Raw genomic sequence first — 71,393 nt, 5'->3', positions numbered from 1 at the left:
TCATTTATTATTCCCCAGTAAGAACCAATCGCTGTCCCCTCCACAACCTCCCTCTCCAATGTCCAGCTGCCTCATGGCTGCCCTGGCCTCACCAACTACCCCCTCCTCATCCCTGTCCCAGCTTAGCCTGAATATTACCTTGCCAGGAAGCCCTCTGACCTTCCATCAGGGCTGGCCAGTCCAGGGTTCTGTAGTCCAGGGATTCCCTCCATCCTGCCTGTCGTAATTGCCAGCAGCTGGCCCTGATACCCTCACCAGAGTGTGAACCCCTCCAGGGAGGGGCCCCATCCCCAGCACCGGCACAAGGCCTGGCACTCAGGATGGCTCAGCAGGGGCGTGGGGGTGAAGGAAGCAGGCGGTCCTCAGGAACCCAGCCAGGACAGCATCTGCCAGGCCACCCACCTTATCTGTGAGAGCTGTGGTTGGAGGTGTCCCTCCTGGGGGAGCTGTCTCTGGATTTATTCATTTGCACATGTGAGTGCCAGTGGGCCTGGGGCCTGGTCAGCGCTTCCCACTGGCTGCCCCTCCCCAGAGAGATACTGAAGGGACCCCTCCCACATGATCGTGAAGGCAGGGACTGGGACCCAGCAACGGCCAGGGGCTATACCCTTCATTCACTCATTCACTTATTTATTTTTCAGTGAACTTCAATCATCTGTGTTGATGTATAATTCACATGCAATATAGTTTACCCATTTAATATAGTTTGGGAAGTTTTGACAAAGTGTAACCACCACCCCACAAAACATAGGGCGTTTCCATCAGCCCCAGAAGTTCCCTGGGGACCATTTGCAACTGATCCCCTCCCCTCCCCCAGCCCTGGCCACATCGATCCCTCTAACTCTCTATCCCTGTAGCTTTGCCTTTTCCAGAATATCATGGAAATGGAATCATACAGTGTGTATCCTTCTGAGATTGGCTTCTTTCACTTAGTATATTGAATTTGAGATTCATCTCTGCTGTCGCATGTGTTGGTAGTTCCCTCCTACTTACTGAGTAGTGTTCTGTGATGAGGATGTACCACAGTTGGTTTAATCCAGGCCCCAGTTGACGGACACCCCCTTTATTTTTTAAGGGAGAACAATTAAAGGTCCTAAAGAACTGTGTGGATGTGGTTCTGGGAGAAAAGAGGTGGCAGGGCTCCTTCCAGAGGGGACAGTCAGGAGAGGCCCCTCCCAACGGCTCCTCTAACCGGGTCACTGTCACCATTCCCAGCGGGGCTGTGGAAATGAGTTTTTCCTGGCTGCCTTCCCAGATCTGATCAAGAGCTTTCCCCAACCAAAGTCTTTTGAGCAGCTCATTCATCTAATTTTCTCTGTGTGGATGTTCTTTTTTCCAATGGGCAGGTATTAAAGGTTAGGGAGAAGCTGTATCCACTCTCCTGGATTATGCCAGCACCTCCTGAGTAGGGCAGAGAAAGTGGGGCATCAGCTGGGCCAGCCGACACGTGAGGACCCCTCCTGTCCAAATGGGAGGTGGCTTCTTTCCCTGGCATGGGCAGCTGTGGTGAGAAAGCCCCTCCATCCACAGCCTGGCCCCGTGGGAGTCAGGCCCATGAGGATGAGACAAAAAGACAGGATCAGAGAGACAGAGAGACACGGAGCCCTGGCTCTGGCCAGCTGTGCCCTCAACAAGAGCCTTCGCCTCACAGTTCTTAGCTGTAGGTGGAGCTAGCTCCCAGAAGACCGGAGTTCAAGGCCTAGCTTGGACCCATTGCAGGGCCTTGGTCAAGTTGTTTAGCTCCTCTGGACTTAATTTCCTCATCAGTAAAGTGTGAGGTCACTCAGATGATCTGTGAGCAGAAAAACAGAGTCACCCTTGTCTCCTGCTTGGCCCTGCCCTTACCCCTCTTATCCAAACCTCATTAAAATCGTCATAATATGCATTCTGTGCACACACTGGTTGAGTGCCCCCAGTCCTTTACCCTTTTAGGGATTAGGGAGCCAATATCCCGAAAATCAAAATCTTAGATGACTGATCCATTAACAAGAATACCCCACTATTGATTCTTCTTGTCTGCATCTCAACTCCCTCCCCCACTGCAACCCCGCATGCAAGACTTTGAGTGAAGGACTTACCCTCTCTATGCCTCAGTTTTCTCATCTGTAAAATAGAGATAACAACAGTACTAACCCCCATGAGGATTAAACAAGAAAGCCTTGAGAGATGGGAAGTGTTTCAAACATTGCCTAGAACAAGGTAAGCACTCAATATAGGCTTGCTGCTGTGATGGTGATGGTGGTGGTGGTGGTGGTGGTGGTGGTGGTGATGGTGGTGACAATAATGGTGGTTTTGCTGGTGATGGTGATGGTGGTAATAATAATGGTAGTTGTGGTGGTGATGGTGGTGATAATAATGGTGGTGATGGTGGTGATGACAGTGAGGAGTTTATCTTTCTGCAACCTGATCAGATCCAAGTTGGGGGCCTGTCCCATTGTCCAAATACCTACACCTTGGCTGCTGTGCGAGACTGGCGGACTGGCCACCAGCCATCATGCTGCTGTATCTTGACCTGTCATTGCCCTGGGTGCAGCCTCTGAGGGCACCCCACCTTCCGGCTGGTCGCTACTGCTGCAGGGAATGGCAGTGTTGACAGAATCAGGCCCTCCAAAATCAAAAGGACTGTGGGATGTATTCTAAAAGTTAAAAACTCAACTAACAAAACACGTTCTTTATGTCTTTCTCCCTCAATGTCATGCTCTCCTTTGCTCTGGATCAAGACTGATTTTCTTTCTTTTCAAACGCAGGGCTAAATCTCCTTTCAAATATGTATTTTGTTATACTGTGTTTATTGTTGCACTCCGCCCTCAAAATGCGTGTTCAAAACACTTTTCAAACAGTAAAAATTTGTTTGACTGTAAGAAATGAGAAAAGGCTTCCCTCCCCTGGGGGATCCCAAAACAATTTCTGGGAAGCTGGTGAGGCTGGATCTCGGGCTGGACTCAGGAATAAAAGAGACCTGAAAACTCTACGCCCGGCAGGTGTCTTGTTTTCTCTCCCATCCACACACGCAGGAGCCACGTCTTTCCTCCCAGGATCCTGGTTGCCAGGTAATACACGGTGCACAGGTTCTTGGAGAAGGTGTGAGGAATAACTCTTTTCTCCTCGTTACCAGCTGCGGAGGCACTACTTTGTCATGAACACCTCACACTTATTACCTCTCATCCTCACAACACCGACTCGTGGGTGTGACTAGCCTCATTTTACAGTTATTATCCTCATTTTGCAGAAAACAGGCTCAAAGCCCAAACACAAGTGGCCAAGTTACAACCACAGGCACGGACAGGGTGAGAACTCAGGAGAAGCTTGGATTCCAGAATCCACTGCAATTGAATAACTCTGTGCGGGAATGAATGACAGGATGATCTGCCTCTCCCTATCTGCCGTGTGCCTTTCCATTTTATGCCTCAACCCCTTGTGCCAAACCTTGTACACTCGACCTCATTAATAGATTTCTTAAACCTAGAATCTTCTTTGAACTTTTTTGGTATGCAGTTTGATGTTTTGGCATATGTGTAACCTCTGTGAAACCATCTCCCATCAAGAGAGCGAATTTATCGATCACCACCAAAAGTTACCTCGTGCCCCTTTGAAATTGCTTCCTCTTGGCCCCTTCCGGGCAGCCCCTTCCTCCAAGCAGCCACCAGTCTGTTTGCTGTCACCGTTGATTAGTTTGCACTTTCTAGAGTTTCCTGTGTTCTCTTGTTTTGTCTGGCTTCTTTCACTCAGAGTAATGATTTTGAGTTTCATCCATGGTGTGGTGTAAATCAGTGATTCTTTTCTTGGAATCTTCCTAGAATTCATTCTGTGATAAGCCCTACGTGGTCATGGCCTATTATTCTTTGAATACTCTTGGTCTGCTAATAGTTTATTTACAACGTAAGCATCTGTATTCCTTACTGAGGGTAGTCAACCAAAGTTTGGACCCAGAATAGACCCACCAGATAGCCAAGAGCAGCCTAGAAAAAACCTGGTAGACTCTTCAGGGCTCCAGCAAGGAGAATTCAGGGAATGACATGATTTCTTGAGCCTGTATCCATGTGCAAACCCACGCGGCCCACGACGGGCACCAGTTAACAAGGGACAAGCTGTTGTCCCCTCCCTGGGCACAGAGTGGACTTGTGCTGAATTAACTGACCCGTTTGGGGCTTCCTTAGAAGGAGGAAACAACCAGTCTTTTTTTTTTTTTTCAACTTTACTGATTCCAGAGAGAATTCAGAAAGGTGAAAAGCCAAATAATTATTATAAAATGCTTGAAAAAAGCAGACCCAATCCATGACAAGTTTGGGAAAGAAAGCCATTGTGTGCTCACTGGAGCAAAGTAGAGACTCAGGATTTTTATAACAACTGAGAACATTGTTCCTGCTCATCACGTCTGAGAAAAAATGATGTCCTCTGGGCAGACACCTGAGCAAGGAGAGTGGGGTGGGAGAGGGGCCAGGATGAGGAGACGGGGACGTGAGGGGAGAGGGAGGCAGGGCAGAGAGACAAAAACCTGGGAGGACACGAGAGGGGCAGTGGGGAGAAAAGAGGGAAGAGACCAAGAGAGGGAGAGCAAAGAGGAAGAGAAAGATGTTAGGCATTTAAGCAAGCATCAGCTCAGGGAAGCCAGGCAGCATCCTCCCTGAGCCTTTAAGCAAAGTACCTGAGCTCTGAAGGCAGGAAGGCAGAGGCATAAGGGGCTGTGTTGAGCTGTGTTCTTCAAAAAGATATGTTCAAGTCCTACCTCCCAGTACCTGTGAATGGAATCTTATGTGGAAATAGGTTCTTTGTGGGTATAATCAATTGTGGTCATACTAGATTAGAGGAGGCCTCATAACAAGAGAGAAGTTAGACACAGACACACAGAGGAGAAGGCCACACGAAGACAGAGACAGAGATTGGAGCAACGTGTCTACAAGACGAGGACTGCTGACCATGGACAGAAGACACCACAAGCTGAAGAAGCAAAGAGGAACCTCTTGGAGAGCCTTCGGAGAGACAGTGTTGCCCGCCAACACCTTAATTTCAGACTTCTAGCCTCCAGAGAAAATCAATGTTGTTGTCTTAAGCCCCCCAGTGGTAATTGGGGGATGGTAACTGTGGTCACTGTTCCAGCAGCCCTGGGAAACCAGCACAGGGTCCCTATCAACTAAAGTACCAGCAGCCCCATTCAGCTACAGGCTGAACTGCATCCTCCCAGATTTGTGTGTTGAAGTCCTAACCCTCAGTACCTCAGAATATGACTGTATTTGGAGATAAAGTCTTTAAAGAAGTGATTGAGTTAAATGAGGGCATTAGGGTGAGTGCTAATCCACCTTATAAGAGGAGGGTATCTGGACACAGACATTTGGAGGGAAAACCTTGTGCAGACAGAAGGAGAAGGCAACATCCACAAACCAAGGACCGAAGAAACCAACCCTGCCCACAACTTGATCTCAGACTTCTAGCCTCCAGAACTGAGATACACTTCCGGTGTCGAACACACCCCATCTGTGGTACCTGGTGATGACAGTCCTAGCAAACAATACACCCCAAACCCTCAACGTCCATCAGCCCCATGGTGGGGCCAGCTGGAGCTCTTCCCGGCGGCTTCCCGGGCCAGCCTCGGTGGCTCAGGCTGGGGTGGGAGGCACTGAGCTGTGCGGGGGGCTCCACCTGGCACCTGGCCAGCCCTTTTAGGAACACAGTCCTCCTCTAGCGCCCCAGTAACCAGAGGCCACCCCAGAACAGCCCGACTTCTCAGGCTACTCCTGTACCAGGCTACCTGTAGTGCCCCGGCCTGGACCCCTCCTCCAGTGGCCCAGAGCTTCCACACGTGGCTTTGGACACCTCCTGGCCGCCAGCATGATGCGAAGGCTAGAGCTGGTGCACCACAAGGGGCAGGATAATAATGGTCACAAGTGGGGGCTTCCACACCTGGGTAAAATGTTTATATGCTTCAAGTCTGTCCCTAAGCCTTCATCTCCTGCCAGGTCTGGGAATTCATCTTTCAGAGCTGCCTGCTATAGAGTGGACTCATATTCCTGAGGAGAATGTCAGAGCAGAAAGATTCAACTTCCTTGTGCATCGTTTTTGTTTTGTTTTGAACACCTGAGAAACCTAAGGCGCAGAGCGGGGAAGGGACTTGTCCCAGGTCACACAGCTATTTGGGGTTGAACTGAATGCAGAACATCTGGCTCCTGAAGCCAGCCAACCCCTCAGCTTGCTAAACACAAGTGCCTCATGAGCTCTCCGACAACCCACTTGGGTCACTATTTTTTCTGCCTAACAGTCATATTAAGATTTGGGGTGGGCGCAGTATTTTTTTTCCAACATTTAAAAGCACTTCAGCATCTTATTTATTACGGCAAAATCCAGTTCACATCCCTGTTAATAAAACAGTGATTCAACAAAGAGCTTTTATTACACAAATAAATTTCAGTAATAACTGCTCAACCAGACAACTCTGCAATTAAAAATAAAACTGCAGTAAAGAGAAATGCAACTCACAATAAACTAAGTTGTTCCCTCTCCCTGCCCTCCGTCCACTGGGGCTCCACAAAATTGCTTCCCAATTTCAAACCATTTGCTGGCACTAGGCTGTTTAGTACTGTTCTGTTCTCCAAATAATGGGACAATTTCATATTTTCAGCTCAGGACTGATTCTCCAACAGATAGTCACACATCCTTTCAATCCATGCCAACTAGATCCACCAAGAAAATAGAGACTGGCAATACTCAGCCCCACCAGCTTGTCAAAGGCAATAACCTCACTGCTTACATAGCCATGGAATATGTCTCTTTGCTTAACGTAATCCTGAGTTTTGATCTCATCACTGCCTAAGGTGAAAGCTCAGGGTGTAGGAACCCCATTGTATTAGTCTGTTCAGGGTGCCGTAACAAAACATCATAGACTGGGTGGCTTAAACGTCAGATGCTTCTTATTCTCCCACAGTTCTGGGGACTGTAAGTTCGAGATTGGGGTGCCAGGATGACCAGTTTCTGGAGAGGACTGTCTTCCTGGCTCACAGACAGCTGCTTTCTCATTGTGTCCTCCCTCACATGGCAGGGAGAGGAAGCAAGCTGTCTGATGTCTCTTCTTGTAAAGGCACTAATCCCTTCATGAAGGCTCCACCCTCCTGACCTCATCTAAATTTAATTATCTCCCAAAGGCCCCATCTCCAAATACCATCACTTCGCAGGTTAGGGCTTCAACATATGAATTTGGGAGGGGACATAATTCAGTCCACATACCCATCTACTAAAACAGCTGACTGGTTATTTGCAGAGTGCTCCTGTGCAAATCTGTGCTTGAATCATATTAGTGAGAATCCTTTTTTCTATTGCATGTCTCCCAGGCAAAAATGTTTTTTTTCCTCCAAGTAATTTCCCCTTCGTATGCTGGTGAGGACAATTGAAAAGGAATGAACTATGTTTGAATCCCATTTGTTAAAAGCAAATAGAAGGGTTAATTGCTGTTCACAGCTCTGGAACTGCTCTTTTTAGCTGCAGAAGCTCTGAACTACTCCCAGTAGAAGACCCCAGGGATCTCCGATAATTTCCCCCTGATTATTGCTGTAATAATTCCTCACTCCTCCAACCTTTCTGTAGTTTATAGGTAACATAGCTCTTAAAGAAGTGAAGAAATTAGGCAAAGGCTTTTGATCATAAGTGCAGATAATGCACATCCTACAGACTCTCTTTTGTGGGGGGTTTTCTATACATAATGACACAGCTAATCTTTGCTTCTGCAGCATGTACGTAAATATTAACCAAGATGACTGGCATATGGTGCTGTTATGTGTCTTTTAAGAAAATCTCTAGCCGAATCCAATATTTCCCATGTGGCACCTGATACACTGTGGGGGTGGGATATTTATAGAGCAGTAATAATGGTATTTGAAAACACTGTGATGTCTAAAGTCTTTATTTCCCTGCAAATTTCATCTAGAAGGCTGCATTTTGCAGACATAAGCTTCTGCCAGCCCTTCACGGGGATTGCTGGAGTGCTGAGCTTTGTTGGGATTCACAAATGGCCACTTTCCATTTTGAGCATCACTGCCTCGGAACCCTTCAGAAGGAAAGTCCCCTTCTCACGTGGGAAATATTTGTAGGTAGGGACTTGCCACCTGACTTGGCCTTCCACTTCAACAAAATTAAGTTTTGGATGCATCTCCCCTTCAAAACCTCAGTAGAGCCTCAGGCTACATGCAGTAGCTCATGAAACTGTCAAATCAAAGAATCTTAGGATCAGATGATCTGTGATCTAGGAGTGAACCTAGTTACCATTCTAACCAAATCTTCCCTTTTTTAAACCAAGGAGAACATTGGTTTGGTGACGGGGGTTTGGTAGAACAGGGGTCTTTTTGTTCCTATCCCAGTGCTTACTCATCACCCCTGGATTCTGGAGCTAATGTAATAATGCATCTTATCAGATTCAGTCCTATTCTGTTTCATTTTAAAATGTTTACAAACAAGCCCGCTGGGATAATAGCTCCACTTCTAAGGTGGCAATGCAGGAGCTGGATCTGGAAGGATGGTGAGGAGTCAGCCAGCTAAAGAAGGGGGCTGGGAAGGGAAGTAGGCCTGCCAGGCAGGAGACCTGCAGGGAGAGGGATCCAGGAAATCAGAGGGGTAGAGGGGGAGAACCTAAGCTAGAGTGATTGGCAGAGACCAGATCACAGAGGGCTATGATGTATTGTCAAAGCCAGGGCTAGATTCCACCAAGAAGATCAGGGGAGCACTGAAGGTCATGGATAGAGACAGATGTCTGACTTGCACAGACAACCCTTTCAGTGCAGAGGGAGGACTAGAGGAGGGCTCAGGCTGGGGGCAGGGTGCCGTGCAGGCAAGTGTAGGAGCCCAGACCAAAGGTGACTATGGCCTGAACTAGGGTGACCATGGGAACCAAGAGAAGGTAGGTCATCAAGACCTGTTCAGAAGAGAGAATAGACAGCCTGTGGGCAGGGAGAGAGGAACCAAGGTGACTCCCAGGTCTTAAGCTGGTACAGGAGGATGTGGTAGGTGGTGCCAGCAGCTTAGCCCAGGAACATAGAGGTTGAGATTTCCCAGGGAGAGTTGGAGCCAGGAGACGGGGGCTTGGACAGAGGGCTGAGAAGAGGAGTGAGGGCTTGAGATGGAGTTGGGTGGAATGGGGAGAATGACAGCTCTGAACACCCGGAAGTGCTGAGAGCCAGCAGCACTCAGCTGCCCAGGTAGACATGGAGGAGGGGAACCGTTGGGCTGTCCTGGGTCTGGTTTGCCAGGAGGGTGCAAGGAAGATCTAGGGCACAGGTATGAGGCTAGAGTCTGGGCCTGGTGAGAAGGGGGGATGGGCCAGGACCTGCTCATAGGCTATAAACTTTGTAGGATCTGAAGAAAGCAGTCAATGCTTGTGTCATTTAAGTCTCTAGACAGTAACTCTTGGTGCCACGATGACCCGTGTTCAAATTTCTAGGCGGCTCCCCAGTCAACAGGGGCCAGTCCACGAACAACTGCTTTAAGCAAGCATTTGTTGCTCCCCTTCCTTCCTGAGAGAGGCTGGCTGTGTCACTGGATCAGCAGGAGCAGCACATCTGATCAAGTGTTTCCCGGGGCAACCACACTTCAGGACACGCATGCCCAGGGCCGCGTGGAGAGCAGAAGGAGCACTGGACCAGGAGTCCAGGGATATCCCAACCTCTGCCACTGCCCTTGTTACCCCATCTGTGATGATCACTACGGTCCCTGCTGGCTCTCTGAAGCCATTAATGCCAACTATGAAAGGAGCATACACAACAGGAGAGGAATTTTGAGAGAAGCAGTCATAGGGCAGATTGCAAGCTCGCTCACAGGGCAAGCTAAGCAAACCCATGACGGAGTTTAGGGCCACATGTCAGGGCCTGGCTGGAGTTTGAATACTGTTGGAAAGCTCAGAGCAAGGAGATTTCCCCATGCACTCTGGAGCAAGGGAGGCCTTTCTCCCTGATGGCCATCTCTGTTTATGATCTTAGGACGGCCTCTTAAATGCCACACGGGCTGCCTCTTTAAAGATCTTGACAATAAACAAGTCCAGTAAATAGGACACCTGGAGTGTGCCAAGTGCCTTGCTGGGTGCTGTACCTGTGCACTTCTCAGCTTCAGAACCACCTCTGGAGGTGAGTATTACTGTCCCCACTTTTCCTATGAGGAAATTGAGGTTAGGATTGGTCAAGGACCTCGCCCAGGTGGCTGTGCTGGAATCGGAACCCACAGCTGTCTGATCCAGATCTGTCTGCTTCACAGGGAGGCCCAGGGACCGTCAGTCTGTCCAGGCAGAAAAAAAGGATCACTGCTATTAGACCACAGAGGCTTCAGTGGATGCATGAGATGTTCAATTCACCCTGATGGGCCAGGGAGGTGCCCCCAAGAAACTTACAGTGTGAGCAGGACCTTACAGAAGTTTTAGGGAAACTGCTTTTATGGAGTTTAGGCTCTTGGGAGAGGCAAGCCTCTAAACAACCAGCAGCAGGGCCAGGCTTGCAGTTGCTGATAGACTGCCACCCTCCCCTAGAAACACGCCCCGCTGCGGCAGCGTCTGGGCGGTCTGACCACACACACATCTGCTGGCCGATCTGCTGCTGACAACAGGATGTGACAGATCAGCCGTAGGGTGTGCAAACTGACGTGTCTAGGAGGAGAGGCAGCGTTTGCTGTGGGGACGCCTCCTCTCCTCCTGTGGGCCCCCGGCGCCCGAGCGCGGACCTCCATCTGTGCTGGCATCGCTCATTACTAATGCAGCCTGGCAGGTGCTCTGCTGAGGGGGAGTGGGATGAGGGTCTGGCTGTAACCCTGACTCATTTTTGTGGCAGGAGATTGATGAGATGTTCGAGGGTGCCTGGATGTGCCCTGGTTCACCGCCTTCAGGAAAGGATCAAGCTGGTGGAAACAAATTCAGTCATTCTGATTTAGGGACGGGCATCTTGAGGCCTTTCTCTTCCTTTTTGTGTCACTCATAGAGTCTTAAATCCTAAATTGCTTTTTATTCAAAACAAATTTATTTCTTAAGTATTGGCCCATTGTCATTTCAAAAACTTTACTCAGAGTTGAGTTTAAGGAGCTGGTCGGGTACCTTCTAACCACAACTTGGGCTTCAAAGTGCTGTGTACCACTGTATTCTGTTTTTAGAAGGATAGCTTTAATGTATACACTGTCTGACTGCCGTGCCTACTACAATTATGGTTATTATTATGTCTTGCTGATGTATCACAGTGGAACATGAGCTGTGCAGAAGAAGACAAACTGACACGTTCCCACCTGGCAGATTCAGAATCTAAATAGTTGTATTTAGATTTCAGTGATGGCATGAACTATGAAGAATTCTCTGATGCTGTGTGTGTGGTGTTTAGGAGTGGGGGGGGGTGGTCACTAAAAATACTTCTAAAGAAAAAAGACCTTTTCCCAACAGTGCCAGTGGAGGTGATCTATAATCTAAAAGGAGGTAAGATGGGGGAAATAAGTGACTAAAAAATTAGGATATTGTAAGACTGAAAACGAGGCTTTGTTTGTAACATATTCACAAAGAGAATGTCAATTTTTCAGTAAAGGCTGCAATTACCAGAGTGACAGGCTTCTGGTTTTCATTCCTTAATACAGCAAATGTTGATAAAGTGCCACCATGTACCAGATTCCAAGGATGCCAATTTTTAAAAATAATAGAAAACCCTTAATGTCAAAATCTATTGCTATACGTGTTACAATCACTCACTGATAAGACAAAATTCTTTTAAAAATTAGGAACATTAGATTTGTAAAGGTTAATATGTTTTTTTATTCATATCCTAGAACAGACCCTCATAAGGACAAACTGATTTTAAGAGTATAGTAAATGTGGAGGAATTCATCGTGTAGAATTAATCCTGGCTTTTGACGTCCTGGTGCATTTCCAATGTGGGCCACATACTCTTTGAAACCGGGGCTAAATAAGGGAGGGGTCCTGCACAGACAGATGGGGGTAAGGAGCTGGGTGAGAGCCTGGATAGACACGGTGGGCAAGGGAGCAGGTAGGCCTGGAAGCAAAACAAAATACAGGAAGGAGAGCAGGTTAGAGGTGCAGAACGGGTGAGCCAGCCAATATGACAGGGTCCTCTCAGGTGACGTTTACACATAGCTTTCCAGAGCCTCTATGGACAGTGACTGACTTCTGTCCAAACTCCCACAGTGAGGCTTGACTCAGAGTTCTGTGGCTTCCCAGCTGCATGACTTCATCATCTTAGTTTCTCGTGCTTCAATTTCTCATTTGTAAAATGGAGCCCTTTCTTGTGGGCCTGTTGTGAGGACGCAGTGAGTTAATCCATCTCAAGGGCCTGATACTGTGCTCAGAAAGTGTTAGCTATTATTATTCAGAGGAGTGAGTGGGTATTGTTCATTGTTTGAGTACCTGACATCCAAATCTCTTTCTCTTGTGTGGGTCCTTGTAGGGGGCAGGGCTTACCCTGAACAAAGGAGGCAGAAGGTGGGCCTGGTGGCAGCCAAATGCATGCCCCCTCCTGGGATTTCAGTCCTGAGGGAGTCAGACAAAGGTTCAGACCATTTGCAGAGCTGGCGGCCATGAAGAAGGGGTGGCTGGGCCACCATGATGGGTAAGTTGGAACGACCTAGGCTGTCCAGCCTCCCTTGCTCCTGCCAACACTGCTCTTGCAATAAATTCCTTTTCTGCTGGGTTAGCCTGAGGTTGTCCTATGGTTTGCAGCAAGAACTCTGTGAGGAGCCATGCTCAGGGGTGTTGTCAAATACCACTGGCCCCCGAGACTGGGGGAGGGAGCACTGCCTTCTGGAAACCACACAGACCACGGAGAGAAGATAGCCCTAAAATCCACCAAGAACCCAGGATGACCTCAGAGCTGCCCATCAAGACCCCAGGACAGAAATCCTGAGGAGGGAGATCTTGGCAGAGTGCCCCAAAGGGCCGGAAGCATCATGGCAGAAGCCTCAGGAAGGCATGACTAGGAGAAACCTCTGAACTTGGAAACGGCAGGGGGCTGGGAAGCCTCGGGGGAGGGGAATGGGGAGATGAGCAAACATTTACTTGGGACCTAAACCGTGGCTTTTTGGTCTCTAATCCTTTATTACTGTTTTTCTGCCAACTGCTTCCTTGCAGGGAGCATGAGAGTTTTCTGCAAGTGGGGCAAGGGTATGTTTATCAGCTTGTTACAAATTACATGGTAAACACCATCCCCCTGGTTGAGGCAGTTACTGAGTCTCTTTGTTAGATTAATAAGATTACAACAATCTGGGCAGACTTTCAAGTGTTTATTTTCCAACCTTACTTCAGAGGGTGGTAGTAACATAGTACCGGGCCTTTCTGGATTCTGCGCAATTCTGTTCTAAGCGTTTCTCTCCACATATGGAGAGGAGGTCATTAATCCTCAACCTCTGACAATTTATAGTCAGTATCCTACAGCCCGTTTTGTGATCAACAAGTTAATGTTTATTTTAACACCTCCATGGTTGTCACCTTTCTCCCACAGATTTAAAGGTCAGAATGACTTTACTTCAGTTTGTAACTATATGCATTTCAGCAAAATTGACTTAAGGTCGAATTCTGTAACACAGCCCTATTTCCCTGTTGACTTGTATTGTTACATTATGGATGTGGCAGCTCCTTGGCAAAAACACGCCCCCTCTACCCTCAGTGCCATGGGGGAGGGTTCTGGGGGACGTGGGGGCACAGCGGGGTTCGGGGCTGGGGTGGCTCTCCTTGCAGCACTTTGGAACGTCCCATCACCTCTTGCCCTCCAGACTTGCGTGCTGCAAGGACTGTAGGGGAAGAAGGGGTGACCAAAAGCCATCTCTGCCTTCAAGGCGGTTCCCCGACACCCTAAGCAGTCTCATGCCCCCGGCCCAGGCACAGGGCTGCTCTTCACGAACTCGCCCTTAAGCCCTCAGCCTTCCCAGATTCCATGTTCATATTGTCTCAGGGCTCCCCGCCTGGTTTTAGACATGACTGCTTTCTTCCATAAGGTTTGTGCTCTTTCGGGACATTTCAAATGTCATCTTTATACCCTTCATGCTGAGCTTATGATGTACCAATTATTGGGAATTTAGTAAATGTTAAATGAGCAAATGGATGAATGAGTGGGAAAAAAATGAGTGAGTACGTTAATGGAGATACAAATAGTAATTAGATTTATCTAAAGGAATTTCATACTCATCAGCTTATATGATCCTCAAGGCAAATTACAAAGGTAGTTAACTATTGTTTGAATTTCATAAAGAAGTTAAATTGTAACAATAATAATAACTCTAATGCCTGAGGACTGACTGTGTGTCAGGCACTCAAAAAACATGCTCTGTTAATCCTGAAACAACTGTGTAAAGTGAACAGTCATCTTTTACAGTTGGGGAAACTGAGTCTCAGAAACTTGTCCAAAGCCAGAGCCAGGATTGGAGCCCACATCTTGGGACTCCAAAACCTGTTTAATTTCTACTGGCAGAGGGTGAAGCCGATTCAGCCAGACAGAGGGAGTGTGAGCTGACTCTTGAAGGACTGAAGTGAAGATCAGTGAGGGATGGACACCCTGGTCAGGAGGACTGACATGGGCCAAGGATCAGTACCAGTGGCCAGGAAGGACCGAGCTATAACAGGCCTCAGGTGCTCTGGGGTAAGGTGCTTGGCTTTATTTTGTTCTCAGTGGTACCCATGTGGGTGGGCTGAATACTGCAGGGCCTGTGAAGTATTCTTCAGCGTTAGTGGAGGAAGAAACTGGAGACAACAAGACCAGTTACAGGCTATGGCAATAATTTGGATAAGCCATAAGGTGACTTTGCATGCACGGGTAGTGGAGTAGAAATACAAAGCGAGGAACAGATATGTGAGATGTTGAAAATATTTTCCATACCTCTCCCCTTCTCTGTTCTTAAGCAAAGAAATTTCTCCGATGAGAGACCCCCCCCCCCATCTGTTGCTGGTTCAGGCCTCTGTGCCTTTGTACTTACTATTCCCTCCGCCTCAGTGCTTCCCCCCGACACACGCACACCTCCACCCACCTGCAGAACACCTATCAGCTTTCAAAACCTTGCTCAGATAGAAATCCTCCAAAAAGTGTTTCCTCACACCGCAAGAGTGATGGAGTTAACGATCCCATCTTTGTGCCACCTTTATACCTTGCACATCATTCTGTTGGGGAATCAATGCCAATGCAGTTTGTTTCCACATCTGCCTCTTTCGACAGACAGTGAACTCAATGGTTGGGACTATTCTCATCTTTGTGTTCCTGTGTGTAGGGCAATGCCTGACGCACGCTAAGCACGATGTTGAATGAATGAATGAACGCACACACACCTGAACGCATGAATGAGTAAACGAGTGAGTGAAGACGTTATTCTCCCCTTCTCTTCCAGCCATTAGTGATGTCCAAAAGAAGTAAGCTACACCTGTCATTCTTTCTCAGATGAGGTATTTTGTTTTAAAAAATGCTTTTCATTTAAGCTTTGTTTTTGTAAAATTAATGAGTGTCTCATTCAGCAAGTTTGAAACACCCAAAACAAGCAAAAAATGGTTGGGGGAAAGAGAAGGAAAGAAGAGGAGAGAAGGGAAGCCTGGTGGGGCCGCTGGCCTGCAGTTGCTGTTTCCCCTGCGCAACCAGACCTGGGGGCGGTCCTCTGTTACAAATGACCTCAGACAAAGGTTTCATTTCACTTCCTTCCATTAGCTCACAAGAGAAGCCAATAGCAAAAGACTTTGAAAATGGTGAGGCACGCCAGGAGAGAGACGTATTATTATTCTGCCTGGGTAGTCAAATACGGCCTTGGGAATAGAGTGCTAGCTTTCCACGCTCACCCAAAGAAAAAGATGACTTTAATGTTAAATGTATTCCTTTCACTTACTAAGACACATATTAATTAGGGAGAAGACATTTTACAAAATATAAACTTAAATCTGTTAATAAGCACAGATCTTCACAGAAAAGTAGGAAGTACGTGGAGACTAGCACCTACCCTCAGACGGGAAGCCATCTGTGACTTTAGAACAAGCATTTTTACTAACTGGAGGTGGTACACTGTTGTGAAATGCTAAACTAATACCACTAAACGTTATTATGGCTTCAAAAAGTAGTCACAAGCTTCAATAAGCACACTTTTATCTCAAGAACGCACAATCTAAAGCCAAAATAGTTCGGTTTAATGTGCTCACCCCTATACATTGTTAGAAAGAGCAGTAGGAAGAGAAATCTGAAATTTGCCTGCTAATTCATTTGATGGCAGCCAACGTCTCCTATCTTCCTTGGCAAGAAGGCCATTTTTCTATGCTGTATTTTGCACACAGAAATCTGCATAAAGTGATTTGCATACCAAAAACACACTTGTAAAAGAAACTGTTTGCCTAGAAGCCAGGGAGGGATGGGGTTGCCACCGTTGGCTTCTGTACACACCACACCCCCAGGCTATTGGCTTTTCGTTTCCCTACACACTGCATTTCCCACAAAGGGCTATGTACTTGATGATGCATTAAAAATTAAAGCAAATCTATCCTGTCTATAACCAAGAACAACCATAACAACAGTATAACACAACACAGGCTAAATCTTTCCATGCTAATAGCCTTCAACTTTTTACTAAGGGGCTGGTAATAATAAGTGCTATAATCTATTGAGTTTTTATTTTACACCATATGTTTCACATGAATTATTGCTAGTTCTCACAGTCATCAAAGGTAGGTGCTGTGGTTCCTTGTTTTTCATATGAGGAAACTGAGGCTTGGGGAGGTAAGGTCACTTGTCAAAGCCATGAAAAGACGTTGGTGAAGCCAGGTTTGGAAGCCTGGTCTCATTGCTCAGCCCTTTCCTGCCACCGCCAGCCCCCACTGCCTGCCTCCCCCTAGTTTTGTCACAGACCATGGTTCCACTTCTGAGGGCCGAGTCTACCAGTCTAGGGTGGTGAGGAGTCATGCTGGGAGAGGTATACCACTTCGGTTTCCTGCCATTTTTCTGACTGGAGCCTGGAAGCAGGACAGCCAGTCTCAAGGCTCAGAGAAGGTGCTCAGTAAACTAGCTCAGTGACAGACACGGGGTGGGGGGAATGGGCAATGGCCTGTGATTCAGGGGGTCTGTGGGGAGAGAGGCAGATTGGTCACTGCACAAAGAAGGTACATGGTTGTTGAGATGCAGTGGAACCCCCCCGCTCGGTGCCCGTGCGCCATCACCAATTCAGTGCCAGCCCAGCTGTATTCCTACAGACACAGACTGGTTTTGTGTGTGCTTAATTATCATGCTACTTACAGAGAATTTATCAGCAGCAAATCAGATGCTTAGTACATTTCTTAAGGAAAAAAAATTGGTAGTGGCTCTGAAATTTGCTCATCTGATGAAGCCTCTGGATTCTTCCAGTATGCAGCATTTGAAAGAAATCGGCCATTTTTGGAAAGTCAATGCGGGGAAAGTGCATAATAAAAAGACTGAGGATGACTACAAAAAAGGTTTATAAATATTTACCTTCTTTTAAGATGTCGCTTTGTGTGTTTTTATTTTTATTTTTCCACACCTGGTTTCTCTTTTTCAGGGCATGATAGCAAAATTTAGATCTAATCATATCCCATCATCCATGGATTGCCACTGTGCAGATTCCTGGCTTTGAGACTTCATTATGGATTAGTCACTGTTGGAAAGCAGTTTTCCTGACACTTTCAGGAATAAATTCCTTGTGATATGATCTATAGTACCTCTGCCTCATAGCAAGTTCCAGGTTCAAGCAAGTAATGTGACAACAAACTGCTCTGGAGGCAGACAAATGTGGTTTGAACCCTGGCTTTTTGTCTCTATGGTTTTACCTTACTGACTCAATCTCTCTGAGCCTCAGTTTCCTTGTTTGTTTAAAAGGGAAAAGAATATAAGGGTAGACCCTGGTCGCCTACCCAACAGCCATTTACCTCTTCTTCCTTGCTAACATTGACAACAAAAAATCTTGGTTTTGTTTGGGTCCCCATGTGCCTAATCCCTGCAGATGTGTCACATCGATCTAAAGCCCCCAGTCCTTTGTCAGTGATTGGTTTATGGGGGCTACAGGAGAACATGTGACCTAATTCTTGCCTTTGAGGCCAAAGGGGAAATCTGCCCCAAGCTTCTGAGAAAGATTTACCTCCCTGATAAGAGAGACACTGAAGAAAAAGCCCACCTGCCTTTTGCCTGCCTTGCTTCCTGATCTGGATACTGTTGCTGAGACGTGATGTTTGGTGTTGTGGCAGCCATCTCTTGAACATGAGGGGAGACATCACAGACACCCTACAGATGGCAGAGCGGAAGGACCGAAAGAACCTAGGTCTTTGGGGACAACACCTATCCATTGAACCAACCTTGGTCCACCTGTCTCCAGATCTCTTGTTAAAAATCAATGCCTTTATGGTTTAACCTGTTGTGTATTAGGGTTTATGTTGCTTGCAGCCAAAACATATACAAGTAACTTATACAAGTAACAAACTCACAAGATGGTTGTAAATAAACGATACCTTGTATATAATGTATTTGCCACAATACTTGGCACCATAAATGGTTGCTATAAATATTAGTAACAACATTTGTCAGACAAAGGTAATGATCTAAAAAGAGCAAAAGTTTCAAAACACAATACAGACAAATAAGATGAATGATACTGATTTAGCACAACAAAAATGCTTTATATTCTTGGTAAGGGAGACATTAAGGTATAAGACAATGATTACAGGGACAAATCCTCATATCTGGGAGTAAGATGTAACTACAGCCAGAAAGCGAATGCTATTAGAGATGAAAGGACTGTGGTTTTTGCCAGGTTTCCATCCACCCTCTTAAAAATGGACAATCGTCCTGTCAGCAGCTCTGATTCATGTCGGGAGAATAACAATTACATGTATGTGAATTACCAGCCTCTCAAGGGGGCAGAGTTCTTTCAACCCACAAAAGCTCTTTTCAGAATACCTAATTTTACTAATATTTTCTGAAAACATGTTCTGTTTCTTTATGGCAGGAAAGATAGGCTGATATGCATATATTTAAAATATAATAATTTAGAAATACCATTTCCTTAGAAATAGCCTATCATTATGGAGTACTGTGTTAACTCACAGGACTACGTATAATTTAGATATGAAATCACCAACTTTTCAAGCAACCTACTAGAACACAATGTAATAAATCAGTAAAATAATATGTGAAAGTACCTGGCCTACAGAGGTAATGTCATATAGATATGCCATAAATAATCTTGGAGTAAAACAGATTTTTTTCCTTCACTCTATGTTTTGGCAAAGAGGCAGATGACAAGATTTCAAACTAACACTGAGGATTAAATACACACTGATAGTTACATCCATATCCATTTATGTCTTGGGTCTGTGTACATCCATCCAAAAGCCCTATACTTTCTACTGGTGTTCGATAAGCACTGATTTTCATTACTGATGGCCCAGGAGGCCTTACAAACCCCTACATTATTAATCATATTCAGCATATTTTAAAAGAGAAATTAATCAAGAATTGTAAACAAAAGGGGATTTTTAAATTCCTGAATGGTTTGGTTAACTGGGATTTTCCTGGATACTATAAACACACCTGCTTTTCTCAAAATCCATCTGCTCCTTTTCTTACGATAGAGGGCAAAATTGTTGGTGGCTCAACTCCTCACATTGTGAAGTGATTTTCCAAAATTAATGATCTCCTTATCATTAGAGATTAAGATATTCATTCCTTAGAGGCAATTTCCAGCCTTTACAACATGGTGGATTTTTTTTCCCTATTCATTTGTAAGAATTTACCATGACAACGTCACAGTCAGCAGTTTACTTTTGCAGCTGTAGTCTTAACTTGATTGAGGAAGACAGAGGTGAGGGCTGTACCTTAGGGAAGAAATAGATATTTAAGGTGCATTTTACAGTCTTATAATATTTTTATAACAGCTTTATTGAGATATAATTCACATACCATGAAATTCACCCTTTAAAAGTGTGTAATTCAGTGGTTTTTGCTGCATTCACAAAATTGTGCAACTATCACCACTAATTCCACAACATTTTCATCACACCAAAAAGAAACCCTGTGCCCATTAGTAGCCACTCTCCATTCCTCCCTTCCGTCTCTCAACCCCTACCCTAGCTCCTGGCAACCACTAATCTACTTTCTATGGGTTTGACCACTCTGGACATTTCATATAAATGGAATCATACGACATGTGGCTATGTCTGGCTTCTTTCACTTAGCATAATGATTTCAAGGTTCATCCATGTTGTAGCATGTATTCTATTCCTCCATTTCTTAAATGGCAAATGATACTTTAATCCTTTTTTTAAATGATGAAAACATTCCATTCTATGGGCTATACATTTTTTATTCATTCATCAGTTGATGGGCATTTGGGTTGTTTCCACTTTTGGGCTGTTACGAATAAAGTATCTAATGATAGCTTTTTTTTTTAGATGAAATTCATTTAACACACAATTAGCCATTTAAAAGTATAAAATTAAGTGGCATTTAGTGTATTCACAATGTTCAACCACCACCTCTCTCTGCTTTCAGAACGTTTTCATCACCAGGAAAAAATACTCCATATTCATTAAATAAGCGCTTCCCAGTCCCTTCACCCCAACCCCAGGTCATCACTGATCTGCTTTCTGTTGCTATAAATTTGCCTATTTTTGATATATGATATAAAAGGAATCATACAATATGTGACAGTTTGTGTCTGACTGCTTTCACTTAGCATAATGTTTCTGACGTTCATCCAAGTTGTAACATGTATCAGTACTTCATTCCTTTTTATGGTTGAATAGTATTCCATTGTATGTATAGAGCACAATCTGTTTATCCATTCATCTGTTGATGGACATTTGGGTTGTTTCCACCTTTTGGCTTCTCACGGTATTTTAACATCCCACTTGTCATCATCCTGTCCAGGCTACCATTCTCTCACCAGGATTACAGCAACATTTAAACTAACCTCTCCCCTTCCACTCCATTTCTTCCCACACAGCAGCTTGAAGGTCATTTTATGCTTAGTCCTTCACGGGTTTTCCAATGTCTCTAAGAACACTCTAAGTTCGAATCTTCAAGAACTACAGAGCCTGCAGTGACTGTCTTCCTAAATAGTTTTCCTATTACATTTCATACCACTCTGTGCAGCTGAAGGGCACCAGCCAAAGTGAACTTCTCTAATTCCTCAAAACCGTGATGAGTCTTTCTCTTTCTTCAGGGCAGGTGCACATACCGTGCCCACTGCCATGTTTCTTCTTCTCTTTGCAACTCTAACTCCTACATATCCTCTGGGTATCATCTCAAATGTCACTTCGATGTACAATCTTACAACACACTCTACTTCTTTGCAGCATTGGCATAATTGTAAATTATTTTTCCTATTAGGTTGTAAGCTCCACAAGGGCAGGGATCATGTATTATGCTCCTCATGAAAACCCTTCTGCTTAGCACAATGTTTGGCACATGGTAGATGTTGATCAATAGTGTTACAGCCTGGGACATGAGCATAATTACCAAACTGCCTCTAAACTTGTGGATACTCTATCACTGAAGGTCTCAAAATATGTTAACTAAAATGGATACCCACAAAAACAAATTTTACATATAATTACATTGTTAGTACCCTCTCTATTCACCTCCCACCCAAATAGCAATCAGGAAAATAAGACAAAGCTTTCCAAATAATACTGAAATTTAAATTTCCTTTCAAACAGTTGTTTATGATTAAAAAATAACTGATCTTTAAGACCACATAAAACAAGCATGCTACAATTGAATGGTTGCCTATCAAAATGTGATCTTCTGACTTCAGTGATAATGCTTGCCTTTGAAAGGATCAAAAGAAAAACTTTTTAAAGACACACTTGCATAGCAAGGAAAAATGCATAACATTAATACTTTGATTCTTTCCAATCTTTACCAGTGTGGTTTAACACGTAAATATGGCCTTTGTTTTTCAAGATCTTACCTACTCTCTTTATTCACTTCTCAAAGGACAGATCAATAGATGAGATTACAGCTCCCTATCATGAAATTAATATCATACACTTGAAAAAGCTACTTTTAATCACCACCTGGGGGGAATGATAAAGAGCCTAAGCCGGTTTTTTTAGCTGTAGGAACTAAAGATTAGAGGGAAAAATTAGAGAATGTGATAGAATAAATTCTCCTGTTAAAACTGCAGTACCACATATTTTTTTAAAAATTAAAAACATAAATGTTTTTATGATCATCAGTCCCTTCAAGTTAGGACAGAGGAAATGACTTGGTGCAGGAAATGATTTAAATATTAAAATTAAATGTATTTAAGTATTTTGCAGTTTGATTACTTCTAAGTAATTAGGCCATAGGTTTTTCACAACTGAGACACATTACAAACTTTCCACTAGTGCAAAATTAGGAGTTTTATAGTATATACAAGTAGAAGATTTTAAAAATATATTTTTGAAGTACTATAAAGAGCAATTTATGAAAAGGATACTCATTGGTTATGTCAAGGTACTGAGCTAGAGTAGTGAAAATGTGGGCTCTGATTCAGACTGTATCATTCATTAGCTTTATGAGCAAGTCACCTAGCTTCTGAGTCTTGTTTCTTTACATAGAAAATGGACTAATTCAAGGATTGAGATTATGTGAAAACGAATATAAATGTCTAACAATACCAGATACACTGTGGCTTTTCTAACAGACATGCACAATTTCAGAGGGCTAATTACAGATGAGGTGAAACACTGACCAGAAGTTTAAATTGTTCCAAAGGAAGAGTAACTAGAAAAAAATGCCTAATGACTTTGGACTCATATCATCTTTCTTAAATTACATTTTATTCTTCATTGGTAGCTACCAAGGCCTATTTATTCAGACATTTGTAAACTATCACAAACAAAATAAGGCGAATAGAAATCTAGGGACTGAATACAAAAACTGCTGACCCAAACAAAGCAAATCAATCCTCTCGACCATGCCCATGGCAGTCAGATTCATGCCAAACAGTTCTCCTTAGATTATCCTTGTCTAAACATTGTATATTACAGGAATTATCTGGTGTCATCAACAGATCATGAAATACCACAGACCAGAACAAGGGGTCTCTTACTATCTTGAAACTCCATAGATTTTGCAGCAATTCCTTAAATTATCGTAGAAAATAATTTACTTAATAAATTGTTGACCAAAGAAATTTCCTACACACATTTTATAAGACAACACTAATCAGAAGTTTATTTTTATTAAAATTTTGCAAAAACGGGGCAGGGGGAAGGTATAGCTCAGTGGTCAATTGAATGCTTAGCATGCACAAGGTCCTGGGCTCAATCCCCAGTGCCTCCATTGAAAAAAAACCTAATTACCTCCCTCCCCCAAAAAAATTTTGCAAAAAATAACCTGCACAATTTAGTGCCTCAAAATTTATCATCTGCCTTCCTTGAGAACTTTTCTTTTCAACAAATCTGGACACTAACTGCCTAAGAAAATTCAAACTGCCTTAAAAATACATAATCATCCTTTCTCTGTATCCTCCCTAACAAAAGAGAGGCACTAAATATAATTTCATTGCATCTCATTCACAAGTTCTGACTTTTTTTCCAAGCTCTTTTATTATCCAATCAAGACAGTTCAAACATACATGGACACTTTAAAACTTTTGTTAACCACTAAACATTTTACTATTACATAGTTAAAACATTAATATATTCTGAGTTTGTGACTTTTAATACAAGTTGTTAAGGCAATCATGTAACATTTTGGTAAACCATATCAAATATCATATTGAAGTTTACTTCTTATTCACATTCTACAAACATCTCTAATTCACAGAATTTCACTAATTTTAGAGTTTCCCGAATTAGAGATGTGAAGGCTACAGAAAACTGAAAAAGTGCCTTATAACCTCAATATATTTTATGAACCTCAAGCATTGTAAAGATTACTGAAAAATCTACCAAATGAAATGAATGGCATTTGTTACATTAAAACTGAAATTTACCTTCCAAAGTCACCAAAACCATTCCTTAATATCCAACCAAAAATTGTTGTAATTTGTAGGGTGGTGTGTGTGTGTGTGTGTGTGTGTGTGTGTGTGTGCATGCGCGTGCTAAATGTCAGGGTGGTATAATCTTCTTTGGATGTATGGCTGTTAAAAGCTGAGTTGTACAAAAGAAATCTTTAGAGAACAGAGGCTTTTCTTTACATATTTATTCCCAGAGCCTGCCCTTCATCTCATTTTGGTTTTCCACACTGATCCAATTGTAGCACTTCCTGGAGCGAGCTATGTTCTAATCAGCAACATCAGGAAGAGAATCGGACAAAGCCAAATGAGAAAATGCAGATCTCATGTCATGCTCTTTGAAAACAGTGAAAGCTTTCTCAGCTATCAGGCAATATTAAGTCACAATTTAACTTTTAATAATTTTTACCTGTAATGGCCATGAACAGGAAATATGGAATGAGTCCTTCATCTATTCAAAGGTGCACGATTTCTATTGAGATGAGCAGCATGTAGCAGAATTCTACTTTGTTCTCTGTCCTATATAGTTGCACTGACCTTAAAACCTCATTAGAAGGCTATTCAGTAGTGATGCTTGGGTATCTCCATGGAATGGTGAATCAAAGGACATACAACCTAGAGGCACTAAATCACCTAACATTACTTCCTGTTAAGAATTTTTTCCTTAAAATTGTTGAAAAGCTACTGAGTTAAAGCAACCATGCTGACTCCCCAAAGATAACGTCTCAAACCCCGAAATGAAACAGTTGCAATCCTCTTGAATTGCCAAAAAGAAAAAAAAAATCAATCACTTAAAGACAACTCGGACCGCATGTTAAGTCACCTCTCCAAAAACATTAACATCCTACATATTAGTTTTGTCCGAATCGCCCACCGGATCGAAATACTGGCAAGGGTGGCTGCAGGAGTCGTCCCATCCATACCTACTTCCTTTTCTTTAGGGATTCGGGAGCTTGAGGGACCGGAGGGCGAGGCAGCTTGAAATAGACCTTGACCGAGTCATAGATGAACCACTGCAGCGCAGTCAGGGTGCCAATCATGATGATGCGGGCGAACAGGCCCTTCCACACACCCCCGAACCCCAGTTTGTGGAGAACCGCGAAGGCTGTGCTGCCCTTCTCCTTGTTTAAAACGGACACGACGGAATCGGCGGGGTGGGACACGACGGCGCAGAAGACGCCAGCGATGTAGCCGGCCACGAAGGTCACAGCCAGCTGCTGGGCTTTGGTGCACTGGCTCTGGGGCTTGGGCACGACGTACTTGTAGAGCGCCTCGACGGTACGCTCAAAGCAGGCGAACTTCATCATGGTGTAGGGGATCTGCCTCATCCAGAGCGGCGCCACGCCTTTGTAGATGGCCCACAGGCCCTCTTCGCCGTACATTCTGGGGGCTGCGGCCCGGAGAGTGCGGGCGTAGCCCCGCTGCGTCTGAATGCGAACCTTCACCGCTTCCATCGGCGCCAGGGTCACGTCGGCGAAGAACTCGGCGCTGGCCGAGGCCGCCAGGTACAGGCTGGTTCTCCACTCGTAGGCCTTCTCCTGGCCCAGGAGCTGCGCATAGCGGATCTTGAAGACCTCGTAGAGGCCGAACTTGAAGAGGCCTTGCAGGGAGTAGCCCAGGAAGGTCGGGGCCCAGCCTCGGGCCAGGCCGCGCAGCCCATCGTCCCGCACCGTCACGCCGAAGCCGCTCAGGATGCCCCTGTACTTGCCGGGATCCACCTGCATGCGGCACTTGACCAGGTCCAGGGGCACGACGGCCGTGTGCGTCACCCCGCAGCTCAGCATCCCGCCCAGGCCGCACAGCAGCAGGTACTTCGTGGAGCCGTACTCATAGCCGGCTTCCTCCGTGGCCGCCGCCGCCCAGGGCCTGCCCTTGAGTAGGCCCGCGCTTCTCGCCTGCAGGGCTCGGTAACCGCCAGCGTCACACATGGCCAACACTTTCCCCAGCCGGAGCTCTTCCCTCCCTCAGCTGACGTGGAGCAGCGCGCATGTGTCTGAGCTTCCAGCGCGAGCCTGCCAACCAAACGGTCCGGGTGAGGGACGGGACCCGCCGGTGCCCCACAATGCTCTACTGGCGCCTGCGCAGCCGCTACCTGCGGGGCTGCTATGGGGTCGCCACCGGGCTCTTAAAGTTTAAGTCGGAGAACCGCCCCGCCCCTCACCTCCAGGACCGCTCTTCGCCCCGCCCTCACGCCTTCGGGCGAATGGGCTTCTGGTGCCCGCAGGAACCCCGCCCCTCAGCCTTCCCCAGCCAATGGTCAGTGGTCCTTAGCTCTCACCTTGGTAAATCTTCCCGTGCTCAAAGCGGCTTGTGTCCAGTTCAGTGGCTTAGTTCTCTACAAAGATGCTAAAAAAATAAATCAGCAAGTACAAACATGAGTAAACACATGAATAGGCAAGTAAATAGATAAGGAGGTGAGTGAGAAGACGGAGAGTCGCCATGCACCGTTGCCTTCCTGAAAGGCCTTTCCTTAGTCTTCACTAAACCGTGCCCACTTATGGTAACGGTCAGTCATCTCCATGGCCACAGAGTGTTCTATGGAGGCAATGGGCAGAGAGAACCAAGAACCTAGCATTGGAGGCCCAGCCTCTCAGCTTCCAGCCTTAACATTCTTATCTGGCAGATTGGGAGGGTATCTCCCCCAATACCCACACTCCACTCGTTTCCCTCCAGGAGTTGTGAGGGCTTAGGAATCATGGAGGTACTCACTAAATTGAGAGAAGGGTGCTGATTATTTTCATTCAGTAGGTGTTTTTTCATTGACTACTGAATTCCTGTCATGATTTTGGAGATTAGGAAAGTCAGTCAGAAGTCCTCTCTTTCTGTAGGGAGTGTGCAGTCTCACTGGCCTGGAAAATGAGAACTAAGTGACTCCACAGGTAAATCAGTAGCAGACATTCATTCATCAACCACTGTGTGCTGGGCCCTGTGCAGGGTTAGGGGTTTAACAAAGAGTCAGACATATTCTTGCTTACTTCTAAACAAGGAGATTAAAAAATCAGTATTGTGTGATAAGTATTATAACAGGAGTTTGATTAAAGTTCTGGATGAACAATGAGGGGCAACTAATTCTGCCTGATGACGTTAAGGAGACTTCCCAGAGAAGATGACAATGCAGCTAGCTCCTGAAGGATGAGTAGGAGTCAGCTATGTAAAGAAGAATGGGAAGGTAATTCCAGCTTAAGGGAAATATGAGTGCATGACCTATTAAGGAGAGGTGAGTAATTCAGCATGATAGAAACCAGCAAGGGTTGAGTCTGGAAAAATAGAATTGGGTCAAATTAGGGAAAACCTTAATACCTGTCTAGGACTTTGACTTTTATCCTGTAGGGAGGCTAGTGTTTCTTTAAGTGTGATCCATAGACCACCTGCATCAGAATTACCTGGAGTGCTTTATTTAAAATCCCAAACTGACACAACATTGTAAATCAACTAAACTTCAATTTTAAAAAATGAGAATACAAGGGTAAGACTATGCAATTTTAATAAGCTCCCTTGGGTGGATTCTTCATGAAACTTCACTAAAGTCTGAAAAACGCAATATGTGGATATTGGGAGGTCAAGAATTTTTTTTTTAAAGATTCTCTGATTTACTGCTTATATCCTGAACTGGATGTGTACATAACTCTGAAAATTCATCAAGTTGTACACTGAAGTTTAGTGCTCATTACACACTTAAAGCATGTTACACCATAATTTTTAAAAAATTGGCTGGTATAGAATTCTAACCACAAACTAGGGATGTTGGCCAAAGGGAGAGGAGAGGCAGATACAAGACTTCTCAATTAACAAGTCTTACTGAACTCCTGTCCTTATTGTTGTCTTATACTAGCGTTAAAATTAAACAAGGCCATTAGACTGAGGTGGCTTTAATGCCTTAGCAACTTCTGTAAGGAAGCTAAAACCTAAACTGTAATGCCTCAAGGCTAAGAAATTGAAACCAATTATAAATGGCCTAGTTGTGCCAAATAAGGCAAACACTTAAGCTACAGCCAGTCAAGTAACTTCCTTGTTTTGCTTTGACATCTCTATAAAAGTCTTTCCCCAGCTCCTGTCATTGGAGTGCTTCTAACTACTTCCTGTTTGGTGCTGACTGGAATGGATTTTTGCTCAAACACACTCTTAAAATTTTTAATATGCCTCAGTTTATCTTTTAACACCAGGAATTACAGTAATAAAGAGAAGACTGTCTTCTTGAGTCATAAGAAAACAATGAAGTGTTAAAATATTCCATGCTGACTCAATCAGGGCTTCCCAAAGTATGTTCCCAGGAATATTGGTCTACTTGAAAAAGGTCAGTGGTCCAAGAAGTTTGAAGGGCATTTCACACTAGAGTGTTCATTCTCAACTGAGGTGATATCATCCCCAAGGGGGTGAAAATTGGTTCTTAGGGGGCAAAAAAATCTTAGTACAATGGTTTGTGGCCTTCCAAAGCTCAACTCCGCCCAACAAAATCTTACTCATTATTTAATTTCAGGTTGGGGAATGGGACTGGAGAGTGTCAGGGGGGATAGAAAAGGCCATTAGGAAAATAAAGTCTTAAAAGGCTCCTGGGGAAGGAAGGCCAATAATGAATAAGAAGTTGAGGAACACTAGAGCTTCCTCTTAAAGACTCCCATATTAAAGAGAAGTTCCATAGTAAAGAACTTCAACTTTGTTAACTTAGGGTTCCATAATCTTACTGGATCTGAGAACCCATATTTTATATAATATCTATTTACTTTTCACAGGCATAATTTTCCAGAGAGTATATTTTGGGAAATGCTGGACTCTATCACAAATGGAGTTTAGAAAAAATAAGGAGAAAAGAGGTCTAGAGTAAGAATAGTGCCTCCTGTTTACCCAGGCCCCTAGTTCCTTAAGATACAACTCAGATATTGCTAAAGAAAATGAACAAGTTGAAGAAACCAGTCTAGAAATCTTCAGGGCCAGAACTTTCTTAGACAGTTCAATGACTTTATTGAAACACAGCCATAAAATCAGAAACAACTGGAAGAAGCCTGTAAAAATATTTTGCCATTACAGAGCACACAGTCACCACTATTAAGTTTATCTCCTTGGCAATTATGTAATACAGGGCAACATTTCTGTCTTGAAATCATTACTACACATTTGCTGTGTTCTTCTGCTAACTTGAATTGAAAAGTAGACCTTTCCACAGGGCCAGATGTAGACTTTTATGTTTTCTTATTTGTTATACTTACAGAGAAGAAAGTTAAAATGTATTCATTCATTCAACAGATTTTTATTGTTTCTATTATGTGCCAGGCACATTTTAAATTAATATACCAAGCAGAACGTTAAGCCAATAGTGTCCTCAAACAGAATTTTCCTAAGTTCTAAAGCAGAATCACCGATGGCCCAGATACAAAAACAGCAAATCCTTCTTGGGCACCTGCTTTTTGCCAGGTTATTTAAATGTCCCTAATCCTTACAACAACTGTATAAGGTAGATATTCTTCCCATTTTTAGATATGAGTGGCAGACACTTTTCTACCCAAAAGCCAACTGCCTATTCCTCTTTACTACAGAACCTCTATTTGTTCAGGTGTCTGGCAGATATCCTTTGACCTCTACATCATATTTGCTCACTTTCCACTCATGACATTTAAATTTGCATGTAGGACATTTGATTTTCATCCATAAATACTTAGGCCCATTAGCAGTTTCTCCACTCCAATTACACAAATATTTATCTGTGCACGATGTCCCCACCCCTGTGTCCATGCCTTTGTGTGTGTCTTTCCACTTTCCTCTGCCAGTTCATGTCATCGTTCAGAATCAGGGGCAAAGTATGTATGCCAGAAAACGTTCCTTTATTAACCAACCTCTTTTGTGTTTTTCTGGTAATTACTGTTTCAGTAGTTTGCCAGACATTCATTTGTATTTAATCTGGACTGGCAAATTGCCATTTTAAAAAACTGTATAGGAAATACTTCAGACGAGACTGTAAGAACTCTGCTTACTTTGTTTATGTATCAGCTCATGGTTCACTGTCCTATCCAGTCTCAGTGAGGGTTGGCCGACTCACTTATCAGTGAAAGTGAACTGGAGTAGTTGCTCGAATTATTTTCTAGCTTTAGCGTGTATAGTGAACTTAGGCAGGTAATCTCATCCCCCATCATGAATCTCTATATCCATCATAAACATTTGGAAAATAGTTTTTGGTATGTCATTTAAAAAAAAATCACATGAAGGACATTGGAATTAATAAATTTAAGTTCTTAGGAACAGAATGGGAGGGGGAATTCAATGTTTATTAAGCACTGCTGTGTGTCAGACACTGTATAATGGAAAAAGTCACATGCTTTGAGCAGAAATAAATTCTGAGTTCACCTTTGTTTCTAGCTGTGTGAACTTAGGCAAGTTATTTAGCCTCATTCTGAGCTTTATTTATTAATTTATTTTCAACATCTGTAATTAGGACAAATTATAGCTTTTTAGATTTGTTATAAGAAGAGATAATGTGCCCAAAATACCTGGCCCAGTGCCCTGGGCATTTGAGCATCCCATGAATGTCAATTCTGTTACTCACCCCTCTTTCCTGCCCTCCTTAATCCTCTCAGAACCCATATTTCTGTGATGCCACAATCTGCTCTTTCCTGTCTACTTGAGTGGATGATTTATTCAGTTTACTAAATTCCAACTGACTTACATGATTTAGGGCAGGAACTGAGGAAATCCTAAGTGGCAGAAACATGAACTTCTTTGACAGTGCCCCAGGACATGTCATGGTATTAGACAAGTAGAACAGAGATTGCTCACCTGTGGCACAAAAGCCGGGGCCACAGAAAGGAACGGGACTGAGGACTGGGCAGCCTTTCTCCTTTTCCAAACTGACCCTTTCAGCCTAGTGCCTTATTCAATTGAATTCTAGTGAAGGCTACCAACTCGTTCCAGTTTGCCCCCAGGTTTTCCTAGTTGTAGCTCTGAAAGTCCAGTTTCCCCAGAACGGTCTCAGTCCCAGGCAAATCAGGACCATTGGTTACTGTACTTACAGGAGTCTGAGCTGTGCCAATGGCTTCCAGCCACTGCCAGCGTGCTGTGGTATAAGAATCACTGGCCTTGGAGCCAGGCACACCTGGGCCCAAATCCTGGCTTATTCCACTTCTGGCTATGATTCTTGTAAAAATCATGTTTCTTGAACCTCGGTTTCTATATAAACTTCATCTTATTCTTTCCTGAATTTGTAATAAACTTCATGTTATTATTAAATTAAATGCTAGCACAGTGCTTGCAATGTTATATGCCCTCAGTGAATGCTAGTTCTTTCTTTCCTGACTTCCATACACTTAAGAGGGTTTCATTATCCCCTGGAGTACCATGTCTCTAAAAATGTCTAAGATTCAGGGAAGGGGAGTGACCACTGGACAGCAGGGGACACTGTTGCCACTATTCCTCTCTACCTGTTTGCATCTTTGCAACCCTTTATCCTCACACCAAAGCAATGAAACTTTACTAAACCACTGATCAAAGATGGCTAAACTTTAAACCCACACTTGGCTTTAACTTATCTAAATGTGTCCCACATGCCTGCAATAATGTTTAGGGTGTATCTGGACCATTTTAAATCTTGTACATTTAATTTATAATCCTTCTCACTCCAAGAGGTTTGTGATGTGCCAGGGGGTCATATGTTTATTCTTAGAATTATTTAACCCCAATCAACTAATTATTCTGATGAATTGTATACTTTTTCCCCCTTTTTGCTTGACCAGACTGGAAACATCGACAGGCATTTAACTGAGATTTATTTGTAAAACTGTGACAGATTGGGAATTACGGAGTTCTTTAAACTGTCTCTTAAAATAAATATTTCTGATTTACCTGGCAAGTTAAAGAGGAAAAAGCAACCATCTCCAAACTCATTAAACTAAGAAAATCTAATCATGTTTAAAGAAAATGTGGTGGCAGGTAATAATCCCTATATGTGTAGATGAAAATTGTTCATAACAAATCTTCATGACTTGTTTGTTTATTTAGGGAATTATTTGTGCAAAGCAACATTAGTAGTCCTAATGGTAATGATTGTTTACCTGTGGTGAATTTTGGGGGGGAGCACATATATCAAATAATTTTTAATTAAGTTTCTAGAGTTTTTAATAGTATAAAATGTCCAAAGAACTCCATTTACCAGCAGCATGTAAATAATCTACCCATGGGATCTTAGGAGAATCTGATGGACTATGTAACACAGTAATGGTGTAACTTTAGTATATGATGACACATTTCTTTCTTTCCTAGTTTACACAGCATTTTACTGGTAATTTATACCTAACAAGATAAACATGAAAATATTCCTATAAAAATAACAACAATGCATTTGAAGATTCAAAATGCAAACTAGAGTTTTATTAGACTCTGCTAGCTAACATACTCTGGTAGTCAGATAAATATTTCCAGTTCTAAAGCATGAGACAGTGTTTTGATTCCATTAGAAAGGCTCTAAATGACAAAGAGTGCATTCAAGTTACTGAAGGTAATGTAGCCAACATGAGGAAGGGATGTATGAAAGTGGTGTACTCCCCATGACAGGTTAAATTTGAGCTGCTGTTGAAAACCTGGTGTTCAGAAGTGGAAGGAGGATTGAGCAGACCAATCTTTCAGGGCTATCCAACAGACATATACTGTGGGACATATATGTAATTTAAAATTTTCTGGTAGCCACACTTTAAAAAGTACAAGGCCACATTAAAAAATAATGTTAACTCAACACATCCAAAATCAAAATATTTCAAAATATAATATATAAAAGTATTGAGATATTTTACATTTTTTCATAGTATGTCTTTGAAATCTGGTGTGTATTTTATACTTTCTGCATATCCTAATTTGGACTAGCCACACTTCAAGTGTTCAATAGCCACATGGGGGTCATAGCTATGGTATTGGACAGCTTGCTCTTAATCTATGCTTGGAGAGCCTGATGCCACAAAAAGTTGTGCAGCTGAATCAAATCTTCTGGTTGGAGGTGGCCTTGGATAAGTCAGAGATACCACTTCTCTCTCCTCATTCCTCATTCCCTTGCCCCTTCCTCCTCCTTGATATAGTGTAGTGGGTGCTAACCATGTGCTGGATACTGGCACTTTGCTGGATATTCTACATGCCTTGTCTCATTAATCCTGCAAGAATCAGAGATCTTATTTTATAGTTAAAGTAAATAAAATAAACGAGGATAATATAGAGTAGTTGTAAGATAGAGACTTGGAGGCTATTCATACATGTTTCTGAAATTTCCTGTATACCTCACGAAAGAAATATCTTAATTTCTCTAAGCTTCAGATTTATCATTTGTCAAAAGAACAAAATAAAAGTACTCTTATATATGTTCTGTGGCTTAAATGAGAACACATTGTCTATTTTGTATGTTTTACATTGCCTGCAAAGCTGTAAGCATTCGTTAAATCTTAGTATCACTGAATGAGACAAATGTGGGACACTTTAGAATTTGCAGCAATTATAAAAATACTGTTACTACTGCTACTACTACTGAGGTGCAAAGAAGTTAAGTGACAGTCAAGGTAATGCAGCTAATAACTAGTGATCAGGTCTCAAGCTAGTCTGCCTGTCTCTAGAACAGTATTTCTTGCCATCTGTTTACAGTTATAATGTGGACTGATTTTGTACTGATTCTGTGACATAAAATGAAAAGGTCTCTTGAAAGAAATTCGCAATATCTGCTTGCCATTCTCATAGAAGCAGTATTCAGGGGAAAATTCTAGTGAGTTTTGTTTTTTAATAGGTATTTACTGTTCTAGAAACCAGACAAGGAACATACATAGAAAAAGGAAGCTTAAATTTAATTTTCTTTGCTCCTTTGTTCTTTCTCACTTTTACTAGGGAACAGTGCTTTATGTATATTGGCATTAAATTCATGCATGCTGTGTTAAACCAAATTTGCATCTTAACAAAGGACAGAGATATTAAAGCTATTAGCCCCTTTTTACAATATATTTATAGGGACATGTGCCTCTCATAAGACAAAAAACTTGAAATTTATGGAAATTTGATAGTACTATCAAAAGTACATATAATCAGTTACACACACTGAAAATTTGTGTGTGTAAAAATTTTTTTTCCCATCAAATTAGCAAGTCAAAACAAAACAAATGTCAGTGCTATTGGGTCTAGCAATGCCACTGTGAGCATGTCCTCTCTGCTCACATGTACTTCTCATCTGCTCCACAGAATTGTTTGTTCCAGTTTTTACCTACACAGCCTCTTCAACTGCTTTCCATTTGATTTCATCTCACTCTCCTCTCACTCCTTTGTCTTCCATCGCTGTTGCTGCTTTGTGCCTAGCCTGTTTAGGATTCCTAGGAGAAGTCACATGAACCAGTCAACAGGGACCCAGGGTTAGGAGGAACCCTGCCTAGTGTAGTGCTAGTTCAGGGGCATAACTGGTGTTGAGTGTGTGCCCCACCTGGAACAACTTCCCCAAAGAAAACCCCACTCTATTTTAATCTTGTGAGTCCTAGTTACTATTTGTTCCACTTTCTGTAAAAAAAAAAAAAAAGAAAGAAAGAAAACCAAGGGCAGAAACTAGATGTCTGGATATGTGGATTCTAGTTTGGCCTAGCTCTACCACGTCACTTCCACTCCTTAGTCTTTGATAGTTACTGATCCCAACTTGGGTCCACTTGCCCACCGCACAGCAAAGCCAATTTACTGACACCAGGTTGTGGTGAAGGAAAGTACAGTGTTTATTTACAGGGCACCAAGCAAGGAGTACATGCTCAAAAGACCCAACTCCCTGATGGCTTTCAGGGAGAGGCTTTTAAAGGCAACATTTAGGGTGAGCATTGCAAAGGGCATGACTTTCTTCTGATTGGTTAGAGGTGAGGTAACAGGGTGGTGTTTCAGCAATTTTAACCATCAGCCTTCTGATTCCAACCAGCCTGGAGTCTAGTGGTCAGCATGCGATCACCATCCTCCACCCAGGTGGGGGTCTTAGTTCCAGTTCCTACAGAACAACTCAAAGATACATGTCAGATTGCTATGTATACCCCTTGAGGAGGAACTAGGACTCTGTTGTATTGCGGAACTATTGTTTTCAAACTAGTTTTCCTTTGTTTCTGTATTCCCTCACTTCCCTAATTAGTAACTGCTTGAATCTGCTCTTTGGAACTCAGAGAAGGCCTAGGAGACAAAAGCCTTTTCTTTACAAAAAATAGGAGATGTGGAGGGAGCTTTTGTATCCAGGAGGGCCTTGCAGGGTCCTGCTCAGTTTCAATAGCGACTCTGATAATTTTCTCTAAGGACTCCCTCCACATGGTTACTGGTTAACCTCTACATCTCCTCTCTCTCCAGTCTCCTGCCTTCACTGTACTACAGCCACACTGCAGCCTTAAACGTGCTGTTCTCTCTGACTGGGACATACCTCTCCTGCTTCTGTGCCTGTTTAATTCCTACTTATCCTTTAGGCCTGAACTCAGGAATCAGCCCCTCAAGGAAGTCTTCCCTGATTTCTTGATCCAGGTTAGGACCCTTGTATGGGTTCCCATAGCATGCTGGATCTCCTCCGACTCCTTGGCTTTGTTTACTGTCTGGTTTGCCACCTAGAATGTATGCCTAAAGGTGAGGATCCTGCCTTTTTATTTACTTCTGTGTCCCTTATGCTTAGCACATAGTTGGCACTCAATAAATATTGGCTATGGTTGGAGAAAAGCAACTAAGCAGTGCATCCTAGGAAGTTTCCCCAGGTTGCTACCACCTTCACTTTCACCTCCCTTTGTCCCAAATGTAACGGGGTATGTAACAAGATGAACATTTCTATTAATTACCAACGCTTTCTTGGGGAGAGCACTGTTTGCTTAGAAAAAATATTCAGTTAGCACATATATGGTTAAGAACATGGACTCTGAGGATAGATTTCCTGGTTTTGAATCATGGCTCTGCCACTTAATGGCTGTAAAACCTTGAGTAAGATACCTAACTTCTCAAGACTTCAGTTTTGTCATGTGTAAAATGGGGGTGAAAATAATAGTAACTTAGAGGGTTGTTTTGAGGATTATATGAATTAATACACATAAAGGACTTAAGAATTCCTGGCACACAGAAACACTTCGTAAGTACTAGCTAGTATCATTACATTATTAAACCATCAGGGGTGGGGGCTGAGGTTAAGGAACCAAAGTTGATCCCCAAATTCTGCTTGTCAGGAGAGTGGTCCTACTCACTCCAGGCTTTCTGTTTTGTAGGATGTTTGGGAAAAGTTGCTGGATCCAAGTTGATTTACTATGCCAGTGAGAGAGGAGATAACTTTGACACTGGCAGGAGAGGGAGGCAAGATTCATTAGTACATCTAACAAATATTTACTGAATTCTATACTGTGCTAGACATAAAGGAAAGTAAGACAGTCACAGCTGTTACAGAGCTCTCAAAGAATCAAGAAAGCAGACAGAAAGTAGAGAGGCTGGCTCCTGGGGTGGGGAGAGAGGGGTGGCAGGGGTGGGGGAGACCAGAACAGTTTCTCTTCAGTAAGTGTGGCACAGGAGAGGAGGATCTTGAAAGAACAGAAATGCTAAGGCAGGATTTTTAAAGCATCTGCTATAGGATGTGTCATGTAAATCCTCCCTTCTATTCCCTACAAAATCTTCAATAAAGTTTTCATTGCTCACTAGAGAGAGAGCTTGAAGAAGATAGCAAGTATCTGGGTTATAGCTGCTAGGGAAAAGATGGTATAGGCAAAAAAAAAAAAAAAAAAAAAAAAAAAGCCCTTTCTTACTCTTGTGTGCTGCCAGTGAGGAAACATTATAGTGTATGCAATATTTAATGATTATAAACGGTACCCCGGTGCACTGAATAATACAAGGCTCTTTAAAATGAATATAAATTAACAGTATCAACAGCAACCATATCAACCAAAGAGAAGCATTATTCAAGGTAGGAAACTTGAAACTCCGAGGAGAAAGGGGCCATATCTGAAGCTGGAACTCAGATATGACCATCAACAAGCCCCTCTGCAGTTAATTAGTCAAACTGGTGATTCCTCAGCAATTATAACTTGTCATTTTATAAACTATTGTTTATGATGATGCAGACTTTCTTTTTTATTTTTTTGGTGTGGTGGGGTAATTAGGTTTATTACTTATTTTTAGAGGAGGTACTGGGGATTGAACCCAGCACCTTGTGCATGCCAAGCATGCACTCTACCATCTGAGCTATACCCTACCCCCCGCCCCTGACTTTCTTAAACATAAATGTCCAAAGGTGTAGGTGTGGGGAAGGAAGGGGCCCACTATGTACTTACTGCTTCCATCTTTCTTTGACTTCCAGTTTTTCACTTTTACATCTTACCATCTTTTTAAATAATAATTTAAAGAAATATACATACATATATATATATATACACGTGTGTGTGTGTATATGTGTGTGTGTGTGTGTGTGTGTGTGTGTGTGTATATATATATATATACACAGCAACCTAAGAAGTAATCAGTCATCAACCAAAATAAAACAAAACTAACAATTTGCCTGAATTTCCAAGAGTGAAATAAATAAAGCTCTGTTGGAATTTACCTACACAAATTGAGACTTTGGGGGGAAAAGAGAAATAAACTAGTCTTTTTTTTTCCTATTTGTTTACTGTATAAACCCTGGGGTTTCTGCATCGTATAATGTGACCACTGATTAAAAAGATATATGGTTGTTTATTAATGTTCTCAAAAGCACTATGCAAATTCATAACACCTTGGGTATATTTTTGCCCCTGAAGTTATGAAGTAAATATGGAAGCATTTTGACGTTAAGGTTAAAATATGTTAATTCAACAGTTGTCTTTGAAGAGGATTTTCTTTTAAATCCTTAATAGGAAAACAAAGAGAACTTGGGTGGTCAAGAGTGAAATGTAAATGAGAGTAGTTTTCTTGTTTAGGCCTTATCAGCCCATGTCACCTGATGTTAAAATTTAAATTTGATAATGCAGAAAATGACCTTACAATTTGTAGTATCATGAAACAATGCAGCTTATGCCCCAGATTTTTTGGCAGTAGTATTGAAACTATGATTTTTAAGTAACATTTGCAAATGACAAGGTCAGTGAAAAAATTAGACATTCTGAATTGAGTGGAGTCAGAAGAAGAGCTTGCCTGCCCTTTTATCTATGTATGGGGCCATATTGTTTTTAAACATAAATTAAGATAGAAGAGCAAAGCAGAGACAAACCTAGATCTCTTTAAATGGATTTAAGTCACCAGTGAAATTCCTAAAGGGCCAAATAATACAGGAAGCAGATACTTTTGCCCTCTTATTAAGATGAGGAATATATTTAAAGCAGAAAAAGACTTTACAAACCTCTTTTCAGCTTTCCAGTATGTAAGCAGCCACAGAATGGCAACCATTTTCTATTGTCAGGCAGCTGGTGATAAATGCAAAGTACAGCTGCAGCTAGAGGCTCTGGGAGATCAAGGTGGACCCCAGGCCTTGGCTCTCAGCGTCTATCATTCTGCTACCAGAAAGAGAGAACTTCAGAGAAAGGGCAATTAAAAATACATAATTTTAGCTAGGTAATAACCATAACTACCTCCTTAAAGATAATGATTCATCCTACGATTATAAGGATTATACACTTTCAATTTAGGTGTTAGTGACCCTGTTTTTTTTTTTCCTCTTCTTCTTTTGGACCTAAGGAGGGTAGGGAACAAAGACGTCAGGGTGTCACAAATTTCTATCAAACAAGAAAATGAACTAATTTAGTGGCCTTGGGAAACTATGAAGTTTGTGGCAGCTTTTCCCATGAATGGAGTCTTTTTACAGGGATAACTAAATTCATGGTACAGTTAAGCAATGATTCAAGGTCATGCTAAAATATCCTAAATCTGTTTTACTTTAAAGTATTCTAAGTATGCTTTACTTTGGAAGGCACCACCAATAGCAATACACCATCTTCCAGAAATGCATTTCTGTACCAACAAGACACTTAAGAAATCGGAATTACTATAAGGGCACACCCCTGAGCAACTATCATAGTGCACTGAGCTCCTAGGAATATTCTGGAAGCATCACTGTGAACGGCTGCCTCTCTGTAGGGGAAATAAATGAAATTCAGCAGAAGTAGCAGCTTTTGGAAGGAGAAACACGGTCTGTCTCTCAGAATGCTTTTCTACCACAAGGGGTTTACTGAGAGCTACGGTCCTCTGGCGCTTTAAGTCTCTGGACCGTTGAGTATCACTCCGCCTTTTTTGAAATTACAAAATACCTTCTATGGGATGGCGGGAATAGAAAGTTTGGGAATTAAATGCCTAAGACTTCAGATAACCCAGATGTCATATATGCAATAGCATTCCGTAAAGAACTTATTCAACTCAATCCCTTGCATCTTTTTAACTAAGGCACAGAAACTCCAAATTTTGCACCCAAAACCAGGAGGGAAAATGCAAAGGTCTTGCTGCAGCTACTGGGACGCACTGAGAGCCACTTTGTTACAAGTGTATCCAATGTCCCCAGCACCAGGGACTTGTGGGGCGCTGCTCATCCCTGCTCCATTCGCTCCGCAGCTCCCAGAGGTGGCGGTTGTACTACGAAGGCAGACCTTGCCAAACTGGCCGACAACATGCTGCGCACCCCTAAGTGCTCGCGGTGCCGGAACCATGGCTTCCTGGTGCCCGTCAAGGGCCACGCGGGCAAATGCCGCTGGAAGCAGTGCACTTGCGAGAAGTGCTACCTGATCACCGAGCGCCAGAAGATCATGGCCGCGCAGAAGATGCTGAAGAAGCAGGCCTCCGAGGAGGAGCACGAGGTGGCCCTGTGCGCGCAGGGGCCCCAGCTGGCCTCCGGGGCCAGGGCCGCGGCCGCCGTCCCGGGCTCCAGCTTCCACTCGCTGCCTCTGCTTGCCGCTTCCGGAGACGGGCAGCCGGGCCCCGAGGGCCGCGCGGCCGCCTACTTCCCCGAGAGACCCCCGCGCGGTCCGAGCCCCCGCCCGAGCGCCTTCCATCCAGTTCTGGGCGGCCGCGGCCGCGGCCACGGCCACGTGGGGCCGAGCACACTAGCCGCCGCAGCCGTGCCCGGTTCTATGGAGGACGCAGGTCAGAGAGGCCCTGGCCGCCTGGAGCTGCGCAGGCCGCTGCGGCCTGTGCCCAGCCCACCGTTTGCCGACTTCGGTAAGATTCCCGGGCCCCGCGCGGGGTCGGTTCCTCTGTGGGCTGCCGTCTCCCCGCTCCTCACGCTGGCGTCTCAGGCCAGCTCGGATCCAGCGGGGATGCGCCCTTGGGGTGGGGGTGGGGAAGTAGTTTTCTAGAGATAACCTTGCTTTGGTAAATCTTTCTTTGAATAGGCATTTGCGTTCCATGCCTTTTTGCAATAAGGTAAAAAGAGAGAAAAGAATGGGTGGTTCTGAGGGCTTTTAACATTTAGCTACACTTTCTGCCTTTCCATCTTGCAAGAAAAAAATGGCCCCCAGTGGGCTCAGCTGTGACTCCTCCACGGAGACGCCCTAGGGAGAGGGGCCGGACTGCGCTTGCGCACTTCTTCCCGCCCTTTTCTTGGGCTGGAGGCTCCTCCCCAGGACGTCCCAGTGGGTGGGCTAGCGCAGCAAGACTGCGCCTGCGTACCATTCTTCCCTGCCTGTGCCCTAGAGGCCCCGCCCCTCAGCCACCCTCTGACCCACTAAGTCTGTGCAGCCCTTCCCGCCCTTTGCCAGGCGCTCCCTACAGGTGAGCAGTTATTCTATTGGGATGTCGTTGCCCGTCTTTTCTCCCCTCCGTCCACATGCATAAATTACATTGTTATCCCCTCCCTTCATATGCATGAATTACATTGTTCCCTATATCTTGCTCCTTTCACTATTACAGCTTAAAGTCACGTGTAGATTTGAGGCGTTTTAAAAGGAACTCTTTTTGGGTGCAGACACATATTTTTCTGGTTTTCCCTATGCCAGTGTGATAGAGCACAAGTCTGAGTCAGCATGCTGAGGGGGCGGCTCACTCTGTAAACTTAGGCAAGCTCCTTCCTTCTGTTGGGGGTCTCTCCATATGCTAAGGGCATTGACCTGGATGCGCTGGGGCCGTTTCTGCCTTCCGGGACATTCTGGGAAAATCTAGGTCCCTAGGGAACTAGATAGGGAGGACAGATCTGAAACAGCAATCTTAGGAGATGGATACCTTTCCATGGACACAGGGCCTTTTTTTGTTCCATTTCTCGAAGGACAGGGACTGAGCACTTACCTGTGTGCCAGATACTAGTGATGAAGAGGTAAGGGAGCGCAAGTCAGATCCCTTGACCTCAAGGATCCTATCCTTGTAAGAGGGACAGCACTGACCAAAAGAATCACACCGATTGATGTGTAGAACTCTAATAATCGATGGTTTAGATGTGATCTGAAGGAAGATTAGGAGCTGAGTACTGAGGATTTAAGGAGGCAAAGTGAGGTTAGGAGAAAAAGCCTTTCAAGCTGAGGGAGCAGCATCTGCAAAGGCCCTGAGGTGCAGGAGAAAGCAGCAGCCACTAGGTTATGGGACATCAGGAGGCTGGAGTGGAGGCAGGAGCCAGCCTGCATGGGGCTTTGTGGCTGTGCTGAGGACTTTTTCTAACAGCAGTGGGACGTGGTAGAAGGGTTTAAAAAGCAGGCAGGATCAAAAGCATAATGGATGTGGGAGTTCTCTGTAAATGGATATGAGTATTTATTATACTGCTACCTTTGGACAGTAATGTGCCCCCTTTTTTCCTAAATCCATGTGTCTTTAACATTTCCCTCATTGCTTGTCTTTTCAGGGCTGTCTCTGAGCATCAACTCAGATTATGTGGTGGGGTCTGAGTACCTGGAGAGAGAGCCTTCCAAGCTGTACCCCAGCTCCTCCAGCGTGCACCCCTACCGCCCGTTCCCGCTGGGCTACCATGATGCATCCCTGACTCCAGGGGTACCCCTGCAACGGGGCTTCCGCCATGTGTCCTGCAGCCAATACCGTGGAGGAGGCTTGGTGAGTCCCATCCCCAACTTTTTTTCCAGGTTCCTCCTTATCCCAAATGCCCTCGCTGCTTTTACAGACCATCAGTCCCAGAAAGCCAATTGATATGTCCACTCGGTGTCAGGCCTGGAGCACAGGTCAGGGATGCAGTATTGACCTTGTACAGTGTGCACCTCTGGGAACACACACATGTAGACAAGTCTGTACATGTGTAGACAGGTCGGCCTGGGCTGTGATGTGGGCTAAAGTCTCTGGGAGCTCAGGCAAGTAGGAATATAGATGCATCTCAGATGAGCCTGGGGAACAGCTGCATGGTGACGCTGGCCGAGTGACCACCAGCCTTGACTCCCAGAATGCTGGCGCTAGAAGGGCCCTTCATTTTGCTGGGAAGCAGCAAGGAAGTATTCTTTCCTGAAGCCACATGGTTGAGGGGAGAGCCAGGAGCAGACATAGGTCCTCTGCCCCAAAGTTATGACTCACTTGAGAGCAGAGGGCTTTCAGGAGGACGTGGCACTTAAGCTTAGTCATGAAGAATATGGAAACTTTCCCCAAACACCTGTCACCTTAGGAGACACTTGCTGAAAGAGCAAATGGAATTTAATTCTTTTATATAATCAGTGGTCAGTTACTAACTGGTGTGCTTTTGGAGCCTGGAGTTTTGAGCACTGGGTGTGTAAGAGTCAGGCCATCCCTGTTGTGTGAGATACGAGTTGGGGTGACCAGGTTTTGTGGCCTTGGTTACCAGCTCCTTCACCCTTTTCCATTTTGGCAACCCTTGAGGGCCAGCAGGACTGCAGGATAGCGAGAGGCCTGCGTGACCAGTCCTGACTTTAGCCCATAAGACTGGACCTGTCTGGGAGGTTGGTTCATACAGAGCTCAAGTCCATGGGAATGTAGACCATTGTTACCTTTACTCCCTCCCTCAGAGCTACAAGCCTAACCCTGGGTGTAGCAGAGGTGTTTCCCTTGGGTAGAGGGTGGAGAAAGCGAGGAGAGAGCAGGTTTCTTTGGTTTAATGTGGAAAGTGAGTAAGAAAAAGGATAAAATCTTGACATTTACGTAACAAGGTCATTAGCCACAGAGTGGCACACAGGGGCTGGATCCTACTCCTGCTTCAGCCTCAGCAGCCTCTCCTCTGTCTGTTCGAGATATTTTAAAGTTTTATTTAGAAAGCATTTTCAATTGATTCAAGGGAAAAAAGTTTGACCACCACTGGTCTTCATCATTTCCAGGGTGCCTACTGGCCCTTATGTGATCCTTTGAGGAGTGTGTTATTTCCTCAGTGTCCGGTAGAGGACGAAGGTGCAGAGAAGTTATGAATTTGTCCAGGATCCCAGAACTGTTGAAGGAGGGCCTGGGATTCAGCTTTCCCACCTGGTCAGTGACAGAGCCAAGACAGAGGACAGCAAACATGGCCCTTGATTCTCACCAACACCCCTGCCCTGCCTGAAATCTGTGGGTGCTGGTCCCCCCACTGCAGCCCAGGGAGAGCGCAGCATCTCTAGCCTCTACACAAAGAGAGGGGCCTTGGCCAAATGGAGCACACGCCCACCGTCTGCTCACACAGAAGCCTGGGGCCTGGCGTCCAGGGCAGTGCTCTGATTGACAGGCCTGCCAGACGGCCTTTGTTAAGAGTGTGATCTCAGTCAGTTTCTCTGGGCCTGAGCTGCCACCACAAGCCCCAGGCAGGAGCTGTGATCCAGGGAGAGACTTGGCTGAGCAGCTTGGAATTAAAGCGCTAATAATCCCCCTTCCCACCCCCTTCATGTCTGGATAGAGGATCAGGCATTTATTTGTGAAGCTGTTTCAAATCCAAGAGCCTGTGAATTGCTTTCCTCCTTGTCCTGCAGCTCCCTGCCCAGCCTCTGGGATAATCCCTGAGCCTTCTTCCGCCTTCTCTTCCTGTCCTGCCCTACCTGCTGCTTCTTTGCTTCCTCTTTTCCCCTCCCACAAAAGAGCACAGGCCTGAAATCAGACAGACCTGGAGGCCAATCCTACCTCCATTGTTTACTAACCACCTGACCTGGGGAGGTTACCTGACCTCTGAGGACTCACTCAGGTTCTTAGTCTGTACACGGGTGCTAAGAGTCCTATCTCACAGGGCCGTTGACAGGTGCTAGCAATGAGGTGTGACTGCGTATAAAGTGTCTGGCACAGGGTCTGGGACATGGTAGGTACTCAAAAATGGGCTTTCTTCCCTTCCTTGTGGTCAAATTAAGTTAGGAAATGCTGGGTTAACCTAAGGAGAATTTTGCAGACTGCCTCAAGGCTTTAATATTACTCATGTGTTGACTCAGCAACGTGGGGGCAGTATGCAGCATTTCTCAAACTCCCTGGACAAAGAACACTTCTAAGATCACTTAAAAGCATCTGGTAGGATGCTCCGATTCTCTGGAACACAGCTTGTGGTGTGCTGCTCTGAAGTCTCTGGATGGAGAAGTGAACAATAGGAACTGCACCTGAAATTCATTATTTTCTATTACATTCACGTCTTTCTCAGCTAGGCTCTGAGCTGTGTAGTCATCATTCCCTCATTCCAGTCTTGGGGTCCTGTGGTGTGGGGTTAGCATCCATCTTCTGAAAAAGGAACAGAAACAGAGAAGGGGTAGATCGCAGAAGCCACTTTCCTGAGGTCACCCATCTTCCCTTGCTGCAGTAACAGCTTCACTACCCCCAGGTCTTCTGTCGTGTTGGAATGGGGACCCCACAGGCCCACCACGCTTGAGTCTAAGTCCTTAGACTCAAGGAAGGGTGTCAGAAGATGGGGCGATAAGCATTTGGGATGCATCTGGACCTTCCCCCAGTGCAGAGCAGTGGAGTCAGGTCCACTTGGGATCCAGGCCTACCTCTGCCGCTCACCTTCATCTCCTGACGCTGTTTTTCATCATTACAGTGAGGATGGTAATAGAACCTCCCTCCTAGGGTCGTAAGGATGGAATGAGGTCGTGGACCGAGGCATATTCAGCAGGGCTGAGTCCATGTACCGGTGCGGCGTTCCCCAGGCTTACCTGAGATGTGCCTGTATTCCTTCTTGCCCTCAATCTTATGGCAGGTGTTTGGGCCGCACAGATGAACCTACTCCATGGGGATACCCCCACGTGGGAGAATGAGACGTTGGGTCGGCCATCAGGCTAACCCTCTCCCCTCTGGCACTCTGCTGTGTGTGTCCCGCAGGTGGTGGAGCCAGCGGGAGACTTCCAGCCAAGCTACTACCCGCCGCCGCCGCCACCGCCGCCGCCGCCGCCGCCGCCTCCTCCTCCACCTCCACCGCAGGCGCCCCTGCCGCAGCCGCAGCCCCAGTTCCTCCCGCCGGGCTTCCTGTCGGCGCTGCACTTCCTCCCGCCGCCCCCACCGCCGCCTCCGCCGCCGCCCTTCTCGCTGACCATCCTGTCTGATACAGACAAGGAGAACACTGGTAAGTGAGCACCAGTCTTCCAGCTTCAGGGGGAGCCAGGAAGACTTCCTGGAGGACCGGGGTCCTAATAGGAAGTGGATGTGCAGAGAAGGGAAATTTAGTGTGCCCGACCCTGGGGTAAGCTCTTTCCTTACAGCCCTCCCGAAATTCCATGCCTGAACATCTCCGGGAGATGGGTCCCCATTCTCTGGTGAGGAACCCCATACAACCCTGGTTACATGGCCGAGCTCAGATTTCAACGGAATTATCCATCTGGCTCCAGGTCCAATGCTGAAGTCCTCACCTAACTGGTCCCAGTGGGCAGAGATGTGGAGGACGACATGCATGTGGTGTGTTCATAAGACCAGAGTGTCAGGCCTCTCTGGCTGGGGAAACAGCATGTGCTGACCCTGGAGCAGCAGCTAGAACCAGTTTGGGGCTGGTAGAGTTGATCCCTCTCCTCTGCCCCAGGCCACTGGGGAGAGAACCAGGCCAGGGGCTAAGACCCTGGCCTTCACAGCTCTGCCACTGGTGCACTGGGTGACCCTGGGCACTCATACCTTCCTCCAGCCCTCAGTCTTCACACCTGTAAAATGGGCCCTGTCACAGGGTTACTGTGAGGGTCAACTGAAACTGAATGTGAAAATGCTCTGGGTTTTCTTTTGACGGCCCTTGCAGCTTTAAAGGTTCTAGGATTTTTTTCCCCTTTCAATCCTCCCTTGAGGCTCCTCAGGCAAAGAAACTAAGACCTGCTGCCCAATTGCTGTGTGTGTGACACCTAGATCTATTAGCCGGAGAGATGGTACAGTGTGGCTGGAAGCATGCTGGCCCTGGTGCAGGACAGCCTGGGTATAAGTCCTGGCTCCAGCATTTACCAACGGTGTGACCTTGGGTGGGTTCATTCACTCCTGAGTGCCTCAGTTTCAATATCTGCAAAAGTGGCTACTAAAGGCTCCTTACCTCACGAGGTTTTCCTGAGGATTAAACAGAACCTGAAATGATGAAGATTAGTAAAAATTAGTTCTCAGTTACTGTTTCACCTAATCCCCACACCAACCTGATGCTGCAAGGTAGGTATCACCTCCTTTGACGGGAGGAGAAGCTGAGATTCAGAGCTGGGAGAAGCTTACTTCCTGCTACCCAGCTTGTGACAAGCGGAGCCAGAGTGTGAACTTGGGTCTGTACCATGGTCAGGGCTAGAATTCCAGTCTCCTGACTCCTAGCAAATTAAAGGTGGGAATGGGAATAACTCATTCTCCGTAGGGACTGGGAATGATGAGAATGCCTTATGGGAAATTTACATTTGAAAACAGGTGATTTTCCCTCTTTCTCAGTCCAGCTCCTCTTCTTTTTCCCTCACAGATGACCAGGATGTGGAGGGGCCGGGTGAGCCCAGCCAGCTGTCATCTCAGGAGCAGTCCGACTAGGCCCAGGCCCGCTGGCCAGCAGAGTGGGGCATTGGGGGTGTTACAGCAATGATTTTCTTATCTCCGTTCAGTGATGTGTACTAAGGAAGGATAGTTTTAGGCATAAGATGGCAGTTAATTCCCATTTGAAGTCAGGAGGAAGGAGGGTGATTGCGACAGTTCTCTCAGTCATGAGTTGAGGGGTTGATGAGGAGCTCAGAGGATGAAATTACCAGGGCAGGGCCAAGACTCTGAGGAGTGGGGGGCTGGTGGAAGCTCACGTTTAGGAATGAATTGAACCAGCTCTGGGTTGTGCTTCTGTTATCAGACTCACTCCCAGAGGCAGCCTTTGATTTCTTCAGGTCCTGTTCCAGAACAGGGGGCACCATCTATTTCAGCCCGTGGTTCCCAGCTGGAGGGAGACATGGACATCAAGCACCCAGCACCTCCAGATGGCTGGTGCGAGCAGCCGCAGCCGGGACCAGGGCGCTGACAACAGGTTCTGCAGTGTCCTTCCTTGCTGCACTGTCCCCCATGGTCAGCCTGGCCCCTGCCCCTCATCCCTTCTCCAGGGCTCTGCCAGTAAGCATTCTGGCTGTTGGAACTGCTTCACTTCTGTCCCATAAAGTTTAAGCCATTAGAGGCCTCATTTTTGGTTTTAAAAAAAATCGATTAAAGTTTGACTATTTGGTGTTTTTACAGTGATTGCCAACTTTAAAAAGTAGGCTGCTCATAAGCACTGATGCAGTTCTCAGAGAATAGAATGGTGCTTCCAGGTCATCTGTGACATCAGCATTTTCTTCTCTGGGGACAGCTGACTGTTGAATAAAATGAGCAGTGGAAATCCTTGTGGAAGGTGTATTCTCTCTTCAAATCCTTGTGGAAGGCAGCTTTGGGTAGGGGAGTCAGGGGCTGGGTTCATGGCCTGTCTTCTCTGTACTTAGACAAGTCCCTCCCTTTACCTCAGTTATCAAGGGAGAGGCTTGGGCCAGGCTAGTAGGTTTTTATTTTTATTTATTTATTTAAAACTATCATTAATGTTGTTATTTTAAGCAGTAGAGACCTTTTAAGGAAATCTGACGCAGACACATTAGATATAAAGATTTCTTTTAGTTTCCCTTCCCCAACTCCTTTCATGGTCCCTGCAGAGTGACATGGTTTTAAAAAACAGAACTTGATCCCATTTCGCTGTTTTAGGGTCCTGGTTCTCTTCCCTTCATTTCACTTTCTCCTTTTAAAAAAACATCCAGTATCTGTACTGGATTCAGAGCCCGGCCATCAGCTCTGCCTGTGAGGAGCATGGAATCTCGTGGCACAAACAGACAAATAAATAGACAGTCCAATGGGAACGCTTTGGGGGCAGAGAGACATAAAGGGGCTTTGAGAGGGGTGGTCAGAGAAAGCCTTCTGGAGAAGTTGGGGCTTCACCTGCATCTTAAAGGGCAAGAATGAGTTAGGTGAAGACAGGCACTCCCAGTAGCGGGGTCAAAAAGAGGGTAGGAGACCTGGAGGGAAGGATTTGAAGGTGAGGATCCTGTTCTCTGTCTGGGAAGGACTAGCACCCAGGAAAGCAGGCTGACCTGCCTCCTGTCTTGCCTGTAGACCAGGGTGGCAGGAAGATCATTGAGAAGTGATAATCTAACTGTTTTCTCATCATCACTCTGGTGGCTGTGGGACCTGGGTCTGGGCCTGCACTGCAGGAAGGTATTGAAGTGGGACAGCCATGGGAATTTTTCAGTTACTGCTTTACAGTCACAGTGCTTTCAGCAAAGCCAAATCAGGCATGCTGAGGCCCACGTGTCAGCACTGACTTCAGTCTGTACCTGAGGATGCAGTGATTGTGGACTAGCCTGGCTTTGGGGCTGAAGCTATCAGCCATCCCAGTGCTAGCCGTTCCCTGGGCAGATGGGAGGAGACCTGGCTTCTGGTTCCACTTGGCCTCACTCACCCTGCCCTCACTGGACCCCTGATCTTCTGACAGTATGGCCAGGGGGGCTGGATCAGTGACCATACTTTTTCATCTCTTTGCTTTACCTTAGACTCCATACTTTGAAAGATGTTTCAGTCAAGCTGCATTAATCATAAAGCTGTTTTCCCATTTCTGATCAACTGAAATATGAGACAGTCTGTGACCACCTAAGCTCCACACCATTCCAGACCAATGTTCAGTTTGCCTGTGGGGTTTGAGATGGGAAGGTCTGTCGTGCGGAAAGAGCAGAGTCCCGTTGTCCTGTGGGGCTCCATGTCCACAGGACTCCTGGAAGGGGAGGCAGTTCTGTAGGCCTGTGATCTGATGATTCTCCAGAGACTGGTCAGCATCTTTCCTGCAACCTTAAGTGTACCCCTGGGGCGGAAAGACCAACTGTGGGGCAGAGTGGGAACCTGCCTAGCTCCCTTCCCCTTGTGTGAACCCCAAGTTCCGAAAGCCTCAGCCTGTGCTTTCCTGTGAGTTCTTACCACAGTTACTTGCCCTGGTGGGGTCAGCAGACCCCTGCTCCCTGTAGCCTTTCCAGTTTAATCTGTGCTCCCTGAATGCCCTGTTCCTCCAGGCTGGCTTCCAAAAGCTTCAGCATGAGCACTGAAACACCAGATCCGCGCATGTTGCTGCCCTGCTCACATGCCTTCCATGCTCCCTAGTGCTTGAGACCAACACTCAACACAACAGGCCCGCCCATCTCTCCTGCCTCCTCCCTTAGGGGCTGGCCCATCCCATCTCTGGCAGGGGTGGAGACAGCCAGGTCCAGGCAGGAAAGGATCCGGAGCAGAGAGACTGGCGGCCAGAGGCAGCACTGCCCAGCCAAAACAGCCAAGGCTTGGCTATGAGCTAGGAGAACATTCTGGAAGGCAGCAGGCTGGCATGCCCTGACGCCGAATGCACTGGCAGGGCGCCGCCAGGAGAGGGCGCGCAGGCAGCAGCTGTGGGTGTGGCCCGCGGAGGAAAGACCACCACAGCGGCGGGTCCTGTTGCCTAGCGACCGGCTTCCCTAGAACTGCGCAGGTGCATTGCGGCGCCTCCGCAAGCCCAGCTGGAGAAATAGGCTTGAAGCGCCCCACGGAGACTTGGGATGTCCCTGGGAAATGAAAATGATGAGCCTCTAGGCTGGGCTGTGTGATCACCAACCCTCTCAGCAATCATCTGTGCGCTGACCTGCCCGTGAAATAGATGCGTACTACTATCTTTGTTTTCAGAAACCAGTCCCAGCTCCAACCCCCGTGTCCCATGACATATCCCCCTGCTTTCTCTCCTTTTGCACTTTTGCACATGCTGAGCCTTCTGCCTAGACGCCTTCCAGGTTCACCTACTCATCTCCTACTTAGTCCCAGGGCCCCATCCTCCAGGGTCCCTCAGCCTGGCTTAGGAGGCTCTGTAGGGCCTACCCAGCCCCTCTGTCACCCTCTATCACACTGACCCCCCCTGAGTAGGTGTCTCTCCCACAAGTCTGTGGGCTTTCTGGAGACACTGACAAGGTCCCATTTGTCTCTGTGTCCCCACTCCCAAGGTGAGCTCAGCGTTGGTGAGGACTGCAGTTATCCAATGCCTTTTGCAGAATGAATGGCTGAATTTTAGAGCCATTTAGTGCGTTATTGGGTGGAGGGTTGAGTTGCCCTGTCTCTATTCACTCACTGAAGCATCTTCTGCCTTACACTTGTGCTCTGTCTGCTCAGACATCACACAGGGGACCGAGTAACAGGGAGTCAGCCTTCACCAAAACTCTATTGTCTGCCAGGCACTGCCCCTCTACCCTCATTTAATCCTCACAAAAACCCAGGAAAGATGTACACTATCATCTCCATTTTACGAAAAAGAGTGAGGCACAGAGAGGGATAGTGATATACCCAAAGTCACACAGCTTATAAGTGGCCAAGAGTGTGTAGAGGGCAACATATATCCCTGGCACCAGTTACAGAATTGTTAATATCCCCTTTGCCCTGAATTACCATCTTGAGATTTTTTTTGAACATGGACCACCTGAATGCACCCTCATTTCTAGACAGATTCTGGCATAGCACAGGGAGAGCAGCCTGAGGACATTTGCCTCCTGAAACCACTGCCCACTCTACTCACTGACCCCAGCACACAAAGTCTCCTGAGAGAATGCTAAAACAGGCATCCTGGTGACCAGTGTGGGAAGGGCCCTCGGGGTCTTTGGGCAGAAGGCAATCAACATCTCTGTTTCTCAAGCTCCTGCGCTGGCCTGGGCTTCACCACAAGCCCCATTGTGCGAGCTGGGACTGACAGAACGCTCGTTCTTGTGGCCAGAGTGGAGCAAGGATGAGTGTCTTCTAAGGCTGCACCTCTAGGTTTTGGTCCCTCAAGCCCTACTGGAGGGAAGCCCTCCCACCATGACACCCCCAGTTTTCGTGGAGAGTGGGGTGGGGTGCTCTGCAGACCAAACACGCCCCTCTGTGCCTGCGCAGGGGACAAAATCCTCTCCCTGCTGCCCTGGGGATTCTCACAGCTCCTTCCACTCCTGGATGCTGTGGTCTTGGTGGGCCCAGGCCCAGGCCCCTCTCACTGGAGAGCTGCTCAGAGACCCTAGAATGAGCTGGGGCCTCTTTTTCTTGGCCAAGGGCCAGGGTCTTTGGGCCAAGCTCTTCCTTCTCGCCTCTTCCTAGCTGTGTGCTCTTGGTCACATCACATAAGGTTTCCAAGCCTCCCTTTACCCTCTGTAGCACTGGTTCAGGGTGTGCTAAGGCTACAGGGAGCTCTCACGTGAAATACACCTTTGATGACGCCTCTCATCTCACAGTGTATGGTACCTATGTGTTCAGAGGATTGAAGGCAGCGTCCTCTTTGAGACCATGTCAGGAGGCTAAGCTCTTAATTTCCTGGCCCTCCCACTGCTGGGCCCTGTACTGAGTGCTTTCCACATACTCTTTCTGTGAATTCTCACAGCGACTCCTCCAGGCAGACACCTAATACCCCTGTCTTACAGATGGCAAAACTGAGGCCCGCAGAGGTTAGCATCCTGCTCTTAGTCACACTGTCTATAAGTGGCAGAGCTGGGATCAAATCCGAGTTCCACTTGAGCCCAGAGCTAAGTTCCCAATCACATTTTCCTCTCCTGCTTCTCAGCAAGGGGGTCTTGTGAGTCTTGGGGAAGTCGTGGGCCCCTGGGACCTGCTGTTCAATTGCAGTCCCCCCAGCCCAGCTGTTTTCAAGGCATGTGGACAGGCTGAATACAAAGAGCTCCCTAGCTCAAGTCTTACACAAGGAAGAAAATCCTTAAACAAAATTCAAACCCTTTAATTTCATTTTGAAAATGAACAAAGAAGTATGCAGTCGTTTTTTTTAAAAAATGAGTACTAATAGTATATTAGAATTTAAATATACTATTTAAAAGGTAGACAGGAAAGTTATTAACAGTCGTGGTTTTAATTCAAATGTAATCTAGGAAACAGTTTTGATTTTAACTGGGATGATTTTCTTCATGCTCATTTCTTTCTTTTCATTTCTTTTTTCCCCCTCATTTCTTCATATTTTTGGTTTTGTTTTTAAATAAGTAATTAATTACGAATATAAGTAATACATGAAAATGCTAAACAATTTAAAAGTTTAAACCAGAAGCAAGTATTTTTTTCTCTACTTCTGTTAGCCATTCTCGTTTCTTTCTTCAGAGATGTCCCCTCTTTTTTCTGTCTCCTTCCAGAGGTGATTTGTACAAGCTTTTTTTTTTTTTTTTTGGTTTAACTAAACTTTAATTTTGAGGTAATTATAGACTCACATGTAGTTGTAAGAAATAACCCAGAGAAATCTCACGTACCCTTTACCAGTTTCCCCCAATGATGCAATATTGCAACTAGAATAACTTTGTAACTTTGCTACAGTCCACTCAATTTATTCAGATTCAGTGTTACATTTACATTTGAGTTAATTTTTGTATAAGGTGTGATGATGAGGTTCACTTTTCTTTTGCCTATGGATGTCCAGTTGCTCCAGCACCATGTGTTGAAAAGGCTATCTTTCCTCCATCAAATTGTCTTTATACCTTTGTCAGAAATCAGCTGAGCCTATTTGTGTGAATCTAAGTTCTCTAATCTGCTCCATTGACCTGTTTTCTTTATTTTAAACACACAAACGATAGCATACAATCCACACTATTCTTCCACATTTCTCTTTTCATTAACATCAGGTCAGGCCCAGCCTCCGAGCCTTTTTTGAGCCATAGTCCCCTTTGTCAGTCTGGCAAAGCCTGTGATCCCCTCTCAGAGCAGGGCTTTAAATGGATAAAATAAAACACCTAAGGTTACAGAGGAACCCGGTTATGTTTAATATACTTGTCAGAATAGAGAAATAACACTTGTGGTTTAGTAAGACACCTACTTCGTCACTAACACATTAAATAACAAAGTCTATCGGTGGATCGGGTCACTGTTAACAGTTTCTAAGCAGTGATATAACTGATATTTTGAGATACTTGCCACCACTGTAAAGTGATACGAGAAAATCTGTGATTTTTATCAGTGATCAAGTCACTGCTAATTCTGCTAGGGTTTACGGCCTGAACTCATATGGAAGGAAACGCTGAATGATAGTTAGGGGTTAGTGGAAATGAAGATGTGGTTCCCCCGCCCCCAGGGTTCTCAGAGCCCGTAATTCTCTTCAGGACTCCGGTGATGAACTTCTGCATCAGAGCTTGGAGCGCCCCCTGGCGGCATGCTCATGAAGTACTTCATTGCGCGGATGCACCTCCGTTTATGTGACCAGTGCTCTGCCACGAGACTTTTAGGTTGTTTCCAATCATTTGCTATTACTATTACTGCAACTTAATTTTTAAACGGTTTCTTCCGCTAAGGTTTTCTTTCCTTCTTCTCTTCACAGGGCCACCAAGCTGACCCCTTTGCATTCAGAGAGACCCTTTGCTGGTCACACACACACAGCCAGTCTGCAGAGGGCATCTTAGCAGGCTCCAGCCCTCCTCTCCCTCCTTCTGGGCCCGTCCACCCTCCACACCATCAAGTCCTTTGCCCCTGCCCCTGAGCCCAGGCTGGGGATTCCACTCCAGCCCCAGTGAGCCAGCGGGGAAGGTGGGAAGGGGAGGGTTCCCCAAGCCACGCAGCATCCTGTGAGCAGATGTCCAGCTCCTCTGTGCCTTTGTGCTACGTTTAATTAACAGCAGATCGCAAGATGCTAACATTCTATCATGTCAGCTCTTGAATTTGAGCTAGCACAGGCATTGGCCTGTCAGTAATTAGCTGTTGGGTGGTGTCTTTTCTTCATCTTTTTTCTTTTTTTAATTGGAATCAGAACATCTTTCTTTCTTTCTTTCTTTCTTTCTTTCTTTCTTTCTTTCTTTCTTTCTTTCTTCCTTTTTTTTTCGTGGTAGTAGATGCAGTCCATGGAACACTCTGTGGAATTGGCTGTTTTTCCACATTCATGGACAATTAATTTCCAGCTATAATCCAGTTACCCAGAAAACACTGATTTACCTGACGACATTGTCAGCCATTTGCTGAAACGATTCCTCCTCCCACCCCCACCACTTGGGAAAACAAGAGATAATAACACGTCGTTCTGAAATGTGTGAAACATATCCAGTTTTAAAATCCTGGCCATTTCACTGTTGGCCTTTAATTAAGTCAGTGTTTTTGAACATCTGGCTTTGGATTTTTTTCGATTTACAGTGAATTCTTTTGCTAACACAGTATATTAATGTCAGTCATAGGGTGATGCCAACCACCATTTTAACATCAGCAATGGTCCGCGTTCTGTCCACAGAGCCAATAAGCATCTATTGGGTGCCTACGATGATCCAGGCCTTGTGCTGGACTCCTAGGATAAGATGGCTGTTCCCTCCCACATCCTGGCCCTAGCATCCTTATAACCTGATCTGAGCACTCACCCACATAAAACTCTTCTCTGGCTCCCCCACTGCTTAAAGGTCCAGCTCCCCAGGCTGGCCTACAGGCCGTTCACAACCCACAGTCCAGCTGACCATTCCAGAGTCTTCTATGCTTCTTTGTCCCCTTTGCACTAGAAATTTCACCAAACGCCTTGCTCACGCAACTTCTGCCTGGGCCACCCGTCCCCAGGGCCTCATCAGCACCTCCATGGAGCCTGCTCCGAGCCTCCCCAGGAAGCCTGGCCTTGTTTTCCTTTGATGCCAGGTGTGCCCTGCACTTCTCCCTCCAAGACTTTACTACAGTCACTTGCCTCTTCTGTGGGCTCATCGCCGGTAAGAATGACATCTGATTCACCCATCGAAGTCACCAGTGACAGCCTCGTGGCCAAATCCATTGATCAGTTCTCTGTCTTCTGCTCCCTCGACCTCCTGACACATTTCACACACATTTCTCTAGACTTCCGGGATGCTGATCTCCCCCGCCTGCCGCCTGCTCCCTCATCGATTGCTGCTCTCCCCCCTTCCCTGCCTACTTCCTCAGGCAGGTCCCGGACCCTCCTCTCTCCTCGTCAGTGCTCTTTCTCTGGAGTTGCTCGTCCAGCTCCACATCCTCATGCTCCATCTAGTGGCCCGGGCTCTGGCCACATGTCAGCTCTGACTACACAGCCTCTCTCCCTGCATGTCTAAAAGGTGTCCTGGCAGGAAACCGAAGTCAACCTGGAAGGTTCAAGATCAGATTAGAAAACAGTGTTCCCAGAGCGAGCGGGAGCCTGTGGAGATGAGTCTGCCATGTAGAGGCTGTGGTCAGGAAGGGATACAACTGCGGCAAAAAAAAGCCCAGGCCATAGAGGGAATTGGGTAGAAACAGCCCTACCTCACTCTCCTCCCACCCTCTGATCTCCTCTGGTACTCCCATTGGCCAAACCCAACCAGGTGCCGGAAGGCAAAGGGGCCAGGGGGTTGCCATTCACAAGGCTCTGGCTAGGCCCCTTGGGCACAGAATAGGGCAAGAGGGCAGAGAACTGGGGGGGACAGGCAGACAGAGAGTCACTATCACAGTCCACAGTTTCCCACCAACTGTCTTCAGAGGATACGCAGACATCCCTCCCCAACCTCAGTGGCTCTCCAGGTTCCAGGCACAGTTTTCTTTGCCCTGTTGTGCAGCAGAGCCCAGGTGACCCGTGGTAACAGGATCACCACTCAGGCCAGCACGGCTGTTCTTTGCCTATTGGTTCAGTAACAAGAGTGGCTCAAAGGGGCCAAAATGAAGCCCATGGCTGCATTTCCTAGTGGAAGCCCTTGAGAAATAGCACCCCCAAACCTGCTGTGCCCCAAGGCTGCTGTCGTAGTTTGGGTTTCTCAAAAATAGACCCCAAGGTGAGGGTAAGTGTAGAAGTGATTATGAAGGAGGAGCTCTTGGGGGAGACCATTTAGGGAGGGGGGAGCAGAACGGGAAAGGGGCTGAAACCAGGGAGGATGCCATTCAGGCGAGCTCTCAGCCTCAGCCCGGGAGCTCTGGAGGGCACATCCTGCCTCGAAGTTATCTGGATGTGAGGCCAGACAACTGAGGTCTCACACTCCTTCATCCTCAGTCACTGGTTACAGGCTGCCCCGAGGGTGATGTAAATGCCCAGGCACCTCCAGCTGCCTGAGCCTGTGGGCCAGGCAGGCTCTGGAAGCCCAAGGGATGTTCTCTGAAAAGGACTCTGATGCGCCGGTTGGCAGCAAAAACATGCTGAACCCAGAGGGGCCCAAACATGGAAAAAAGGAATCTGAGGGAATCTGGGCAGAGCTCCAGCGTGATCTGTTATGTTGCAGAGACGGGAAGCAAAAATTCCGTCACGTAGGTTATGGAGGTGTAACTGTGAGTGGGCTGTGGTGATGGTTGCGCAACTGTGAGTATACTGAAAACCGTTGAATGGTAGGTACACTTTCAACAGGTGAGTGGTATGGCATGTGAATTATGTACAATAAAGCTGTTATTAAAAACAGGTGAGTGGGGATGCTCCTGCTGGGAGACAGCACCGTTCACTGGTCACTGATTAAGGCCCACGCCGCATCCTATGAGGCAGATCCCCTGTGTCCCAGGGTGCTAGCTCCCAGCCGGTGCTCTGACCGAGCCTTCAGCAGGCCAGTCTGCCACCCCCCCCAGGCCAGCTGCTGGGGGCAAGCCCAGTGCCACATCCCTCTCCCTATTAACTGCATCTCTGGGTTGGAGGCAACATAGTGTGACACACCATGGCAACGGACAAAGCATTCTGTATGGCCACAGATGGTGGTGCTGGCAGAAGTATCCAGCAGAAAAGGCAAATCTATTTCCAGATTCCATGAAGATTAATTGATGCAGTCCTCATGATGGAAGGTAATCAACTTGCCAACATCGTGGTTTCATGAGGAGTGGTGCCATTTAGGCAGCATTGGCTAATGTGGTTGGCAGACTGGGCACTCAATGTGGGAGCAGCCAGATCAGCTTTGGTAAGGGGAAGTCCATGTCGTTGAGCCTATGAAAAGCCTTCAGCCCTGCTGTTACGAGTGTTTGTGTCTTCCCCACATTCATACGTTGAAGCCCTCACCTCCAGTGTGGCTGTATTTGGATATGAGACTATTAAGGAAGTAATTAAGGTTAAATGAGGTCATAAGGGTGGGATCCTGATCCGATAGGAATAGTATTTATAAGAAGAGACGCCAGAGAGCTCCCTCTCTCTCTCTCCATGCATGCAGAGAGGTCATGTGAGCACACTGCAAGACGGCGCTGCCCACAGGCCAGGGGAAGAGACCCCAGAATGAAACCTACCTTGATGGCACCTTGGTCTTGGGCACCCCAGCCTCCAGAGCTGTGAGTGGTAGATTTTTGTTGTTTAAGCCAGCTAGTCTGTTACGGCAGCCCGAGAGACAAGACAAGATCTGCTCTCACCCTCACTTTGTTCATAAGCCCATCGAGCTGAGGAAAGAGACTACCTGACATCTGCAGAATGAGTCCTCTTGTTCCACTAGTTATTGGGGGCCTCCCCTGCAGGGGTTCCCCTCTGGTGCACATTTGCCTAGGAGGTGACTGTCTTCACACATGCCTATCTTGAGAGGTCCAGCCACATACCTACCTCCTGGTCACCAGTTTTCCAATCTTGTTCCTTCCAAAACCCTGAGCAGCCAGCTAACGCATAAACCTCTGCCCGTGGATCAGTGTAGATCCACACCTCGGGCTATCCCTCCTTTCTCTGAAGTGGGCAGCGGGTGCTGGTTGAGTCCTGCCCTTAGGAGCAGCTCCTTTCACCACTGTCTCTCAGGGCGCCGCTGAAGGGGGTTGTAATGCAGTCTCCATCCACTCTGGCTGGTAGTGACACACCACGCACAGCCATTTGTAAGTCAGGCTCCTAGTGGCTCCTCTTCTGCTAACTGGCCACAGATTCCCCAAAGGAGACGGCAGAGCCTGACAGCAAGTTCCATGGGCATCTAAGTCAAATGTTGGCGTGATTTACTGTCGCCTCTGAACCTGCTGCAGCCCAGTGTCTTGTATGCATTTGTGCTAAATGTGGACGTGCTGCTCACACTCAACTTTACGGTTAGGAGGAGCAGATAAAATCCAGTATGTTCATTTTCTATGATGGCATAACAAATCACTCCAAACTCAGTGGCTTAAAATAGCACCTGTTCATTATCTTGCAGTTTCTGGAGGTCAGAAGCTGGGTAACTGCATAATGGGCTCTCTGCTCAGGGTCTCACCAGGCTGAAATCAAGGTGTGGCCAGGCTGCAATGTCATCTGAGGCTCAGGGTTCTCTTCCAAGCTCATTCAGGTTGTTGGCAGAATTTGATTCCCTGGAGGTATAGGACTGGGGCCCCCGTCTTCTTGCTGGCTGTTGGTTGGAATCACTCTCAGCTCCTAGAGGCCACCCTCTGGTCCTAGGAATGCGGCAGCCTAACTCCTCAAAGCCAACAGGAGACTCTCTCTGCAGTCTGCTATGAGAGGGTCTATGTAACGTAATCACAGGAGTAACTTCCCATCATATTTAGGCTCAAGGGGAGGGGATTCTACAGGACATGTATACCCAGTGGTGGGGCTCTTCGGCTCATTTTAGAATTCTGCCTTCACACCTGTCATACCGGGTCCCAGCAGGAAACAGCATGCTCAAATTAATATATTTTAAGGGGGCTCAATAAGGGAATTAACAAAAAGTTTTGGCAAAGAGTAGGAAACCACAAGGACAGTGCAGTCCCCAGAGAGCTCAGTTAGCACCCCTGGGGTGGCAGAGGGGTGAGGGGACAGAGCAGCTAGTGGGGCGTGCAAGGAAAGAGTCATGCAGAGAAGTCTGCTGTGATAGAGCAAGGACCTCTCTCAGGGACACCCCCCAGGAAGGGAGCTGGGAGAATAAATGCTCTGACCCCCCTCCCCTCTCCCCTCCAACCTTCTGCTGGGACTCCTCAGTGCTAAGCCCAGTCAGAAGTCAGAGGGCAAGGGAGCCCGTTGGTACATTCAGTCCACACAGGTCAGCCTCCAGGGCACAGAGCAGGGGAGAAGACAGGGGTGGCAAGGGGGAGGCATCAGGAGGACATCCAGCCAGCACCTCAGGCCACATGGCCCTTTGGTGTCCCATGGCCGTGGGGTCCGGTCTCTCCCAGAGCCAGTAGCCAGACTGAGCTTCTTTTCTAATGCAACAGAGCTGTCAGTAGAGGAGAGCAAACTGGGCTCCCAAACCTCAGTGGTCTGCGCTGTGATTCTGTGGGGGCCATGCCAGGGACCCCACCCCACCCCAGTCTGCCCCAGTAACTCCAAGTCCTGTTGGATCTGCTGGGTCATAAGGCTGGGGCAGCAGGACGGCTTGTTCCATAGTCTGGACCAAATGCAGAGCCTGCTCTTACTTCAAGTCCATTCAAAACTGGCAGCTGTACCAGTTTCCCAGTAAACGAGTCAGAACTGCACCCCCAGGCGTTGTGTACACAACCTCCAAAACCCAAAGAGGCCCCTTCAGTGCCATGCCTGTTATAGCCACGTATTTCCTCATTCTAGAGGAAATAGCCCAGGTTCTATCTCCTCCCGCCCTCTGGTCTCCTAATGGAAGCCAGAGAGCAAAGGAGTCCAGAGAAGCTGTCCACAGAGGTCAGCCCCTCTGGACACAGAGCAGTGTGAGAAGGAATCTGTGAGTGTGAGATGCAAAGGGAGAGTAACCGGCCCCACATCTCAAACCGAACATGGAAAAACAGAGCTCTCAGCTTCATCAGCCACCGCTGACCCCAGCCCCCACATCACCTCCTGCCTGGTGGATGGCATTGGCCTCCTAACTGGGATCCTTGCCTCCCCTCTCCTCCCCAGCTCTGACTCCATTTTCCTTAAACAACTAGAGTGATCCTTATAAAATATGGATTGAATCAGGTCGCTCCTCACCCCAAACCCTGCAGTGGCTCCCTTGTTCTTCCATTAAAACACCAACCCCTTGGCCTGGTTTCTGAGGCTCTGAATCAAATGGCCTTACCCGGGCTGGTACATGAGATACACTCATCGTTAGTTCATGCACAGCCCACTTTCATTTGCTTCCTTGTTTTTGTTTGTTTTTAACAATGTGATAAGCACCTGTGAATCCATTGCTCCAGACAAAAGCCAAACTCTTGACAGTCTCCATCCAGCCATCTGGTCCCCAATTCTACTGTCACCTCCCCCACCCAGTGTAACCAGCCTCCCAGTGCCTCATTCACTAGCTTTCCTTTTTTTTTTTTTTTTTCATTTCATCACATCCATATGTTTTCTTAATTTTTTAAAGTTATTTTAGGGTGTAGTTTTGGGGGCTAACTTTTTTCACTGAATTTTATATTGCTCACACTTATCCACGTTGTTGTGGGCTGCAGCCCATTTGTTTTACCTGATATGTGATATTGTTGTGTGGCAGCCCAGGTTTCTCACACTGTCCCTCTTGCCGGCACTTGGTGTATGGGTTTGGCTGTGGGGAGCAGTGCTGCTGCAAACATCAATGCCCAGGCCCCTGCTGGTCTACCTGCTACCACTCTTCTCCTCACCCACTCTGGCCTCTTTGTACATACTCTGAGCTCACCCCTGCCCCAGGGCCTTTGCACCTGCTGTTTCCTCTTCCTGGAATGCTTTTGCTAGTCTGGCTCTTCTTCATCATTCCTATTTCAGTGTCATGTCACTGTCTCAGATGCCTGTCCTGGCCCGCCTGGGTCTGCAGCCCTCCCCTCCCAGGAACTATGCCCATGAGACCAAAATCTTCCTGGGGGACTCAAGAAGGGGCTGCTTTGGGTGTGGCTGGAGCACAGGGGTACAGAGGTAGGGTGAGAGATGGATCAGAGAAGTGGTTTGAGAGCAGATGTGGGAAGACCTCCAAAGTGTGTTAGGATCGGTGCCCCAGAAGAGGCCTAGTGCATCCTGGGTGCTTCCCGAGGTCTCTCAGGAGGGGCAGCTACCATATATGCTTGAATAAGGAAAGTGGGTATTCTCCCAAATTTATCCCTCAGAAAAGAGAGGTTGCCTCATATTTGAGCCTTTCCACATTTTATGGGGCACTTGTACAATTACTTTATTTTGAAAAAGCAAGTTCTGGTTAGGGAATGCACGTTAGACTAAAACAACCTCTGTGTTTTGGACACGTCTGAAGGTTACCTGTAAAACTGGTAGGCAAGAGACACGGAGAGTCTTATCACTGGCAGAGTCAGCATTCAGGGCTGTGACCAGACAACTGTGAGGGCTGCCTGGGGCCACACAGCCATGCTGTTTCCTTGGAAGGGTGGGGGGCTGCAGAGCTCAGTGGGCCCACCACCTTGTTCTTCAGAAGGGGAAACTGAGGCCTGAGGAGGTGAGTGGCTTCCCAAAGTGCAGAGCCAGGCCTAGAATGCAACGTCCCTGCTGCCTAGAGTGTTAGGCTTTTTTAGAACATTGTGCGTGGAGGACAACGTGTCAGGTACCAGGGACACAAACCTTTCTGCTTTCTTGACCTTGAAGGCAGGGATGATGTTGCTGGGGGAGCACCAGCTTTGGAGCCAGGAAATCTGAGTCCTAATTCCTGGCTTCGCCACTAACCAGCTGTGTGACCTTGGGTAAGGCTCCTCCCCTCTCTGAACCTCAGTTTCCTCCTTTGCTGAGTGGAGATGATAGCAGCGGCCTCTCCTAGGATGTTGTGAGGCTCTGGCTGCTGCAGAGTGGGGAGGAGGTTGTTCCCTGGAATGGGGGGGCCGTGATATGAAGGGGACGCTGGCAGGGGTGGGTGGAGGTCAAGGATCTGCGGAAATGAAGCTGTCGCCTCTCTCTCCAGTGGTACGAGGGCAGCGGGGTGTGAGCCTGCCTGAGGGTGTCTGCAGCGTGCAGACGAGCAGGGGCAGGAGGAGCAGGGCTGGCTGGCTGGGCCAGCTGCACTCACAGCCCTCTGCCCAGCAGGTCCAATGACTCTCACCATGGGAACATGTGTTTGCCACCACAGGCCTTGAATGCCTTATAAAACTCACAATTTGTTCAAAAGAATAAACAGCATGAAAGGGGATGTGGAGCCTTCATCCAGGGCTGGCGGGGGGAGGTGGGGTGGGTGGGTTGGGTCGGGGGGGAGCTGCTCAGAGGCTGGTTTCCATTTAAACCAGATTTGGAGGCATCGGTTCTCAGCTCTGGGTCTGGGAAGTTCTGCCTCATGCTGACTGTGCTTGGCTCTGGCCTTGGCTGAAGGACACAGGGCCTCACTTTCTCCACCTGTGAAACAGGGACAACAGCAGGATTATTCCATACAGTATAGGATTAATATATGCAAATGCTTAGAACAGGGCCCAGGAATGATGAGCCGTGATTCTCAGACATACGCATTCCGTGACATCCAGCAGGATCAGCACTGTGACAGAGGAAGCCTGGGGCCTTGGAAAACTGGGGAGGCCTCTGAAGAGGCAGAGAGAGTTTCCCGGAGGAGGAGACACCAGTTTTCCAGATACAAATTGGGGACAGGTAGACAAATATGGGTCCTGGCAGAAAAGCAGCACATATAAAGGTTCTGAGGAACGAAAAAGGTTTTCATATTTGAGAAACTAAAAGAAATTCCCTGGTGCTGAGAGGGCCAGGGGCCAGGTCCCATGGGCTACCTTTAAAAAATGTGCCAAACCAGCCTGGGGCATCAGAGAAGGCCTCTTTAAGGGAGTGACACTCAGGCTTGAGGTTGAGGAATAAGAAGGAATTAGCATTGAGAGGAAAGGAGGGAACGGTGTTCCAGGCAGGGGGAACAGCATATGCAAAGACCTGGACACCCAAGAAAGCAAACATGGTGGGTGGACCCGGATCAGCTGGGTGAGCAGAATGGACCAAGAGTGGACCAAAATGTGCCAAATGGATTTAAGAACAAGAGGGCATTAGAGTAAGTGTGAGGCAGGAAGGGAGAGAGACAAGTGAGTGTAAACTGGTCTTTTGAAAACTGGGCTCTGAAGGGGAGGACAGAAATAGAAAGTAGTTGGTGAGGGCATGGGGTCTCTGGGTGTGTGTGTTAAAATAAGCTGAGAACTTCTTTAAGTGCTGATGAGAAAAGAGCAGAAGAAAGAGGCTGAGGAGGGAGGAGGCAGAGGATGGGGGGTCATTGGTAGGTTTAGGGGTCAGCTGTCACAAGAAGGCCATCTGATGGTCACAGAGAGCCATCAGTACTCCCTACTCTGGGAGTAGAAGGGGGCCTGTGTCTGGGGGTCCAGGAGGGCGGAGACAAAGGAGGTTTGCTGTGGGCTCCAGAAGAGTCTGTCACCAGCACCCAGACAGGACTGGCCTGTGGGGTCCTCAGTGTGAGCTTTGAACAGGTGGAGGGTGTGGAGCTGGGAGGGGCCCCGGGGGCAAGGCGGGGGCAGCACTGAGGCTGGATGTGAACTCCAGCTTGCCCTCAAGCTGCCCAGTGACCATCCTGGCAGTGTTGGGGGTCTGGGGCAAGAGGAGCAGCCAGGACTCAGGCTGTGGGGAGGGAGGACAGTGGAGACAGTGAGGGGAGAGGGAAGTAGCTGGGCCCTGGGCTGGGGGGTGAGAGTCGGGAACCAGCCAGTGCATGATGATGCGCCTTCCCCAGCACCTCCATGTCCGCTCCTTGGGCACGTAACACACCTTCTTGGCATCTCTAGTCCCCCTTGCTCTCCTGTGAGATGAGTGGGGGCGGTTAGTAGTCTCCAGGGTCCCTTCTGCTCTGATCTCCCCTGACAATTTGGTTTGGTTGTGTTCAGGAGCTTGTCCAAGGTTTTGCGGTGAATCCAAGGGGCATCCGGGCCTCTGGCTCTTTCCTGCACCCGGGATCACCCCCTGCAGCTGGTCAGGACCCCTGGGTCTCCTCCCACCAGCAATTCAGGCAGCAGGACTGCAAAATGCAGGTGGGGAAAAATGAGGGAGCGGCCACGAGAGGGCGCCAGGACTCAAGCCAACCAGCTGCTCCAGCACAGAGGGCTCCGTCTACTTGTATTTCGAAGGAGCTACGAGCTGCAATGAGAATTTGAAAGTTTGTCATGGGGTAGGGCTTCTCCTGTCCTGGAGAGGAGGCAGGAGCCCTGGCTCAATTCCCAGCTTTGCCAGAGACTTCAGGTATGTCCCTGCCAGTGCTCTCTGGGCCTGTTTTCCATTGGTCAGTGGTGGTGCCTTCTTCACTTGGGTGGGTGTGAGAAGTGGAGGGAGGTGGGCCCAACGGGAGCGGGCCCATCAACGCCTGTGCCTCCCCACACCCCCCTGCAGTGACTTGCACCCTGCCCCACCCACCCACTGCCCCCGGAGGCCTCTGTTGGCGTTCTTGGTCTCGAGGCTGCCTCCTGGCTCTGTAGGGCTGGGACGTTTGCTGAGACGTTTCCACACTGGCCCGACTCTCCCAGCCCTCTGGGAAGGCAGGGCAGGAGTCCTGCCTCTGCTGGTATGGAAACTGAGGCACAAGGAATGGAATGCTTTCTAGGCCACCTGCCCAAAATGCCCACAGCAGGTGTGGCTGGGCCTTGGGCTCTGTTTCTTTCCTGCTCTTTGAGTAGCCAGGAGGCAGAAACCCCTGGGACCAGGGTTGGGGGCCACAAATAGACTCAGCAGCCCAGTAGAAGGCTGCCATGCTGGAGGAAGGGTACTGAGCCCTGGGACACAGGCTGCAAAGCTTAAAAGGCCTGAGAGGGGGCCCGGGAATCTACATTGTACCAGTGGCCCCAAGTGGCTCTGAACCAGGGGCCGGCAGATAACCTTATGGGACAGCACTCTGCAGGCGAGGGTAGCTTATCTGGGCACTGGGTTAGGTGCACCTCTGATCCCAGCAGTCACATACTCATTCCTGTCCTCGTCTGTTCAGCATTAACTGCCTCCCAGCCCAGGCAAGACACTGTGCCCAGGGCGCTCAGAGAGCCACCACACTGGGCCAGCTCCTGAGAGGCTCACAGCCTAGACGGGTGGATGCTTACCTACAGCAGACAGTGTCATGCAGCGTGACCAGTGCTGGGACCCGGAGAGCTCAAAGGAAGAGTGTTCCAGAGTGTATCAGACAGAGGAAACAGCATGACAGAGGCCTGGAAGCAAGAGGCAGTACTGAAAAGAATGAAGTCTGGCAGGAGAGGAGGGTGTGGCGGGAGGAGGACTGGGGCTCTGACACCAACGGGCCTGAGGCCTCATCAAGACCTTTGAACCTCTCACAGCCGGTCTATAGCTGTCCTTTTGCTCAAAAGCCTCCCACTGACCTGGGGGCTCCCGCTGCTGACTAACTGTGAGCCCAACCCTGGCAGCGACCCCTGCACTCCCAGAACCCCACACCTTACAGCTGAGCTGCCCCCATCTGGGAGGGCGGCTAGTGGGAGCTGAGGCTGCAAAAGTGGGGGGTGGGGATGGGGTGGAGGGGGAGGGCGGCTAGTGGGAGCTGAGGCTGCAAAAGTGGGGGGTGGGGATGGGGTGGAGGGGGTGGGCGGTGGGGAGGGGTAGGCGGGGAGCATCTGATTTGTTTTAGAGCAAGAAGCTCTGGGCTGCTTTCTCAACTGCAGCATCAAAGGCTGCTTGGAAACGTGGACAGAATAAGGTAGAATATTATGGAAATTGTCTCCTCTGCTTTGTGCCCTGGGAATTTACGGTCATTGAGAAGAATTTCCCCTGGTCCCATATTTCCCCCTCTTTGAAAGTAAAGCTTTTGGATCAAATAAATACGAATTATGGTCATACGTTTCTTCTGAACTCAACTGGCTTCACCAGCCATAACATAAATGGACTGAACTTTTTACAAACTGTCCTTCCAGTGTTCGAGGGTTGAGCAGAGTTGCCTCTTGAGATTCCATGTGGTAATGTTCCAGTTTTCATCTTTCCCGTGACCATGGCTGGCAGTCATGGGTGCCCGAGAGCTGCCTGGCAGGGGGGACCCAACTCCTGTCCTATCTTGGCCATGCTAGAATCTTGGGCACCCGCTTAGACTTAGGGAGCATCAGTATCTTCACCTACCAAGAGGATTGATTATACCTACTGCTCATTCATTTTAATTTCTCTCAAAGTAATATAAACACATTTTTTCAAAAAATCAAAATAGTATCATTTGGGCTGAGAACAAAAATTGACAGTCCCCAAATTATCCCAGTCACAAAAAGCTTCAGTCCCAGTTCCACTTTCCAGAGGCAGCTACACTGAAATCCTGAAGCTCTTCCCTCTATATTCACTTCCATAGCAGTATAGTATTTTAGCTGCTGTTTCTCAACTCTTCACTGGGAGATACTTTCTGTTGGCTTCCTGGGGACGGCGGTGATGACCTGGTTTTCTCCTGATGCTCCCACCACTTCCCTCTTCCCCAAACTCCCAGGAGTTATAGCACATAAATTTTCATTAAATAGATATTCGGGATTTTTGTTATTGTGACCATGTAAATATTTACTAATCCAAGTACTGTACTCTGACTAGTTTCTTTTTCTCATTCGTCTACTGTTTTCTGGAATTAATAATTACCTTGTTCCCTCACTTGTCTAGTTGTCTATGTTCCTATGGCTAACTCTTCCCAAATGCTCTGACAGCCACGTACACCACCTCTCTGGAGCACCGTCCCACTGCGAAGTGCATCAGAGCCTCCGGTCCATCCTCTGCACCCTCCAGCCCTGCTGCGCAGCTGTCCGCCTGGCCTTGGCCCTGACCTCTCCTGCACTGGCTTCCTTGTTTGCAAGATCCCACGTCTTCCTCGTTCTTGGTTATTCCCTTAGTTTGACGGAGCTTGTCCTCCAGGAACTTTTTGAAAAACAGTGGGTAGAAAATACTTTTTCCTGTAGTTCACGCCTGAAAATATCTTTATTTGACAGTCATCCTTGATTATTAGTTTAGCTGGGCATAGAATTCTAGGTTGGAAATTATTTTCCTCCAGAATTTTTAAGACATGGCTCTACAGTTGCCCATCCTCCAGTCTCGCTCTGAGGACTTTGATGACTCTCTGATTCCATCTCTTTGTATGGGGCTTTCTCGCTCTTTTTATCCTCCACTTCCTCGTTCTCTTTTTAGGATCCCTCCTTTGTCCTTCATCTTCAGAAGTTTTCAAATGACATGGTGGTGTCATTTGTGGTGAGGCTCTGTTTTCCGACTGCTGTACTGGGCTCTCTGTGAGCCATTTGGGAAATTTTTCTCATAATGCTTCTTTGATAACTTCCTTTCCTTCATTTTCTCTTTTCTCTCTTTCTGGAACTTTTATTAGTCAGATGTTGACTCCTGGGACTGATCTTCAAGCCTTCTCATTTATTTTTTCCTGCTGTCTATTTCTATATCTTTTTGCCTGCTCTCTGAGCGATTTCCTTAATGTTACCTTTCCACTTTTCTGTCCAGGGTTTCATTTCAGTTGTCTTGTTTCTTCCTTGTTTGAGTTTTGCTCTACTGGCTGGTTGTCTATTTCCTCCAGGTGTTTTTTGTCCCTGTTTATTCCTGGTGATCTTACAGGCACTAAAAAAAACGATGGGAAGCCATGTACCTGATTTCAGGATGGAGGGGCTGGGGACACAACTTGTTGGCTGTGGGCTTAATTGGGGTGATCTGGTAGCAAGTCACCTTTTTGGAGGAAGATTCTAGACCAATCACTCTATCTTCCTGTCCTGTGGGGGGCCCAGCTGCTTGGGTGTTTCTGGGTCAGGATCCTCCCTGGGTCTGTATCTCTGAAGAATGAACCTTCATCTCCTGGTCTCCTGGGAGAGGAAGGAAGTGGTAGGGGGAGGACTAGTTGCCTGGCTGTAGGGCTGGGAAGGGGGTACCAGGAAGTCCAACAGCTTCCGCACTGGCTTTCCACCAGCCCCCTTCTTTTTCGTCCATCCCTCGCCCCGACCTTCCTCAGCATCTGGTGCCTCTGAGTCCTGAGCGTTTCTGGGGCTCCGTGGGAGAACTTGTTCACGTCTGGCAGTGCCCCCTCTACGGACTTCTGCCCGGCTGTTTCAGTCTCCACGGCCCCTTCAGCCCTGTCTTCCACTGGCTCCTCTCCTGTTCCCACAGCCTTTCTTATTTCTGTCCTGTCCCCTTAATGGAGTTTTAGGAGGAGATGAGAGCTTATCAAGGCTCCCTCTTTCTCCCGTTTCACGCAGACTTTCCCTGTGTCAGGCAATCTGGGGAAGCCAGAGAAACATCATCCCATTGTAACGGTGAGTGTTTACTCCGTGCTTGCTCTGTTCCAAGAGCCCTCTCAATCCCATCATAATGTATTATCTCATGGGACTCTTGCTACCACCCTCTGAGGGCATTTGCAGATGTGCAGCTGGCCTCAGAGATGTCAGTGACTTGCCCAAGGTCACCCATTGAGACCACCCAGACTCCTCAGCCAGAGTCGGAGCCCTGGGTGGTCCTGGTGCACTGACCTCTCCAATCTCCCTCCCTCCCCACCCTACTCAGTGCTCTGCTCGGCTCACCCCTTGGTCTCTCTCCCACTTCCACACCTTTGCACAGGCTGTTCCTCTGGAGAAGGAACAAAAGGTGCTGGGAAAAATCTTGCTTGTAAGAGCAAAGACTACCCAGGCTCCCAGGGCAGCTGTAGAAGCCCCCAACTCAGCCCATCAGCCCTGGTGTCTGTAAGAGCGTGTTTCTTTGTGGTTTCTCTAGATTTTCAACCCTTTCCTTTAACCATTTTGGTTTGTATTAGAGGTTTGCTACAGCATGCACCTGGGATGTGCAATCTTCCCTGCAATTCCTTTTTTCATTCGAGGAGGGTTTTTTGTTTTGTTTTTGTTTGCTTGTTTTATAATTAGTACCTAACCTGTGAGTTTTCTCTGAGGTGAGACAGCTGACCAAGCAAGGGACAGGATTCCATACTGATGAGAAATGCAGAGAAAGTGGGAAAAATAATAGATTAGTCATTTAGTGCTGCTGCCAAGACAGTCACTTAATTAGACTGCATGGATTCTGCCACCATTAAGAGGTTTATAAGGACAAATTCCACACACAGATGCTCTTTTTTTCAAAAATAATGGCCTTATTGAGATATGATTTACATACTATACAAGTCACCCATTTAAAGTGTACAATTCAATATTTTTTAGCATATTCACAGAATTGTGCAACCCTCATTATACAATTTTAGAACATTTTGATCACCCCCCACCAAAGAACCCCATACCTATTAGCAGTGACTCCCCAGAGCCCCTCAAGCTCTCATTCCAGGATGAGTGCTCATCTATTTTCCATCTCTATGAATTTGCCCATTCTAGATATTTCATATAAATGGAATCATACACGTGTGGTATTTTGTGACTGGATTTCTTCACTTTTTCAAGGCTCACCCATGTTGCAGCAGTATTAATACTTTCTTTCTTTTTATGGCTGAATAATATTCCATTGCACTGATACACCACATTTTGTTTATCCATTCATCAGTTGATGGACATTCATCAGGTCGTTTCCTTTTTTTTTTTTTTTTTGGCTGTTATGAAGAATGCTGCTATAAACATACAAGATTCACAGGATTCTGTGTGGACATGTTTTAATTTCTCCTGGGTTTTTACTCTATCTAAGAGTAGAATGACTAGATCATACGGTAACTCTGCCAAATGTTTTCCACAGCAGCTACACTATTACATTCCCACCAGCAGATATGAGGGGTCTGCTTTGTCCATATCCTCACTAATACGTGTTATTATCTGACTTTCTGATGACAGCCATCCTAGGGGGTGTGCAGTGGTATTCCGTTGTGGTTTTGATTTGCATTTCCCTGATGCCAATGATGTTGAGCACTTTTTCATGTACTTTTTGGCCATTTGTGGGTCTTCTTTGAAGCAATGTTGATTCAGATCTTTTGCCCATTTTAAAAATAGGTTATTTGTCTTTTTATTATTGAGCTGTAAAAGTTCTTTATGTATTCTAAAGTGTCTTATCCAATATATGATTTGCAAATATTTTCTCCCATTCTGTGGATTGTCTTTTCCCTTTTTTGATGATATCCTTTGAAGCACAAAATTTTTCATCTTAGTGGGGTGGGTTTCAGTTGTTATTATTGCTGTTTGTGCTTTTAAGGCCATATTTAAGAAACTATTGCCTAATCCAAGGTCATGAAGATTTATTCCTTTTTTTCCCTTGGTTTTATGGTCTTTAACTCTTTCATTTAGGTCTTTGATTTATTTTAAGTTAATTTTTTTATTTGATGTGAGGTAGGGGTCCAGCTTCATTCATTCGCATGTGGATATTCAGTTGTTTCAGCACCGTTTGTTGAAGAAACAATTCTTTGCCCATTTAATTGTTTTGGCATCCTTGTTGAAAATCAATTGATCAGAGATGTGATGCTCTCTTTTTGAGCCCTCAATTCTATTCCATTGATCTATACTCTATCATTTTGCCAGTACCGCACTGTCTTAATTACTAAAGCTTTGTAGTGAGTTTTGGAATTGGCAAGCGTGAGTCCTCCTGCTTTATTCTTCTTTCTCAGTAGTGTTTTGACAGTTCTGGGTTCCTTGAATTTCCATACGAATGTTATGAACAGACTGTCAGTTTCTGCAAAGAACCCAAGTGGATTCTGATAGGGATTGTGCTGAATCTGTAGATCGACTTGGGATGTATTGCTAGCTTGACAATATTAAGTCTCCTGACCAATGAACGTAGGCTGTCTTTCCATTTATGTAGGTCTTCTTTCATTTCTTTCTGAGTGTTTTGTAGTTTTCAGAGTGTAAGTTTTGTACTTTTATTACATTTGTTACTAAGTGTTTTATTCTTTTTATTGCTATTGTAAACATAATTTCCCCCCATAATTTCATTTTGGATTATTTATTGCAGATGCATAGAAATTCAATTCGTTTTCGTGTATTGATCTTGTATCCTGCAGCCTTGCTGGACTCATTTATTAGAATAGTTTTAGTATGGATTTCTTATGATTTTCTGTATACAAGATCATGTCATCTGCAAATAGAGATAGTTCTTTTCCAAATTGGATGCCTTTGATTTAATTTCTTTGCCCAGTTGCCCTGGCTAAAACCTCTAGCATTCTGTAGATGTTGGTTAGGTTTAATGGCTCATATTATTGTTCAAGTCTTCTGTTTCCTTGTTGATCTTCTGCCTAGTTAGTTGTTCCACGCATATGCAAAAAGGGGGCATTAAAGTCCCCAGCTATTATTGTTGAATTATCTATTTCTCCCACCAGTTCTCTCAGGTTTTGCTTCATGTATTTCGGGCTCTGCTGTTAGGAGCAATATATGTTCATAATTGTTTTAATTTCTTGATAGATTAACTTTTCATCACTATAAAATGAAACTTTTCATCACTCTTTCTCTCTATTGACATTAAAAAATTTTTATAACCTATTTTGGATAGACTTTTTTAGAAATCTTGGGGAGGGTAATAGCTTAGTGGTAGAGTGCACGTTCAGCATTCACAAGGTCCAGGGTTCAATCCCCAGTATTTCCATTTAAAAAAATAATAAAATTTTTTTAAAAAAGAAAATAAAAAAAACTTCATGACAACAACGCCTCCCACGGGCTCCTGCCAGTTCCAGAAAAGGAGAATGTCTCAGGAGCTACGTCTCGGGCTTTGTCTGCAGGTCGCTGTCTTTTCC

General features: G+C 46.3%; 2 protein-coding genes across 2 annotated transcripts; one reads left to right on the top strand and one right to left on the bottom strand.

Moving 5' to 3' along the window:
• Positions 1 to 24,831: 24,831 nt before the first annotated feature.
• On the bottom strand, positions 24,832 to 25,904 carry LOC105090783 (solute carrier family 25 member 3-like). The gene has a single exon (XM_064493336.1). It carries the CDS (start codon positions 25,848 to 25,850, stop codon positions 24,846 to 24,848), a length of 1,005 nt encoding a protein of 334 aa, XP_064349406.1. The 5' UTR covers positions 25,851 to 25,904; the 3' UTR covers positions 24,832 to 24,845.
• A 5-nt stretch (positions 25,905 to 25,909) lies between these two features.
• Positions 25,910 to 47,324, top strand: DMRTB1 (DMRT like family B with proline rich C-terminal 1). Its single transcript, XM_031465572.2, has 5 exons — positions 25,910 to 26,178; positions 39,371 to 40,023; positions 41,633 to 41,838; positions 45,001 to 45,241; positions 46,583 to 47,324. The coding sequence occupies exons 1-5, from the start codon at positions 25,910 to 25,912 to the stop codon at positions 46,645 to 46,647; spliced, it is 1,434 nt and encodes a 477-aa protein (XP_031321432.2). The 3' UTR covers positions 46,648 to 47,324.
• The last annotated feature ends 24,069 nt before the right edge of the window (positions 47,325 to 71,393 follow it).

The sequence above is a fragment of the Camelus dromedarius genome, chromosome 14 (assembly GCF_036321535.1).
Source record: "Camelus dromedarius isolate mCamDro1 chromosome 14, mCamDro1.pat, whole genome shotgun sequence".
In the NCBI taxonomy this organism is placed as follows: domain Eukaryota; kingdom Metazoa; phylum Chordata; class Mammalia; order Artiodactyla; family Camelidae; genus Camelus; species Camelus dromedarius.
The sequence above is the reverse complement of the archived record's forward strand: the minus strand, read 5'-3'. Positions and strand labels throughout refer to the sequence as shown.

Coding starts and splice junctions, on each gene's coding strand:
- LOC105090783 (XM_064493336.1), bottom strand. CDS start 25,850: ATGTGTGACGCTGGCGGTTACCGAGCCCTGCAGGCGAGAAGCGCGGGC.
- DMRTB1 (XM_031465572.2), top strand. CDS start 25,910: ATGTGTCTGAGCTTCCAGCGCGAGCCTGCCAACCAAACGGTCCGGGTG. Junction 26,179..39,370: donor TCAGCCTTCCCCAGCCAATG/GTCAGTGGTCCT, acceptor CAATGTCCCCAG/CACCAGGGACTTGTGGGGCG. Junction 41,839..45,000: donor AATACCGTGGAGGAGGCTTG/GTGAGTCCCATC, acceptor TGTGTCCCGCAG/GTGGTGGAGCCAGCGGGAGA.